Below are 63,756 nucleotides of genomic sequence, written 5' to 3' on the forward strand. Positions count from 1 at the left end.
CGCCTATCTTCTCTTCTGAAATTATATACGATACATGCGATAATTCTGATAAGAAAACATAAACACAAGCGGAGCTGCTACCTGAAGGGGAAGATTACCAGCCTCTTCGAAAACCTTGAATCGCACTCGTTATTCCTGATTTTGGAATCCTCCTCCAACGAGCATCATCCAGGCATTGGTAGTGTCGAAGGGCGATTTAGATTGGTTAAATTGGCTAGTGCTGATAACGATCTTTCGAAAAATGAAATTTATTGCTTTGCAATGGTCAAAGCTCCGCCTATACGTCCTATTGAATCACCAAAGATTACACGAATGTTCCAAAAATTAAGTTTACAAGGTAACACAGTAAAACTATTTTTTTTACAACCAGATGGCGCAGCGAGTGAAATGATGATGTTTTGTTTTTTTTGTATGGAATTGGTTTGATTTTTTCTGAAAAATCAGAAATTTTCTGCTAATTTCCCGAAATGAAGTATTCTTTTCACGCTGAAAAGGTTAGAAAATCATCGTTTTACATTGTTTCATTCATAACATATAACGAATGATTCGGTACAAGTGTTGTAATTTACATTTTGGGTGATATTTGTGGCGCTTCAAATATTGCAGATCCTTCTCGTATCGGCCGAAAGGAATCTCCTCAATGATATCAACAAACTTAATATGATATCGATTACATCGTCATTATCCACAATTTGAGCTTCTGAAAAATGTCCGGAAGTTAGTACTCATAACCTATATTCACTATCAAACATAAACATTTTGAAGATTATCTACGACTTTGGTCCAATCGGGTGTTGGGACCAATGTAAATAGACGAAAATATAATTTTATCTAAACGCCAACCTTATGAACTTTTCAGCCGAATGTTAAGATACGGGTCCCAAGTAATTTACTTCATGAATATGACGAAATTATTGGTAACCATTTCGACGAGCGGAATTTACATGAGTTATAATAATAACACTGTAAAGGTAATATTATATTATCAGGCACGTAGCGTAACCGGCACGGCAGAAATGCTACTGGTGATTGAACCGATGTCGTACCGAAGAGCGACGAACGCACCCACACCACGAACTTCGACGTTGGGTTTGTATGTATGGTGCTACTCGCCCATGTAGTTCGCAAAATATTCTTTTCGAGAATTCCTTCATGCATTTGTCTGAAGCGTGCTGTGTATGCCCGGAGCCGTTCCGCTATATATACGCATACACATTTGAAACACACGCAATAATATTTGTCTTGCATGAAACGTGCCGTGCCGGTTACGCTACGTGCCTGATAATATAATATTACCTTTACGGTGCTTCCCTGCAACGTTCGGTTTACTTCTTCAACCGAATACGCAGCTTAGCAGTTGTAGGGAAACATTGATTGCGAAGAGCAGATGACGTACATTCCTCTTACAGCCGAGGATTGTTATTGAATTGTTATCCTTTACCATATGAAAGCCTATATTTTACGAACTGTAATTGGCAGTTTTCCCAATGCACTTCATGGACTAACGTGGACTATTCTAGGATTTCATACTCGCCTGTTCATTGTCTATTTTCTCTCTTCAATTCCTGAGAACTTCTCAGTGGCGAAAAACTGTGGCATTATTAAACCTTAACAAAAACACTAAAGCAGATAAAGCAGGGTAAAACCAGTGGAGCATATAGAAACTGGTTAAAGGTTGTACCAACCTAGGGACTACCCATCGTGGACGGTATTGACAAACCTCACCACTCAAACGAACTGTAAAAACTGAGGAAAAAAACCTTGTGTGAATCGTGTGCGAATGTAAGTGAGTGAATGAGTGTGTAGCTTATACGTGGTGTTTATCGGCGATAAGAGAAACTTGAGTGATATAAGTTTTTTCACATTGAAATTGATAGTATTGTTCCCATCCACAAAATTTTTCCGGATTAGAGAGAAGATTGATTATATAATAGCGTAAATGATAGCGAAAAGAAACACGTCTAACTAAGCGTATGGTACTGTACTGTATAGGTTTGTTGGTAGTTTTTAGAGGTGTTTTATTCTTATTCAGATTTTCTATAGGTTCTAAATTTCCTAGCTTCGAAACTTTAAACACTCAAAGAAGCGACAACAAAGCTTAGAAAAAAACAAACTGTTTTACCTAGTGCTAAGAGGCACGCTGTAACATTGTTTTTATTATTACGTATTACAGCAGAGAACACATTATACACTAGGCAAATTTTACTCTGCGCAAGAAAACAGGACAGAGTCAGAGACAGAAACAAGAAACAGCAGCAAAACGGAAGCGCTATTAAAGTTGGAGCTAGTTTCTAATGAATAGACAAAGATTTAAAGAAATAATAACACATCCACACACATTCAACCATTTGTAAAACCTGGCAGTGTTATGAGTTGAAGCTGCACAAATCGTGTCTCTAGTGTTAAACTTAGTGTGTAAGAACATAATGGCAAACTCATAATTGCACACGGTGTATTACCTGAGAAAATTGAAAACAAAACAAACTGGGTGGCATGTATGAAAAATAAGGTCGGGTGTGGAATGTTCTTGGAAAGAAAATCCTTTTCACCAACACGCGGGGTGGTTCTGTGTATGGTGTGCGCGTTTCTCATTACTTGCCGATTTTTTTTTGCTGCGACAGTTCTTGTTAAACAAGTTTTACGAGCTTACCATAGGTGAATATAATCAGACACTAAGAAAATGTAATGAAATTACCCTCGTTTACTAAGAACTTTAGAGGTTTTTGTCCTTTAATCTATATTATTAGTTCAACGATTTAATGTTGCCTGATTTTGATTATCTCAAAATGGTCTCTGGATAACCCAGTTAACTTTGGAATTTTTCTAACAATCCATGAGATAGTTACGATATGTGAGATTGGTTTACAAGCAGAACACAGTAGATCATAACAAATCCAAATTTAAGATTGCAACAGTTACAAAATAGCCAATTTTAAACGTTTTTATTCAGCTTGACCTATTTATATGTTTGTAGGTTTGTCCCACATCAGTAGAAATTTGACCCCGTTCCTGATGACTGATTAATCTGAATTTGGAGCACAACTTTATACCTGCTTTCTTCATAAAATTGCATATTCCATGAGCTTGAAACATTCAATTTGGCTGCCGCTTTAAAAAAGCTGATTTTATATTATATCAAAAACATGTTGATTGATATATGCATATCAAATGAATGGACTTGACTTGGAGAATCCAATACATTATGAACAACGTAAATCCAAAAAGTTCGCCGCCACTAAATGTTCGACTATGTGTTTTGACGTAGGACTGTGTCTAACCAGAATATATGGGTGGTAAAATGAAAATCAAAACACTGAACATGTATTTTTTTTCATTTATTTATTTATGAGGCTCATTAGCATTTTAGCTGTAACAGAGCCGGGTTTTAATCGTGTACATGTACATATGTTTATGTTTCTATAAATTGTAAATTACACAGTAGTTAGTAGTAGCCATTTAGGCGTTAAGTTTGCTGTTTCATTACATTATGGTAAATTACACTGTAGTAGCCATTTAGGCGTAAGGGTATTCTTTTTGTTCTTCCATTGTTCAGCAGACCGGACAGCGGAGACAGTTGATATTGATCATTGTTGCGTTATTTATAGAACAGCAGCCCGATGTTTCTTGCAGAGCAGAGCAGTTGTATGGATGAATCGATCTTTGTTCCACCGTGGATCGATTTCCATCGCTGATGATGGTTGCGTGGACGTAGTTATTCTATAACAACACAAAGATGGTCAATTGAGGGCCCTGAGTTTGAACTCACGATCGATCGCTTGGTAAGCGAACGCGTAACCAAGTGGCTACGAAGACCCCCTCACTGAACATGTAGGATAAAATGAAATATTACGAATGCTTATAACCGTGACATTTCTTAATAGATTGTAAAGGTGCAACTATTGATAGAAAATATTTCTACGCTTGATCAACATTCTATTTTTCTTGAGATAAACAATTGAATAATTGTAAAATGTGAAGCATTATTCAAACGCGATAAGCGTCACATTTTGATTGGTCTAATTTGTGCTCCTCAAATGGTACCGACCAAAAGGAGCAACCAGAGTAACAGCGAAATACGGTTTCCCCAACGCAGACCAAGGGGAAAACCCGCAGATATTGTAAATACATGCAAGCTGCGGGTACTTTCGTACTCGCGTGGATTTGTACAGACCGGAATGTGTTTTCCCAACGCGGACTACAAAACCGAGATATGCCAGGGAAAATCATCATTACAGGTACTAAAAACTAATTAACTTTCAAGGTTCCCTGGCTCTGGTTCGTGCCTTACAATTTCACTTCAAATCACACATCGTCACTCATGAGCTGATCGCCTTTCACTTGCATGCAAACTTATGCAGGCTGAAAATAGCAATACCCTCTCTTCACACTCAATGAAGAGAATATCACTTCACCTTCATACAGTTTCGTATCATTTGTTTCATTCTTCACACTGAAGCGAAACTACCGTTCTGAATCATATTTCGAACGCTTAAGGCATTTGATGCAGGAAACAGATCTAAACTTTATGCACTAGTACTATTTGGTTGATATTTTTACAAAATTAGTTCAATAAGCTTCTAAGCTTTCTACTTTGGTGCCTATTTGATTAAAAACATTAACAATTATCGAATAAAAACGTTTTTCAATTGAAGCGGATAAGAATCAAATTTCGGACACTATTTATGGAAAAAAATTGGGACGGAGTGAATTCAAATTTCGGACACTCTGTTTGCATAACACGAAACACGAGAGAAATTGAACTATTAATAAACGATTATATTCTACCTGCTCATGCTAAACGAACGTCAAAAACAAACAATAATAAATAGTGCTGTTAGATTTTTGCCTACTATGTTATGATTTAAAAGTAAATCTAATATAAAATGATAGTGAAACCAAGGGGATAATCTAAAGAATCAATTGTGATATAAATTTCACAGTTATATCATCAGGGATTCAAGCATTTGAAGATATTATTACAAAGTGTCCGAAATATGATGCTGTCCGAAATATGATTCAGAACGGTAGCAAATCGAAAAATGAAAATAAAAAGTTCTTATATCGAATGAAAGTGTTTTATTTCGAAAGAAAATTTCGTTGAAGCTCGAACCGTATTCACTGAAACTAGTGAAAATAACGATGTGAAAGAATGGGCAGTATACCAGCAGGCATAATCAATTGTCGGCGCTGGTTGTTAGACTAATATGTCCTCTTTTAATTCCATTTTTTTAAAAAGACAGTCCGGGAAAATCCAATTTGAAGAAATGAAAACGAATGAAGGTTTCAATTGAAAGCAATGATCGTCATTTCACATGTGGAACTGAAACTGAACTATAACCCATTGAAATGATAATGGAAAGGTCAGTTTCAATTGTTAAGTGAGAGCATCTGCTCTCAAATTTAAAGGATACGACAGGAGAGCGAAAACTAAATTGAAGGATCGATGTTACAATATACGTAATGAATATACACAATCGAAATTGAAATAGACTGAAGGGAAAGAAAGAAGTGAGAAAGTCATTTTCATCTTTTAGTTTCGAAAATGTCAGTCCCTGGTATGAACACAGCACTCATTCGATCAATAATTTAATCAACACAAATAAATGATTACTAACTCTACGACAGTCCTACGTTAACCTTGCGGTTATATCACAGCCACCCACCCATTTTTGATGTAGGACTACGTCTTTTATTAAGGTTGCCAAATCGGAAAACAGGTCTCGTTTTTATGAAGTAAAGTTAACGTTTATTAAAAAAAAGTCACAGGAGGGTTGTGTTCGAGACACGACCGCATAGTTGACGTAGGATTCCGTTAGGCTGTTGCATGCTGATTTTGGCTATGTTTGAAGAATTACATCATTAAATTCTTTGATAATGACTTGGTAACCCTGAAAAGGGCTGTTTTGTTTGGATGTTGGGTATTGTTTGTTCACTCCACAAGTGTTTATAACCGAGTGATGATGACAGAAGGATGGTAATTAGTTGTTAGGTGGTGCGAAGTGGAATGAGATATGATGAAAGCCGCTATCTGTGGCCCTGGACGAGATGGGTCCTGAGTTATGTATGGATGAAATAAAGAAAAAAAAAACTCCTCAGTGTAATAATAGATAATTATCAATACCGAACACAATTATCAATTTCACCAGAAAAAAACATGTTACTTTATCATAGAGAAAACATAATTGAAATAGAAAAGGCAATTTTCGTTTTATAATTTTTACTTTCTGAGTGTTTATTCAACCCATTTCTATCTTCGCTTCAAACCCAACGTAACACGATGCTATATGCATCAATGAGAATTTTAATTGGACTAACAGCACCAAATACGATATGTAGAGCATATGGGAAATCACTTTTTCGAATATTTCTTCACTTTTCCAATTTTTCTCGTCGTATAAACTTTCCTTGGGTGAAAATGAACACAACAAAACAGACAGCTTAAACCAAACGACCCATTCTCGAGCGGGAACACACCGTGGTTTTCATTTATGAAAATTAAAATAAATCGACACAACTGCTACCATATACAATTTTATACTTACACTTGTGCTAAATTTTTTACGATACATTATTGTTCATTGATATGAAATTTCACGAAGCAATCAACATTAAAGTTCCAAATTTAAATTTTATTTGCTAGAATTAATCGTATCTCTCACCTCACTTTCAGTACAAAAATGCCCCCGACTTGCATATACAAGGTGGGCCATTTAAAGTGGAAGCATCTGGAAACCCCATAACTTTTGACAGAGATGTCAGATTAACAAATGTGTCGCCGCTAGCTGAAATCAGCTGTTAGCGTTCGTTCAATTTTCCTTCCACCAGCTGTAAAGCGACAATATGAGCGCGCTGCCGTGCCACTGACCGAGCGGGGGATCAGATTACAAAGAGCTGATTCATTACGCGCACGCGTTCGCGAGTATGGATATAGGTCAGTTGTGCTAGGATCAGCAATTAGATTTCGTCGCAGTTTAACCTAACCAGCGACTGGAAGAGAACATACTGTATAAAAAGTATAGCATGGACACATATTCCCGATTCGAAAGGGATACCGAATTTGAACGCCCTTTGCTTCCCGGGTGGCAAAATATTATTGAATGAAATTGTAACTCCTTTCACACTGGGAAGCAAGGGGCATCAAAATTGCTGACAATCCATTATCTTAGTATTTAAGAACCCACAAAGCATGTAAATAATCAGTATCAATAAAGTATCCAAAGAATATTCAAGTAGTACGTTCGGGTCCTCTACATCCGAAAAAGGTTTTCCTCCGGCGTGAGGAAGTTTATTAAGTTGCATCTTTCACTTCGCTACAAATCCTGAGTTACTCTGTTTCACTTGTGCTGCAAGTGGAACATAGAAACTTACAACAAACTTGGAATTAGAATTGGCCTGTACTGCAGGACGGTTCTAACTAAACCTCTCCCTTGCAAGGAAGTTATCATTGGAGTTCTCGTTACGCGGGATTTTCATTGTCTAACTTCTGGTTAAGTCTTGGACGGTCTGTTCAGCAGAACGTCGAATACTGACCGGCAACCCAACTCGCGTCGTAAGGTCGGCGTGTATCGATCGCCGACAAAATGTCATACCGCGTTGGAAGCGTCATTTCAGTACAATTTTAACCATGGAACAATACACTCATCGGCCCGTACTTTTTTGAAAACGAAAATGGAGCAACGGTAACCGTGAATGGGGAGCGTTATCGGACAATGATAACCGATTTTTTATTGCCATTTGTTCGTGAAAATGAATTGGACAATTACTGGTTCCAACAGGACGGCGCTACATGCCATACAGCGGCTGCAACGACCAAATTATTGCGCGAAATGTTCCCCGGAAGATTAATATCGAAAAACGGCGATTATGACTGGCCACCGAGATCACCTGATTTGACGCCTCCTGACTTTTTTTTTTATGGGGATATTTAAAATCCAAGGTATACACTGGTAAACCAAGGACCCTGGCTGCGCTGAAAGACAATATCCGACAAGAAATTGCTGCCATATCGGCCAAAACATTGGGCAAAGTGATGGAAAATGCCGAAAAAAGGGCACATTTTGCGGTCAAGGCCAGAGGCGGTCATTTACGAGATATCACAATCAAAAAGTAGTTAGAACAAATCTCCTTGGACCAAAATAAATGAATTTCAAAAAAAAAATTTTAAAATTCCACTTCTTTACTTTGCTATTGCAAAAACAAATCCTTCCACTTTAAATGGCCCACCCTGTATTTGCAATGTCGATTTCCCCCGGGCAGCTTGGTTTTGATGTCTCTGTTAGGGACCCGCCGCATGTGTCGTCAATTTCGACCAATCAGAAGTGGGTATTTCCGTTAGGATAGGGGTTGAGATTTTTCAATTGTTCGATAGTTAGTTTCATGACATATATTGTTTTCCTCAATATAAATTTTTTTATGGAGTGCCGAAATCGATTGACGCAAAAATTTCATCAATACATCATGAAATGACTGAGCAATAGGTGTTTGAAATTGGACAATTTTCACGATGTACACGATTTTCGATTTTCAATTAGTACCCCAATATGTTCCCGAAAGACGTAATCCTACGTCAAAAAAGGTTTTGCTACAAACGGATTCTGATGATTTACATACCAATCGAATCGGAAATTCTCTAATATTTGTTTGATGTGTTATACATTACTGGTGTGTAAAGTGTTTCAATTGATGAAGATTAGAAACATTCCCATTTTCCCATAGACGAATTTCTTGCCAACTTGTCTTAGGAGTTGGCAGCACCATCTCAGATTGCAGGGAAACGTTGTGGGTGTAAAGACATTGGTCATTTAAGCAACTCTGCATACTTGAAATCTTCGAAAACTAATTAGACTACTTTTTGAAAAGGAAAAACATTTTTTCTTTAGTGTTTACAAAAAAATTATAATTCAAAAACCACTATATCTACGGAATTCTGGTCAGAGGATGGAATGTCGGAAGTTGTTTGAATTTTCATAAAAATTAGTTTAAAAAAATTACATTAAAAATATGTTTTAAAAATTGAATTAATTTTTCTCAAAAACGTATTTTTTGAAAAATTCTCGAAAAAATATGTGAACAGCTCATACAATTTCCAACAAGTCATCCATACATTGGAAGATGGGCACTTTTACAGGGAAGGAGTTTTTCTAACACAATCTGTTTCATGTTTTCTTTGAAAATATTTCAACTTACCCTAATTTTGTTCAAAAACAAGATAGCGATAGGGCGTATTCGACAAAGTATTCGATCTTATTAAAATATGAACGATTGTTGAAGACATTAACTTTGTATTTCTTTTAGTTTCTGGTATACATGGCATTTTTGTATGGAGATTCCTGAAAAATAATGTTTTATTCATACCATTTCTGTGTGTAAACTCTCGCGTTTGATATGCTCTTGACATGTTTTTGAATAGAAAAAAGCTTGCAGTAGATGTAAATCGCGATAATTTATACATTAAAATGTTACGAATTGAACATTTATAATTATTTTTCGAAGAAAACATGGAAAAATGGTTGTTTGGAAAAACTCTCTGCCTGTAAAAGTGCCAATCTTCCGATGCATGGATGACTTGTTGGAAATTGTTATGGCTATTCATATATGTTCTATTCAGAATTTAAAAAAGAACATATCTATAATGATATATATAAAATAATATAAAATTTTCAATTAATCTTTTTTCAATGAAATTTTAGTTTTAGAAAATATATGATATTTTTTAATGAAAACAAAAACAATCTACATTTCAATCACTAACCATCATTTCGTAGGTCTAATAGTTTTTTTAGTGAGGATGTTTCGAAAAAAAGTTGAAAGAAACTCAAAATTTCAAACAAATTATTTCAGTTTTCAATAATTTAAAAAAAAGTTAAAAAAAAACCAAAAATGGGATGGAATGGGGTGCATACAATTCATTTCGTTTTCACCGTGAAGTGACGTTCGTGATCAGGCCCATTATGCGAGAAAGTGGGAGTGTGGTAAATAATGCAAAAACTAAATGTTCCACGTGACGGACTGTCGGTTTCATATTATGAAGTTCGGTTCATTTGTCATGAACTGCAGGTGCATTGGTGATTGAATTTGATGTTTTCTCAATATCTTTTTTATTTTGCTACCCTGATCACTACACGCGGCAGATATTATCATTAGTTACCGTCGATGGGGGTGAGAATGGGTCACGGGGACTAGACTGGGTCAAAACGGAGGAAGTTACTACCTGCAGCATCTTGACAAACACTGTGAATATCTTCGAAAGCTGTGAACCGTTTAGTAGAGCAAAAGTCACATCAATTAGCGCATTGAATTTTACGAGGTTAATGCGTGCCGCGTAAATTTCGAAATTCGCGTAAAAAACCGCGTAAATTCCGAAATCCGCGTAAAAAAACCGCGTAAATTCCGGATTTTCGAAAAATCGCGCAAATTGTCCACGGTGTGGGGGGTAGGGGTATAGCCAATGTCCACGTGGATACGTGAAATAAATGTTTGAGAGAAAACAATCACATCTTTATTTAAAAATCAACGAAATTTGTTTTTCATTTTTAAGAACTTTTAAACTTTCCTTCATGCTTGTTCTGCATATTTAACAATAGAAAGGTTGAGCTGTCTGTTTTTTTTTTTCAAATACTTGTGAACACAACACAACACAGTGAACACTATGGTAGAATTCGTGGTTTTTGAAGATGCTTAAAATGAAATTGCTACGGAAGTAAATAATATAGCAATTTGGTGTCAGAGAACTAATTACAAAGCAGTTTTGTGAATATTTGATCAACCTCAAGAGCTTCTCGATAAGATACCAAATATCATATGTACAGTGTTGGAAAGAAAAAAAGTAAACAACATTACGCAAAATACTTTTTCATCATTTTGTTCTTGAAAATGAACGATGGAAAGAATGTAAACAATGGAATGGAAAGGATGTAAACAAGCCATTGTTTGTTTTCATTTTCAAATTTATATAAAACTCCCATCAATTGGATTTTTTCATCCGGTATTGTGCATAGATGTTCAATGGAGTTGGGGTCTGGGGACTGGGATGTCCACTCAAGCATTTTAATCTGTTTGGACTAAAAATAGCGTTTCGCAACCTTCGAGGTGTGCTTAAGATCATTGTCCTGTTGGAAAATATAGCCTTTAATATTCATTTTCCTGAGTGACGACTTTAAGTTCTCTTCCAAGACATTGACGTAGGACTTAGCAGTCTTCTTTACATCGATCTTGAAGAGATTGCCCACTCCATTCCAAGTAAACAGCCCCACACAATCAGTGATCCTCCACTTGCTTGCTGTTGCTTGGGTAGGCTGGATAGCTCAGACTTCAGGCTGTCATTTCTTTGTGTCTTTTAACCTCAAATTCGGTCCAAACAATCTTCTTCCAAAAGTCAATATGGCTGGAGCTCCTGGTCGTGGACCGCCAGAGGATTTTTTTCATTTCAATATAAAACATGTAAAATGCATACTCTAGTTGTAAATCATGACTATGTACCAAAATTGTATAAAAATGTCAGAAAAATTAAAATCTTTATATAAATACACAGATGCATGTTAACCCTTTGCGGTCGTATTCAATTCGGATATGCCATATTGGTTGGAATTATTTTTTCTTTAAAGAACAGTGATGCATTATTTGTATGACAATGAAAGATAAACAAGATTTTTTCAATTCGTTGTGAATTTCAGATGTGTATCTACTGAATAATGTGTTTTAAAATGCTGTTTTTATATATAAAATATATTCTAAAACTTTCGTTCGTGTGCCAGTCTCGAAACAGTCTCAGTGTCGCGAGGAATTGAAATTCGAGCAATTCGAAAAAATATAAAAAATTGTCCCTTCTTTACAAAATTAACAACAAATTTCCCACGAATAACAACAAGTTTCTAATTCGTAGGCCATCCTTAGTTTCCAATCTATCTCAACAACGTATTCGGCCAAGCTTCGGCATATCTCCCTCCACGCAGAGGTAGCTACTCGTTTAAGCTCAATAAAACTCCCATACTGTCTATTTTTCGGCAGTTCTATTTTTCTATTCTTCGTGCGATCAATCTACATTAATTATCGATTGGGGTTGGAACTGGTGAAAAAGCAGGGTAGTCCAGAATCGAAGCCCCAGTCCTATAAACCATGTAAAGGACTTCTGACTTTTTTGAAATGATGCTTTATTCTGTTAAGGCGCGTCTACATTATGCCGAATGATGCCGATCGGCCTGTACCAGTTGGCATATTCGGTTCGTTATGTAATGTGGACGCCTCATCGGGTGTACGAAGCCGAAGCCCCATCGGATGCACGAAGCCGTCACGAACACACGAAGCACAATGTCGTCAACGCTAATTTACCTCGTTTTGCTTCGGTTCGACTTTCTCGAACCGGACCCACTTGTTTCGGGTTGGGTTCGGTTTGATTCGAGTCGGTTTTCGGCACGTCGGCAAGCCCGGGCGGTACGTCCACATTTAGTCGGCTTTACCGGGCGGCCAAGGCCGATTGGCGTGATGTGGCCGCGTCTTTAGAATAGCACGGTGGTTTCGATGCAAAAACGGTAGCAAATCATTGAGGAATAATTCCTTAACTCCTATTGACATTCTTTGTTTTGAAGAGACTTTGAACTTTTCAGTTCATACGCCTCAAAACCCTTGAACTCCTAACTTTTTATTCGTGTGAGTGGAAGTCATTTGAAACAGTCCTTTCTGATAAACAAAATCTAACATGAAATAAATTTGAAAAATAAAACAAAGAATATTTTTAGTATCCATTATATCATTGTTTGTTCATCTATCTTTTAACAATAAAACAAAAACTGAACGGAGCAAAATATTCATATTTAGAAGAGTTGATGAAGTGAGAGGGTTCAAAAAAAAGACGGGTGGGTAATGTCGGGGACATAACCGGAGTGACGTAGGACTATACAAAGGGGACAGCTTTTGTTAAATATATATTTTAAATATATTGTTTTATTTTCTTCACCTACGTGAATACCTACCTATCTACCTGAAAAATGGATTAGTTTACTGTTTACTCTTTATGAATATGTTGATGGTTCTGAAAAGAACCTTTGGTGTTGTGTTTTTGTTATCACTCGATATTCCCATCTTGTTCGGCTAAACCTTCCTGTTTAGCGATTTGTTGTCACTCGCCACAGCTTTCACAGTTGGAAAACTTCTTCCCATCCAGCTTGTGACATATTTTACAGTAAATTACATTCAATGGCACGTCGCATTACCACCACTCAGTGCCGGATTGGAGGTAATTTTAACCTGTAATTGAACATTTGCGATGACAGTGGTACAGTGTCGACTTTCAATGTGGGGTCATAATTTGGATCTCTATGTTTACAAAAATGTCCAACTAAATAAGTCGCATTACATGTCCGTCCAATTAGCTAAATGTCGAACTAATTGTAGATTACTGTACTTTAAATCTGGAAACAATTTAAGAATTGGTGAAAATTTAATAATCAGGCAAGTCCCCAACTATCAATAAGCTCAGAACAACTGCCAAATTTACATACTCATCAAATCCTGGCAAACAAATTATGAAAACATCAATTTGTGTTTTATTATTATTTTGGATAATGTTTTATAAAGCATTGAACTTTATTTCCTAAACTCTTTTATGGAAGGTTTAATGGCCCTGAAAAGCGCCTTGTTTTATGGAATGGTTCCAATTAAGAAAACTTAGTACTCGTGGTTTTGAAAAAAACCATTTCGAACGCCCTCGATGCCGCCTTGTTCTGGATTTGCCACCAAAGCAGTTTGTATAAAGAACAAACTTTTTTCTTCTGCTACCTGATGCCGTTTTGCGATTGTGTTTGCCACTCGCCACTCGCTGCAACTGCCTGTTGTCTTGATGTCCGCCGAACCGAATGTGTTCTGTTCCGAATGCAGGTTTTCTTATCGTCGCAAGCAGCTTTGCCAGCTAACTCGATCACTTCGGCGGCCGAAGCTATATAACGCCGGCTAGGTGGACTGGTACACTGGTACTAACGCGCTCGACCTAGCTACCCTTGCGGGGAACTCCAGATCAACACGAGCGGGAACTCCAGATCAAGGTTCGAGCGGGATTTTGCCTTTCCCTTCACTTTTCCTCCTTTGCCATATCCAATCATGGCTGCTTGTGTTGGTTTGTTGATGTGAGGTGATGCGAAACGATGTGGTGTACGGTTCGGATGAGAATGATCGTTACGGCAGCGGAGAGGGAATTTTTAAGCTGACTGGCTGGCTCGAGAATTACGCATGTGTGAGACTGCGACCAATGTTTCCCTCATTTTTTTCTTTTTCCTTTCCAATCGTGCTTCATTCTATTTCGCTGCTGCTCTGGTTGCCCGTTTTGGTCGGTACGATTTGAGGAGCACAAAATGGACCAATCAAAAATGGGCACATAGTGCATTTTGACAATGCTTGATATTTCACAATTATTCAATTATTTATCTCAAGAAAAATGAAATGTTATTCGTTATGATAGATGCGTAGATATATTTCCTATCAATTGATGCAAAAACCTTTGCGATCTATTGAGAAATGCTCGAGTTATAAGCGTTCCAAATCTTGCATTTTTTCCTTCTTGTTCAGTGCCTAGATTTCCATTTCACCCCCTATATCTTCCGGTTAGACGTAGTCCTACGTCAATAGAACAAGGGTGCAATCGAGGTGTTTACTGGGTAATTTTTAATTAAAAAATATTCAGGAATGTCCACGTGGACAACAGGGGGAGGGGTCTGGTCAATGTCCACGCTTGTCCACGAAGGGGGAGGGAGGAGTCTAAAATCGTGGTTTTTGTGTCCACGGGGTATGTGGACAGCCCCAGAATTCGAAACGACTATTAAAGAGATCTGGGAGAGCATTCCGTTTACAGTGACCAAAAATCTTGCCTCGGCGCGTACAGACAGTGTTGGACACCAAAGGGGGCCATCCCAATAATAGGAGATTGATTTTTGTTATCTTTTAACATTTTTGAACTGATTTCAATTTTCTTTTCAAGAAAAACTTGAACTGTACACTCAATTTTGCAACGTCTGGATTGAAGATTTTTTGTTTGTGTTTTAAACATGAAGTAGAATGTGACCATTTCAATACTGACCTTCCAATATAGGGGCCCATTTCAATATTTCGGTGTGAAAAAGTGTTCAGTTTTTGAGCGCTGAAACCTCCTCAATTAAGGAATGGATTTTGGTTCCAACTACATACAATGATAGGAATATACTCAGCAATTGTTTAAATGCTACACATTACGGGTTTTCAGCTCATATAAAGTTCAAATTGATGAAAAATTGGAAGAAAGAATTCCCTACTCTCCTATACATTTTGTCTGCGCTCCCGCAGCAAAAATCTATTCATTACAAGCAACCACAGGTACGGGCGAATCGTATGGACAAGGCGAAGGAGGGAGTCAAAAAAGAGATTATAAATAAATATAGGCGGTCGTTACAACGTTAACTATATGGTTATATAAAGTGAGCGATAGTGGGGCTTGGCCACATTCTATCATCGGACGCCAAGCAGGAAAGACGCTATCTTGAAATTGATTTTCAGCATAAGAGATTGCTTCTTCTTCTTCTTTTCCTTTGTTTACGGAGACTTTAAATCTAACGATTCATTCGTCTCCGATATTCTTTTGATTTCTACTTTTTTGTTTGTTTCTCAAATTTCTTTATAAAGTTCTGTTTCTTTTAAAAATTGAATTAGATTTTTTTTCTTGTGTTTTATCATTACTTAAAATGTCCCTTAAGTTCTGTCCAATATTATTCCTAATTCTAGCTTCTTTTGTGTGCTGACAATCCAGTAAAAGGTGACTTACAGAAATGGGGGCCTCGTTGCAAGAGCATTGAGGTTTTTTTTGTTTCTTTGAAAAAGATATGTATAAGTAACCTTTGTATGGCCGATTCTAAGACGGGTGAGAAGCCGTCTTTCCTTACTGTTATTTCTGTCATGCCATGGAAGAGTGGTGTTTTTAATTCTTTGAAGAAAAGTTGTTCTACTGTTTCTCCAGGCTATGTCCCAACTTTGGCGAATCTGCTGTTTTACCCATCGTTTCGCATCAGAGCGAGGAATGGGAATATTAGGGGGTTCTTGTGCTCTGCCTCTACCGGCCAATTTGTCGGCGGCAATATTTCCTGTAATTGCGGTATGACCGGGAACCCAACAGAAGGTAATATTTTTTATTAGAAGCAGCCTCTTCTATTTGAGTAATCCACGGGTGAAGGTTTTTGCTTTTTTGAATAGCCCGGAGACAGCTCGCGGAATCAGACAATATAACAGTAGGAAGTGAATCATGTGTGCATTCTTGAGTAGCGATTAGAAGCGAAAAAGCTTCTGCGCTAAGAATTGAACATTGGTGAGGAAGAGAAAAACTACCAGTATAACGGTTTTCAAAAATTCCGCAACCGACACCGTCAGTGCTTACAGAACCGTCAGTGTATACTTGATGTTCAAACTGGAATTTTGTTTCTACGAGGTGATTGAAACAGGCCTTCACTTTTGATGGGAGATCTCCTGCACGAACTTCCTCGAGTAAATCAAGGTTAACATTCGGCGGTTTTACATTCCAATTCCTTTACATGACCGTCAAATGTACACATATATCGGGGAGATCCTGATTCGTGTGTTCTTTGAATCGGTCCTTTGCCCGAGATATTAATGGAACATCATGGTCACGTAACGAATAACGAATAGCTCTATTTGTTACAATCTTCGTAACGAGTCGATCGAATGGTAGTTGCCCATTCTCTGCCATAACAGCGAGGGTAGGACTTGTAACAAAGGCACCGATGGCTATCTTTATTGCCTTGTTATATACCGGTTTGATCGTTTTTAGTGGTTTTTCACCACCTCGGCTGAAGACGCTTACTCCATAGAGTATTTTTGGTATTAACCAAGCATTTACTATCCGTAAAAGAGACTCCCTATGTCCGGAAGCTAGGTTACCAGAAATCGCCTTCAATAGATTCAATCTATTGCGAGCATCTTTTTTGACCATCTGAGCATGTGGTATAAAACTCAGTCTCTTATCAAAAGTTACTCCAAGTATTTTGAGAGTTTGGACTGAGGGGATTTGGGTTTCGAAAATTTTAGGGTTGGAAACTTTAAAGTGAGCTTTGGGATTACATATATGCAGAAGTTTTGATTTTTCCGGGGATATTTCGAAACCAATATTTTGAGCCCAGTTTTGAACTGAATCAATTGCTTTTTGAATCTTTTCCTTGTTGCTGATGCAGCGACGCTAACTGAAACTAGCACAATGTCAACTGCATAAACAAGGATTTTTACATTCTCTGGAATTTTTGCAAAAAGGGATTGCATAATAATGATGAAGAGGGTTGGTGATATGACCGAGCCTTGAGGAATGCCATTCTCTTGGACTTTTAATGAAGATTTCGTGTTGTTGACTATGGTTCTGAAAGTTTTGTTTTCAAGAAAACTTTTAATGTAAAAACCTAGTCTTCCACGGATCCCCCAGTCGAAGAGACTCTTCAATACTAGATACCTCCATGCTAGATCAAATGCCTTACTTAGATCAAGTGATGCCACATCTGCGTGGTGATATTTCTCAATAACGTCATGTACAGTAGCCTCCAACTCTTCTAGGTGATCTTCTGTGCATTTTCTTGCACGAAAAGCGTATTGCCTTGGATCGAGCAACTTATTAGACTCCAAAAAGGTCTTGAGGCGTCGATTTACTATCCTTTCTAGAACTTTTCCAACACAACTCAAAAGAGTTATAGGTCGGAAATTGTCCAGAAGATGTTGGTTTTTGTCTGGTTTCGGAAGTGAAACTATCAAACCTTCTTTCCAGCAATTGGGAATATTCCCGCTGGACCATACCTCATTATAAAGTTTCAATAATACTTTTTTTTTCAAGGTAGGTCAGGTTTCTCAACATAGGATAGCTAATCTCATCTGATCCTGCAGTTGTCTTGTTTGGCTTTAAATATGGCAGACCTAGCTTCACTGCGTGCCTTCTGGAATTCCTTCAACAGAATGGGCTTGAGTGGACTATTTGAGTTGGTGTCTCCTCAATTTTCGTAAAGCCTTTCTTCTGCATTTAATAGCAGTTTTTACCTCGGGGGTCCACCAAGGGACGCACCTCTTTCCAGGGTTTTCACTGGTTCTTGGAATGTGTTTTAATGCAATTTCGAGGATGGTTTGAGAAAAGGTTTCTGAAGACCAATTCTGTCTGGATAGGAGGCAGTTTTCAGTATCCAATTGGTAACTAGTCCAATCTGCATGTTCAAATTTCCACCTTGGTCTAGTGGGGACTTCCGGAGAAGTCTGACCAAGGGAAATAATAATGGGGAAATGATCACTATTACAGTTGTCTTCATAGACATTCCATAATAGCTTCGAAACAAGTTGACTAGAAGCGATAGTCAGATCAATGGCGGTTGTGAGACCATTAGAAGAGTGTAATCTGGTATGTTGACCATTATTCAAAATTTGAAGGGAGTGATCAGAAGTGAAATCTTCAATTATCTCTCCTCTTCGATCAAGGTGTGTGCTTCCCCAAGTATGAGAGTGATCGTTGAGATCACCCGTAATTATAAATGGTGAGCAAAGCTGGCTCACAAGATGATCCAGTTGACCACCTAGTGCAGCCAAGTCGGCATGATGTGGAATGTACAGGCTCACAACTGTAACTGTAATTGGGAATTTAACTAAAATTCCTATTGCTTGCATCGAAGTGTTAACAGCTTATAGGGAGTCCCAGTTTTTATTGCAATTGCTACCCCATTTGAAGAGGGGGTGGGACCTTCTTTGAAGTAAGTTACATAGTTTTTTATGTAATCAGAGCAAAAATTACCGGGAGTCATTGTTTCATGGATGCACAAAACAATGGGATTTATTTCTGAAATTAGAAAGTCTACTTCTGAGACCTCTTACGTTCCATTGGACGGCTAGATTAGTAAAATTATTGAAATTAATTCTTGTAATATTATTGGCCATTTTTAAAATTTAGTTTTGGGAGGGGCAGATGTACTGCTACCAGAAGCGGATGACTGTAGCCTCATTTTATCAAAAGAATTGTCAATTTCCATATTCGTTTCCATTTGTGTGTTGTTGGGTTCGATTATGTGTGGTTCTTTGTTAATTTGTTTTGTTTTTGGCGGAGTTTTTAAGTTTTCTCTTGTCGGAGTTTTTTTTTAGCTGGTTGTTGTCCGTTGTCAATTGTTAAATGTCGTTTGTGTTTCTTTGTCCGTTTTTTGTTAATGTATATGGTATGTTCTGTCGGTTGTTCAGTGTTATTTTCAGTGTTAATGTTTTCGCGTTCACTTTCCGTGTCCATTTCTGTCAAAGATTCGTTTACGCAAAGCAAATCGATTTTTTTGTTCAGATTTGCAATTTGGTTTCTAAGATATTCGATTTCACGATTTTTAATATCGATTATTTTATTAAATTCTCCCTCAGTTTTGTTTATAGTTAGCCTCTGTTGCGCTACTCCAGCATAGGTAGTGTTACCGCCTTTTGCTATTTTGCGCGCTTCTTCGAAAGAGAGACCCTTTAGGAAGTGAAGCCGTTGGACTTCTTTTTCATCCTGATAATGCTGACATCTTCAATTGAAAGAACCGTGATCAGCTGTTTTTCATCTTAGACAAAACAAAGGTTTGTTACATTTGGTTTCACTGACAATTTTATGCTCTTCGTCACAAGTGCCGCAAAACGGTTCCTTCCTTGGGCATCGAGCCTTGGTGTGACCAATATTCCAGCACTTGTAACACATCATAGGTTCTGGGACATATGGGCGGGTTGGAACATTTAGAGGACCAAAATTTATATACCGAGGAGGAACAGTACCCAATATGTTTAGAATCAAGGTTGGAAGAGGAGTAACGATACCATTGTTTCCTTTTTTGTCATGCGATATATTTTTGTCACATTTTGATCGCTTAGGCTCTTCATGAGATCGTCTTCAGACATCTCAATGGCCTCCCAGCATGTAACGACGCATTTTGAGAAATTTTTTGTTGGATGGTAACTGATACTAATGATGGTTCCATCAATTAATGTTTTCAATGAAAGCAGTATTTCAACTTGTTCAGGTTTTCTGACTTTTAAAACGTACCGTGTACGGGTTTCTTCGGTGTGGGCGTTTTCAATCTCACCCTTCACCGCATCTTCAATAGATTTGCCAACTATGAACGGGTTCTTAGGAAGGGTCCAACCTTCTTCTGCTTTAAGTAGAAGAAAGTGCGCTGCCCCAAACTCACCATAAGGATCCATCCATAATGGCATTGTATCTGTATAATTTCTTTTTTTTTACTTCTATCTGGTGGTAGAGTTCCACCGCTGTTCTTTGCCGCCATGATGACGGCTGGGCTAATTAACCCACCGTGTTATTAATATATTTATTTATAATTCTTTTCAATGAAGAAGAATGGAAAAAATCGTCGCTTACCGTTTGCTTGCCGGTTAAAAGATCAGTGATAACTGTGATCACCGATTACTCACCACAGAAACACTTTAAATTAAGCGGAAATAAACCACTTGACCTCAGGAGAGGCCCCAACTAGCACACAATTCACCTGGATTAGCCAGTAATTTCTTTAAATTTTCTTTTTCACTCCTATATCTTTTCTAACTAATATGTATTCCTTGAATTATGATTTCAAATATAAATTAGCATTAATACAAGCTTTTACAACACTCTCACTATACAACACCACGAAGCGCAGTTTTGGTGGGAAAATTGTAACCTGGAAATAGAAAGGTAAGAAGAAAACGTTAGTGGGTAGAACTTGAATCAAGCAATACCCGTGAGAGATTGCTGCATTTGCCGGGGATGTATGCGGTGCGATACCGCAAGAGTGAGAGACAGGAGTTTCAATGGGATGTGGAGCAGGAGAGCCTATCGAAGTGTGTTAAAAGCGGTGGAAGCGTCGCGCAGGGTGAATGAGTGGCTAACTGCATATTTCATGATCTTGAAAATCCAAGATGACGACCGCTACAAAATGGCGGATTACATATTTTCTCAAAACTCTATCAATATGAGTATCAAACGAAAGGGATTGATTAGTAGTATACAGTAGTTTATGAAAAATGTAAATCCAAAATGGCGGCCGCTAAAAAATGAAGGATTACATATTCACTCAGAACCCCATCAATATGGGTATCAAACGAAAGGGCTTGACTAGTAGAACACAGTTATTTATGAAAAATGCAAATCCAAAATGGCCGCCAACACAAAATTAACGATTTTTCAGTTAATGTAAAGCTCAAATTGATGAAAATTGGAAGCAAGAAAACCCTAATTTCCCATACATTTTGTCTGCGCTAACGCAGTAAACAGCTACTCATTACAAGGAACCACAGGAACGGGTGAACGTAGGGACAAGGTGAAGACGAGGGGGGAACGCAAAAGAGATTATGAATACATATACGCGGTCGCTACAACGTTAACTATATGGCTATATAAATTGAGCGAAGGTGGTGCTTGGCCACTTAGAGGCGAATGAACTGAAAAGTTTAAAGCCTCTTTAATCCAACATAATAATCATGCTTGGCCACATTCTATCATCGGATGCCAAACAGGAAAGATACCGAGGAGAGATTGTGAACGAAAAAACGTTTGTGCGTTGCTGTTTTTTATCATGTGGTGGATGAATTTGCATAACGCCGATTTCGGTCGCACGCTCTATTGTGCTTGGCTTCATTCTATCGCCGGATGCTATCTTGAGATTGGTTTTCGGCATAACAGATATCGCTGCATTTGCTGGCGATGTATGAGGTGCAATACCGCAAAAGGAAGAGACAGGAGTTTCTAGGGGATGTGGAGCAGGAGAGCCTAATCGCTTATCGAAGTGTGTTAAAAGCGGTGGAAGCATCGCGCTGGATGAAGGAGATGCTATCGCCCTCGATTTGATTGAATGCTAGTTTTTAAACGGTTTTATTTAGCTGTAACATGTTTGTATGCTCGTATGTAATATGTTTGACATTTTTATCTCTGCAGTTATTACAAAACTGCGTATTTCATGATCTTGAAAATCCAAGTTGGCGGCCGCTACAAAATCGCGGAGTACATATTTTCTCAAAGCCCCATTGATATGGGTATCAAATGAAAGGGATTGACTAGTAGAACACAGTTATTTATGAAAAATGCAAATCCAAAATGGCCGCCACCACAAAACGACTTTTAAATTTAATTCAAATTGACCTGTTTGTATGGCTGTAGGGTTATTAAATTTTTCACCATCCCTTTTGACTAATTGATCTGAATTCAGACACACCTTTATCTCTGCTGTCATCATAATACTGCGTATTCCATTATCATGAAAAATCCAATTTGGCCGCCGCTATAAAATTACCTTGGTATGGTCCTACGTCTTTCCGGTTATGTCCCCGACATTACCCACCCGTCTTTTATCACTACATGAGAGTGAAAATGATCAATTTTACGATGAATATGAGTCGCTTTTAATTATTTACTTTTTAACCCCGAAAAACTCAAAAATAACAAACCAACACGGGGTGCATATTTCATTTTGCGATTGACTGTACCTCTCAGACGCCTCCTCCACGACTCTTTCAGGCACTAAAATCCACCTTAATGGGCACCAATCCATTTGCTTTTTGGCTTCCGCTTCAGAAAAACACTTTTTTTGCCGATCTGCATCACTGCACTAATATTCACAGAAACATTCAAAAAAGATATATTATTCAGAGCCATCGAATTCGCACACTTACACTTGGCAGTGCAGCCATGCCTTCCCCGATTTTCTGTAAACAACTTCGAAGTTATCATAAAACTTAAGAATCTCATAAAAAACGCAAGGTGCGAAGTTATTTCCGAAGTAAAAAAAAATGCGAAATCGGTGTTCATTTACAATATTATGAATAGCGAACATTAAATGTCAACAAACGCTCGTTACAGGAATTTCTTTCGATCTGCGTCTAAAACACCCCAATCTAAACGTAATTCTCAAATGCAGATTTATTAATCATCATCTTCATCACTAAATGTTGCTTTCTTGTTTTTTTTTTGTTCCTCATGGGTTCGCTTGTTATTGCATTCACGTGTCCTGCTGTTTGCTTTGCAAAGATGAGTTTTGTTTCTTTTTCTCTGATTTCAAGTTTTACATGTTATTTGTAGCATGATACTTTTACTGTTCGAAAAAAGAACTAGATTTGTGTTTTTCAAAGATTTGTAAGTTGAATGTATTACTTATTGTTGTTTTAAATTTAACTGCTTGTGGATGTGTGTATGAGAGAGAATGTATACTTTAGCTGGAAATTTGTTTTTTTTTGTTTGCTATTCGGAATGCTATTTGAAATGATCTTGCTTAATAACTGTTACCTCTCATACCAATGCTCGATTCATTGGAGCTCATCCCAATGGTTCCTCGATGAAACACCATTCCCATTCTTGCTTGCTCGGTAAGCCGTTTTCACGGTGTTCTTATCTAACTGGTTTTATTATACATTGTTTCAAGTTTAATATGTTATTTCCAGACTGCTCTCAAATTACTTTTAGATTATATGACAATAGCATGTTTCTCTTTTGGTATTATGAAATATTTATGGTTTTACTATGGATGCGCACTCGTTCTTACGAAGCGTTCCTCTAACGACAACCGCGCTTCCCTTCCAACTCCATTTGGTATTCACATTCATTTAGCAACTCATTAACATGCCTTCTATCAAGGGAAAAAATACCAGTGAGCATTCAAACCGAACCTTACGGTATAACCAAGAATAATCGCTCAGTGAAAGGATTGCACATTTGAACAACTAATGAGTACATTCGAACGGTTTGGGGTGTTGGGAATGATGAGGATTGAAAACGATAGGCAACAGTTCTGTGTCTTCCTTCCTGTTCCTGATCTGCAGTCTCTCTCTCGCATCGTAAAAATATAATATCTGCTTCTGTTTTACAAATTTAGTCTATTATGTACAGCAACGACTTACATTCAGCTACGTAATATATGCATATATTGCCTGTTTGTAGTAATATATTGTTAGCTCAGAGTGTGAGGAAAAATGATGAACTGAAAAATGTTTGCAGTCGTGTGTATAGCCCTTCGTGTTATAAATTGAAATGAGCGCTTTCTTATTGTAATACTTTTTTCCAGGGCAGCATCAAACCAAATGTAATAACTTAACCGTTAAGGGTGAGTTTTGAGACACTAAAAATGAGCTGTTGTCCTTATCGCTAGTTTTCCTCCTCTCGCGAAACAGTCTTGAGGAGGAAGTTACATAAGCCAACAAGTATTCTTCTTCCATGGATGTGAGATAACATTATTCTTTGGTGAAATATTTCTGTTGACTATCTGCTGTCTCCCTTACAGGATAAACGCTGCTCTCCGCCTTACTCAATGTAGATGTCCTCGATCGGATATGCTGTTTCTATGAACTTCTGATAGAACCGCTGGAATGCTCGCCTGGAATGTTCCAATTGTAATGTTTATTATAACTAAATAGTGCGTTTTGACGTAGGACTACCACCACTTCAACCACTTCATTTGAAAGATAAAATGTTTACGCGTTATATGCTTGTGACTTTTTAATCCAAAAACTTGTTTCAAAAGCTCAAATCTGCTTTGGTAACGAGCTATTGTAGTCACTAAATCTATATATAATCGGGTACCAGCTCATGTTATTGCTGCTGCAAGATTGATGTGGCAAGGCTAACTTCCTTCATCAAGAAAGCACTGATGAACGGTGCAACCGAGAGCCTGTTTGTGCAAACGAAGGACACTTGTGCGTCGTGTTCGTTCAAGGTTCCCCATAAGGCCAAAAAAAGTCCACCAGAGAGTTGAATGGTACCGCTAAGAAAGTGACCAAGGAAGCGTCAGCATCGAAAAAGACTACCGCTTAAGGGGATAAGGGCTGGACTGTATTGACAGCAGCGTTGCCAATGTTCAGTTTAAACTGGATTTTTCCAGTTTTTTTTCTCTTATTCCAGTCAGTTTCCAGTTAAATCCTGAAATCTTCCAGTTTTTTCAAATATTATCCAGTTTTATCCAGTTTTTTTAATATTTTGGCTTAATTTTTACTGATTTTATGTAAAATGAATTAGCAATGTATAAATATTATCCCTCACTCACCCTTGCTATCCCTGCGTAAACTGCGGAAAGAAGTTTTTCTGAATAGAACCTCAACAAATCGAAGAATAGAAACAGGTTGAGAAACATTATGATGAAAGTTATACTAGCTACGAAAAGAGTATAAAGTTGAAATATTACTACACAATGTACGAATAGATTAAATGATGTGCCAAGAAAAACGAAGGAAGGCAAACATGTAAAGTTTGTATGTGTTACAATAAATATTTTATCTGCTATATAATATAAACTGCTATTAATCTAGGTCATGCGGAGTAATCAAATATATTTTTCAAGTTCCTACAAATTCTTGCACCTTTTTTTTACATGTATTTTCTGTCAAATGTTTCTCCGATCAAAAGAACAAAAGTTTTTGTGACTCGGGTTTTGTTTATTTACCTTTTTGGCTGAACCGGTTTCAATAGTTATACCTAACTGTCATGATTTGAAGCGTTCTTCATCAAATCGTTGATACGGCACAGATTGAAGATGGAAAAACTTTGGGAAATGAGAAAAACAAAGCCTGACATCCGGAATATGTTCATTCAAATGCTATGCATTGATCCTGATTTTCTGTCTTTTGGATGAACTCGAATGAAATAAATGTGGTAATTTGTGTAATTCGTTTTTTTCACTTGTTTTAATGAAAGAAAAAATAATATAATTCTAGCGTTGAGTATCATAAAAACTTAACATTTTGGGAGTAGAAGTTGTGAAATAAATAATACTAAAAATCCTGCCAAAATGTCAGTTGGGCCTAGCATTTATTGATGGAAGAAATGTTGTTAGTTTATTTTTAAGAAAATGTTTTGCCTCTAACATTTTTTAACATTATTCGTGAGTGCGAAAAAGATTACAATGAAGATGGTCAAAATTCACGCTAGAAGAAAAAAAACAGAGGTTTGAGGTCAGGCTCGATGCAGTGATCTATAACCAGAAACCGTGTCTCCATGCACCTCAATTAATCACATTGGCAATCAGATTTGCGACGATACTCTATCAGCGATTTCATGGTCATAGAGCAAAAAATACGAGGTTTTTCAAGTTTTAAAGCAATCATCATCAATAAGCTAGATTGTTATGATTGCAATAGCCTGTTTTCAAAGCATTTTTTAAGCTATTGGAAAAGTGATAGCAAAATTGAAACTTGTTGTTAGAAACTAGGATTTATTTTTCGTTTAATGCAGCTCATTAATGTTTGGTTCTTATAGACTAACAAAACATTGTTTTTTTTAAATTATGTTCCTTTGTTTAGTAGGCGATATTAATAAAAAAATACTAATACACATCAGTCATATTAATACATATTACTTCGCAGTAACGTATTGAAACTCAAGATTACGGGTCATATATTGAGTGCTGCACAAGAAAGACAAACAAACTACTAATACCGATATGTTCCGTTTTTTTTTTCAAAATATAGCGAGGGCAAGGTTAAAATTGATCAATCTTTTATAATGAGTACAAATCGAGACGACCGTACGATGAAACGGTAGAATAAAAGTGGATAAGCGCGGATCGGGACGACCGTATGGAGGACAGAAAGATAATGATGAGCACGTGGATCGGGAAGACCACACAAAACAAAAAAAGATGAATTAAAATTATCTGAATCGAAGTGCAGATCGGGACGACCGTGCAGTAAAAATAAATAGAAGCAGCAAAAAAAAATGAGACTCAAGACAAAAAAAAATAAAATAATGGAAATGTATTGAAAATTAATTTTTATAGACTCAAAAAAATAAGCACAATCATCACATAATTGTTTACTTTTTTTTCAATGATGATCTTCTCGGAATAATAATTATTTTGGAACAAACACCGCCAATAGCAGAACAGAATTTGTTTCGATATTTTGTTAGTTAAACGTCATCAATTAGCTCATACATCCGAAAGGTGGTTCAAAATTTATTTTTTTGAGGAAAGTAAACTGAAACAAAAGCCATATTCGGGGGTCTTCGTAGCCACTTGGTTACGCGTTCGCTTACTAAGCGATCGATCGTGAGTTCAAACTCAGGGCCCACAATTGACCATCTTTGTGTTGTTATAGAATAATAACTACGTCCACGCAACCATCATCAGCTATGGAGATCGATCCACGGTGGAACAAAGATCGATTCCATACAACTGCTCTGCTCTGCAAGAAACATCGGGCTGCTGTTCTATAAATAACCCAACAATGATCAATATCAACTGTCTCCACTGTCCGGTCTGCTGAACAATGGAAGAACAGATAGAATACCCTTACGCCTAAATGGCTACTACAGTGTAATTTACCATAATGTAATGGAACAGAAAATCTAACGCCTAAATGGCTACTACTTCTACTGTGTAATTTACAATTTATAGAAACATAAACATATGTACATGTACACGATAAAAACCCGGCTCCGTTACAGATAAAATGCTAATGAGCCTGATAAATAAATAAATGGGATAAAAAAAGCCACATTAATTTGTTCTCTTCCTCTTTTTTAATTCAATTGTTTTTTTTCGGAGAAGAAAGAAGACCTGGGCCATGGCCAGTACTGGCAACACGGGCATCGTCAGTCTAGTGATCAAGTTGACCGGATACTCGGGACATTTTCCGCCATGTTCTCAGCAGGCAGTCACCGGCTTCGGGCGGTCTCCGATTATTCCGCGGACGCTCATGGGCACACAATTGTGAAAGGACCTTTTCCGCAGTACGATCCACCGACATGGCCACCTATACTGTACGGTGAGGAGGATTCTCAGAACGCACAAGCCACCAACGAAGAGCACATAGCGGTTGCAAGACTTGAAGGTGACAAAAAGGAACTAGCAATGATGGAAATAGACGATCCTTGTTTGCAAACCTCTCTGTACTGATCAGAAAGCCAACCAAACTATCAGCCAATAAAAAGTCGGCAGTCTACGGGGGTTCTTACGTTGATCGCACTTGGTCGAAAAGAATACAAAACAAAATGTATTTCATCACAGCATTATACTATAAATGGAAGACAAAATAAACTGGTCCGTTTCAAGGTAATTTTGAGATCTAAGAAGAACTGGATTTGTTTTGCTGAAAACAAAATCCCTCGTGAGCGGTTTGGAGAAAATTTACCATGGTCAAACACAACGCACAGTGTTTGACCATGGTCAATTTTCTTCAAACCGCTCTCTTCTCTCTGCTTTCTTTGGCGTCGACGTTTTTGGTTTTTGTGCAAGGGTTTCGATGATTCAGTTGATTTTTGATTTGCTACAGCTGCACCGACAGTAACAGGAGCTTTCTAGTTACTTCCCTCCTTCAACTTTAAGTTTTTCGGCAGCGCAAGCTGTTGTCATCTCCCGGTAGCAGCGACACATTATTTACCAGCGGTCTTATCGCTCGACGCCCGCCGGCTATCAATGCCGAGTCGATGAACGCCAAACGAAAAGAGTTGTGTGTGCGGCGGCTGTCTTCAATGGCCAACCCTTCTGCCCTTAAGCGGAAGCCTTTTTCGATGCTGAAGTTTTCGCTGGCCACCTTTCTAGCGGTACCACTTCTCCTCGGTGGATTTTTTCGGACCAGTGCCGTTTGTCTACACACAAACCATTGTTTCTCCAACGTCTTAATTGTGATAATTATCTTCTCGTTCACCGGTGGATGGTTGGCAGATTTTCTCTCTCTTTTAAGCTCCCTCATTGTTCGAAACACACTGAATGCTCCTCCTTCCTCTTATTGTTGGATTATAGAGACTTCCAACTTTTACAGCTCAATCGTCTCTAGCCCTGGGATGGGCCCTTGGGTACAACTCAATCCAAACACCCTTTCACATGCCTTGAAAAAGACAATTCATTGGCGTTCGACGATCCTCAGCAAGTCGAGTCCGCTTTCAGTAACATCAAACGACGCTCTTGAATACTCTTTGTAGGGTTTCTCCTTCCAACGGAGAGCCCTTCAACATAACGCGCACTCCGTCACAGCTACTCACATAGGGCACTCTCTATTGCGATAGCTCTCGCAGTTGTTCATCTTTCAAATCAGGCGATGGCAGCACACTGGTCGGTATTCCACTTTCGCTGCAGCTTAGACATGATTTGTGTGAATGCGCTGTTCACGGCATTCCAGATGCTCTCGTCGCGACATATTTCATCCACAATATTCTCCACATGTAGAACAGAAAGCCTATCGCGCCTCGCGGTGGATCCGAGACAGACAAAACCGACGTGTTTCGGTGTTTCCTCCGAGTCTCCACACTCCAGACAGAGGGGAATCATTGCGTGCCCGAACCGATGTGAATATTGCCAAAAGCAATCGTATTCAGACAGGAACTGCGTCAAGTAAAATTCACCTCTCCGTGCTTCCTGTTTAGCCAGGTCGATAGTGCCGGTATAAGACTATACGTATAAGACATCTATCGTTCTCCGCCGTATCCCATTCCTGCTGCCATTTGTCCATCAACTCCGCTGTGATCGTTTTCCGAATACCTCTGGTTTTCCTCCGCTTGTAGCATTCGCTGTCTTTCGCCAGAGTAATCCAGATAGGGATCATCCCTGTGATTACATACACAGCTTCTGTCGAGTCGGTCCTATACGTCCTTACAACTCGCATGTCCATGAACCGTAATGTGCTATTCAGTTTCCTCCAATTTCGGTGGGTTTCCAGGCCCGCCGTACCTCATTATCGACGAAGATACACTCACCAAAAGGAGTCTCATGCTGCTGCTTGGGCCAAAGCTACTTGGCATCATCCTAGCCACCACGTTGATGGCATTTACCGCCTTCAAAAATGGAACCTTGTGGAATTCCCGCCGAGATGTTCTTCAGTATCTGTCCCTCGTCTGGGTTGTATACCAGGATCCGATTCTGGAAATAACTCCTCAGTATCAGGTACAGGTAGCCGGGGATATTCAATCTGTGTAGGGACTCGGCGATGATCTCCCAGCAGGCACTATTGAAGGCGTTCTTCACGTTGAAAAAAATCACAGCGCAGTAACGATCATCTCTTCGTTTCTGTTTGAACGAAACCTGTCTTGATAACAGTCCGAATAGCGTCCACTGTCGACTGTTCTTTCCGAAACCCGACCTGCATTTTCGACAATTCATGATCACGCTCCGTGAAATTCACCAATCTTTTGAGAATAATCCTCTTCAAGATCTTTGCTGGAGTATCCAGCAAATAAATTAGCCTATACAATGCTGGATATCCTGGTGGCTTTTCTGGCTTCGGAAGCAGCACTAATTTTATTAGGCACTTCATTAGGGGTACAATGAATTGAAAAAGACAATTCATTCCCGCTCGACGACCGCCGGCAAGCGATGTTTACTCAACAATTATCAAACGGGAAGTGGGTGTACTGAGGAAGGAAGAGCGAGCGCGATATTGATTGTCTATTGGAAATGGCATACAAATTATATCAAACACAAAGGGAGGAAATAGTTTAAGGATTAGTGACAAGCAATTTATTATTTATAGGGTGTGAATGAGAAAGCAGAGAATAAATTTTACACCACTTTTGCGTGATTGCTTGTTTTGCTGAATATTTTGCCTTCACTACATACGAGTTGTCCGACGGCGTTGTGCACAAAGCGAACGACAATCTTGCTTTGCCAGCCGTGTCTTGTATCACCAGCATATTAATTATGATTGAGATGAAATTTCAAGCAGATACCCATATTTATAGATTTTTCTGATTTCAATAATTTGTTGTTGTTGTTGTCTTGAATTATTTATAACTTTTTATAAACTTTTTCTGTTTTTTTGACTCTATCAATAGTTTGCTTTCAAAGCATATAGATCTTAAACGTTTCATCTTTTGAATGAAATAATGATCATGTCACTTCGTTCAGTCGACAAAGAGGTATTAAGGCTTAAAACTCCTTAAAACATTCGTTGAGAATTGATTCAGATGATACTTCAAATTACTGATCACTAAACCAACGGTAGTCCTACGTCAACCATGCGGTTATATCACAGATATAACCCACATCCAGTTCCATCGAGATCACTTACCCAACGGCCTCGGCAACGGGTCGTGTAGATTCCGTGCCTTGGAATACGTGACAAGCGAATCGTTGTACCGTCGGATGCTTCGTGATGAAGCCAATGTAGCGATGATCACGTGGGTGGAACGCGCAGAAGGATACATTCTTCAGCGAGTAGAAATAGTCGATGCATGGCCGTTTGTCCTTCTTGCTCTGAGTGGAGAAAGTTAACATATAAAATTACAGCTAACTAGTGTAAGAAATAATTCTACTCACCCTTGAACGGTCGACCATTCGCAGACCCTGGTCCGAGATTTCCAGTATACAGGCTTGTGCTTTCGGCGATTCGCTTCCGTCGCCAACGATCTTGCGAACCGCCTGGCAAACCACAGCGGTTCCCTTGTGAGCCAACGTTTCCACCGAGCCAAGATACCCGAGCAGATATCGCTCTCGCTTCATCTCCACTGTCGACGGGTCGAAATCGTTGTAGTCCAAATCAACGGCATAGGCCGACGGGAAGATGCCTTGCCTGCCGGTGCGTAGATTAACTCCCTCACACCACAGATCTTCCGCTTCCTTCTGTACGTAGATCGGATCGCCGATTTCAATATCTATCTCGTCGTGATGCCGTGGAACGAACTTGTGCAGTCCGCGATGAGTCGACTCAAGCATCTCGAGCTGGCTGAACGGGACTCCACCGTATGGAGGCGGGAAGGGGGAATTGAGTGGAGAGGCTGCCTGGGGAGCCGGAGGAGACATGCTTTTAAAATCGTTCGGAGAGTGCGCGGTGCTGTGGCCGCTGTCCACATCGCCCAAACTCTGCAGTCGCTCCGAATCCGGACTGGAATCCTCATCCAACAGATAGCTACATTTGAGCGCCAGAAGGGAGTTCTGCTTCATGAAGATCTGATGGGCATTGCTGCAGTTGGATTTCTTAGAAGCACTCAACTCGTCGGCCAGCGACGTCTGACCACTGGATATCAACTGTAACACCGATGCTGGCAATGAGAAAACTAAGCTTTATTAAACATGTCATGTTACGATAAAAGCAAACCCTTCTTACATTTTCTATTCTTCGGAATCTCCGGCAGCTTACGTCGTCGTCGTTCGGATTGTCCTCCAATCCAGGGCAACGAGCTGGTCCGAGACAGAGGCGATGACGATGTGTTGCACAGCGCCTGCTGCAAATCCTGGGCGGTGGTTCCATTTTGTGAATCACCGCCGGGGGCCGTTTTGGTTTCCGATTTCAACGCTCCAAAATTAGTGATCGTCTTCAGTCCATCGCCAATTTCGTCGTCCTCCGCGCTACTGCTACTGATGGTCGAGATGGTTTGGATTATTTGCTGGGTTTTGCTTGGGGTAGCTTTCAGCACCGAATCCGCATCGCTCAACAAGTCCTCGTGATCTGATGCATCGCTGCTCTTGGTCGAGGGAGTGTCCTCATCCAGATCCACATCGGATACCAAACTGTGTGAACAGAAAAAAATGGATATAACGAATTATTGTTATTGAGTTATTGAAAAGCAAATTATGCAGACAGCTGAAGGGTTGTGTGGGGGAGGTTTTGGCACTCAGCGAAAGATTCATGAAATGTTTCAGAGTCGCCGGAAGTGATATGCTTGCTCCGCATGAATAGTGTAAGAGATACGAGCAAAGGTTAACACAAACAGACACCGGAGCAAACTTTTCCTCCTTCATTGTGGTACAATTGCTGCAGAAGTGACCTATTTTTTCGTGCTCCGGGATATTTTAGTGGTCTATTATGTTGTACGTGTGCTGAAGAAGGGGACCGGCGCAGTTACATATAGAAAGAAAGTTGACGTTGAAATGATTGAATTAAAAAGAACGAGCTGTTGAAAAAATAACTACAGGAAAAATGAAACATACAATAGAGGCTTCAGAAAAAAACAATGGAACGGTTGTATTGCTAGCGCTTTCAGTTAACATTACGAGTTGTGTTCGCTGGGGAAACGATTTTGCACATCCTCTGAATTTTTCGCTCGATTCATGTAAGGAAGTACTCGGAATACAAGCTGCGTTGTAGAATAGATATCGGACGAATTCTATTCTGAATAAAAATCTTTTACCGATTGTTTTCTATTTAAATTTCATGGAAACCTATGCTGACCAAACAGTTTAAGAATAAAAACGGAACATAATCTAAAAAATAAACAGAAAGCTGATTTTGGACCAATCTTATTGAATGAATAAAACCTAGTTTGCATCCTTTGCATCCATCCATCCTTTGAATGAATAAAAGCGTTAATGAAACCAAACAATGCATCATTCTTGGATGTACCTGTTTTGTTCTCTTAACGAATTTTATTCATTATTCGCTATGGAGAAACTTTTCGAAAGATTTTTATTTTATATTTTTCATGATTTTGGGAAATTGGATCATAAAAATTATCGCATTCTAGACCGATGTTCTGTTCGACAGCTTTTGTAGCTTTCATTGTTTAAACATTTAGTCTTGACTTTTTCGTTGTGCACATATTGTTCATCGCAGAAAAATTCTTCCAATTGGTGCTACCCCAGGCAGACACGAAATAATTAGTAAGCTTCACTAATTCTTTACATTCTAGAAGGTTATTTTCCATTTCTGAAAATGTTTACAGATTGTTAGTTCCACCTCTGTATCCCATTAATTTAGTTAATCATTGTCCACTCATCAAATAGAATGTTTTCATCTATCTGAAAAGATATTTTCACTAATACTACTTTGAACATCCAGTCACTCAGGAACGGATTTTAACCCATTAAAGATCAAACTTTAAAATTTATTTTGACGTAGGACTACGTCTTTCATTTCTATACTGGTGTGTAAGTTTAAAGTTTTAAGAACGAGAGCGTTAAGCGAAAAAAAAAAGTAAATATGTTGTCACTCAGAATATTACCTGTTTCCGCTACTTGTCACAAGAGTGGCTGCAATTCTTCTCTCATTGATTATGTGATAGGTAACTGTACGACCAACGTTAATAATATCTACCAATCCTCTGATGCGGGAATCAGCGACCATGATCTTATATGTTTCGATTTCAGAACAAAAGTTCCACATAAAATGAGTGAGACGTACTACACGAGAGAATTTCTTAAAATAAACTTTGATACCTTCGTTACAGATTTGCAAAACTGCAACTTGAACCTCATTTATACCTGTGTCGATGTTAACACTAAATTGCGGATGCTGAATAATGAACTTTTATCAATCATTGACAGACATGCCCCTCTTAAAGAAAAAGTAATTATTGATCCGACCGCCCCTTGGATTAATTCACAAGTTACCCATCTTTTCAATAAGCGATCAATTGCTTGGGATAAATGGATAGAAGTAAATCAAACAAATTTCCAGGTCGGTTTTGATGAAATTTTAACAGAACTCAATCTCGCCACTTGTGAGGCAATCGGTTATGATCAAATCAGCCTAACGATACTGAAGAAAGCATCTGATGTGCTTCTCCCCGTATACACAGATATTTTCAATTGCATAATTACTAAATCTACATTCCCAGAAGCATGGAAAATCGCTCGCATTGTTCCAATTGCCAAAAACGAGAACCCTACCGAAAACAAAGATTTTAGACCAATTAGCATACTGCCTGCTTTATCTAAAATCTTCGAAAGTCTCCTATGCAAACAACTTAACGAATATTTGCTTAGGAATAACTTATTATGTCCTCTTCAGTCGGGATATCGTAAAAAATGCAGCACAACAACATCACTAATAAAAATTGAAGACGACATAAGATGCGCACTCGACGAGAAGCAAGTTGTAGTTCTGGCCCTCCTCGATTTTAGTAAGGCTTTTGTCTCATAATTACAAATTGCTTTGTTGGGAATTTAAAATCTTTTTTTTATTTGTTTTAAATTTTTAAAAGTCGTCTCTCTTATCTAACGGAACGTTCACAATTTGTTGAATTTAAGAACAAGAGATCTTCATGTGGTTCTGTCAGTTGTGGAGTTCCCCAGGGCTCTATTCTTGGACCACTTCTATTTTGAATGTTCATTAATGACATTCCGAATGAGTTGAACTACTGTAGATATTATTAATATGCTGACGATTTTCAACTCTATTGTTCTGGTATGCCCGAAAACCTAATCGATATTGTTGAAAAAATTAATAATGATATAGAGAAAATTATAAACTGGAGTAACAAGAATGGAACTAAATTAAATGCCAAGAAAACTCATTCGATAATTTTCAAGACTCCTTTCGCAACAGTCTGTAACCCACCACTAATAAAGGTAGACCAGGTATTGATTCCTTTTTCGAGAATGGTCAAGAATCTGGGAATTTTAATGGATTGTCACCTCGATTGGAGAGCTCAGGTTAACGACACTTGCAAAAAGATTTTTTTCGGCCTTCACTCATTAGTTTTACTGCAAGACTCTACACCAGAACGAATCCGACTCCAATTAGCCAAATCTTTACTTACACCGTTTTTCAACTACGCAGATGTTTTATATTCTTCATTTTCTGCATTCAAATGATTATGTAGTCAATACTTCGAAGGAACTAATCATCATATTAGTGTAGTGTATACTTTGAGAACCATTAAGTTATTTAAACTATGCTTTGGTTTTATACAAATAAATACAACCACAACAATTGAAGTATATAGTGTAGAATACAATAACTATCTTCATTTATAGGACTGACCATTAGAACTTTATTGTTGTGTTCAGGCGCGCAATATTCAAAAAACTAAAATTGCAGGGTTTCTTAACTATACAACCAGATGGAAAAACTCTCACTTCTCCACAAAATGAACACATAAATTACAATGAGTTTCTAATTTGTAGATCATCTTTAGTTCTCAATCAGTTCAAATTACCTACTCGGAGTGTTTTCGATCAAGCTGCGCCATGTTGTAGTGTGTATTTGGTTCTACGCAGAGGATACTGCTCGTTTAAGCTCTTCAAATCACCCATACTGCTTGCAAGCTGCATCTACTATTCGTTCTATCACTGCTCATCAGTTTTTGATAGGGTTTTGATTTGTTAAACAAGCTGACCAGTCCAGAATCTGAAGTCCCATTCAAGAAACCATGCCATGACATTCCGGATTTTATGGATTGATGCCAAATTATCCAATTATCACATTGTTTTTGATGCAACAACAGCAGTAAATGATTCTGAAGTACAGTAGAACCCCGATTATCCTAGATCACCGCGTATAACGAAAATCGCGGATAACGCAATAAAGGGCTAAAAACAAACACGAAAAAAAGACATTTTAGCAAAAAAAAAATTTTTTTTTTGAAAAATATGTTTAATCAATACAGAAATTGTTGAACTATCAATCTGTGAAGTCGTTTACATCAGTGATCAGATAATGTGAAAGCCATGACCAAAACAAAAGAGCAAGACTCTACCACTCACGGACAAATTTCGGGACGGTTTATAGAATTTTTTTTTATCTGCACCGGATAATCAAGATTCTACTGTACTTCGTTGCACTTCTGACCTTCCTGATTTTTCAGGATTTCTTAGACTTTTTGACACGTTCCCTGATATCCTGACAAACATTCAATTTTGCCTGATTTTTCTGAAATGATCCTGATTTTCCCTGATTTTGTACTTTTTACTTTATCAGAATGAAAATAATCCGTAATACGAATTTTTCCTGGTTGGAAATGAGAATTGTCAAAACAGCCTACATAAAAAAGGTCTCCAGTGCGCACTTGTATAATTTTTAATCTTTTTTTGTTTATTATCTATATGTTCCGAAGCGATTCTCTTTATCGAAGATACCCTGTCGACATTGCTTAAAGTTGAAGTTGGCGTGAAAAAAAGATACTCTATTAAATTAGCACACCAAAAGGCAATTTCAAATCGTTATATTTTGTATGAAAATAATTACTTGTTGTTTTTTGAATACTTGAAACACGTAGTTCTCATTCTTACTATACAAGTGTGGCGTTAAATTTCCTGATATTTTCACAAAAAAAACTCATCATTAGCATAAGCTTTCGAAATTGATCTCGAAACTGAACTTATTCATTATTCTCGAATCTACTACAACTAAAGGAACTAAAGGAACTTCCAAAATTAGCCAATGCGATAGCCGTCGTGTACCATCAGAGCAACGCCAAACTTCATGTATCTATGACAACACGACAATATATTTTGGAGTCTGGCTGGAATGTGCTATCCCACCAGCTACACTAATCGGGTATTGCACCTTCAGATTATCACAGGTAAAGGTCCCTGCGAAATTCTCTCAAACAAACGAACTTGGACACTATGGACAGAATAGAAAATATCTTTCTTTTATAAATAAAACAGTTTCCGGCGAGAAAGCAAACATATTCTGGGAGGCTGAATTTTTTAAGGTGTGTGAAAGATGGCGAAAGATCGTGGAACTGCACATAAATTTGAATAAATGTATGTCTACCTATAAAAATCATTTGTTTGTGTTTGCAAAAATCGGTTCGAACTTTCCGGACAACACAATATGCGCATCCTGATTTTCCCTGATTTTTATTTTCATTCACCCTGATTATTGAAAATAATAGTTGGCAACCCTGCTTCTGACTTTTCATTCGTGTTGGCGGTAAGCCTAATCCAGGCCTTTTTGAGAAAATTCCCCCCAAACCATAAGAATCCCTTCTCCAAAGCTGCGGGTCTGAAAACTAATATGAAAGCCAATTCCATGAGTTTCACTATACCAGGAGAATTTCTCTGGTGAAAATAAATTCAACTTGAATAGAATTCCTTTATACTGGAAGGATTTACGTAACCTGTCATGTAATTTTTCAACTCGTAACTTTGCAGGCGGCAGTTTGATGATTTGAGGAAAATATTCTCAAAAAGGCCTGGTTCAGATAGCTTTTCATCAACACGAATGCACAGTCAGAAGTACAATGAAGTACTTCAGAATCATTTACTTCTGTTTTTACATTAAAAATACGGTGATACTTAGGTAATTTAGCATCAATTCATAAAATCCGGAAAGTCATTTGTATGATTTGATGAATAGGAGTTTCAGATTCTGGACTGGTCACTTGTTTACCAGATGAAAATCCTCTCAAGAATTTATGAAGAGTGATAGTACGAATAGTAGATGCAGCTTACAAGCAGTATGAGTGGTTTGAGGAGCTTCAACGAGCAGTATCCTCTGTGTAGAACGAGTACACACTATAGCTTGGTCGAAACCACCCCGAGTTTGATATTTGAACTAATTGAGAACTAAAGATGACCTACGAAATATAAACCTATTGTAATTCATGAGATATTGACGTTAAGTTTGTAAAGAAGTGATAGTTTTTCTATCTGGTTCTATGCTCATAAAACACTAGAATATTAGTTTTTTTAGTTTTTCGCGCGAGTTTTATAAATGAAGATGGTTATTGTGTTCTATAGTATATACTTCAATTCAACCGACTTCTTACATATCTCTGGAAACTCAGAAAAAAGAGATGTTCTATAATTATGAAACGCAGTGTAGTAAGCATTAATGAATACTGGATGGGTGCAAAGACCTAATTCAGTGTTCCCTTCAAAGTGATTGAATTTAATCGCATCGAATGGGAAGAAGGTGATCCTAAATCAAATCCAGGATCACTCATGTTTTATACCGGTGGGTCTAAAATTGATAAATTTACAGTAGCTTACTGAAACAGGGATCAAAATATCAGTTCCAGTGGGATAGTGGTTCACAGTTTTTGAAGTAGACATACATGCTATTTTAGCATGTAAAAATATTTGTTTGACTAGAAAATACAGGTATTCCAATATCTGTATCTTCTCATATAGCCAAACAGCTTTTAATGCGTTTGAGGCATACACATGTCAATCGAAGCTAGTTTGGGAATATAACAAACAGCTGCAACTAACGATAGTTATTTTGCATCTCCCAGAGCGCGAAGAAGTTGAACATCGTGAGGCACTTCGTGTCCGCCGGAAATAGTCGATTCGGCCGTTACAACATCTTCAATCCTCAGTAGAATGGCGAAAGCGTCGAAAGGAAGCCTGGCTCTGATCGTCCGACATTGCTGGACCCCCGTAAAGTGCAGCAGAAGCTGAAAAGGCAGACTGAAAGCAAGGTTGCCTCTTCGTCCCGCGCCTTGGGTCGGGAGGTCAAGGCAACCGGTCAAACTGTGAACAATTACATGGACTAAAATGGACATTTTTATGCGAGAGCGTTAGTATAGGCCGACCGTATCTAAGCAGTAGACAATAAACCAGAAAAAGCGGTTGAAGATAGACGTTTTACCGAGGTCCGCCAACCGTCCCAAAGTCTCCCAGCTGCGACCGACAGAAAATTGCTGGGCGTACCAAAAACGAAGGATCTACTACTCCAAGCCATTAAACCATTTCAGGGTCCCCGGAACTTTTTACTAAAGAGTTATTTCTGAAATTTCGACGCATTCGCGAATAATATACGAAATGATAAACCAACAAATTTAAAAAAAAAATGCGTAGTCGTACGTCTTAAGCGGTCGTGTCTCGGGAATTTTTAGCAAAACTTGACGAATTGTCTCCAGGGAACCTTTTAAATTCAGAGATTGCTTTATTTGCATAAACGGTTTTGAGGTGTCTAAAGCTGTTCTAACTATTTCTCGCTTATTCCGGTTAGAGAGCTTCGATTTCCGTGGAGTTCTCTTCTTCTTACCGTATCCTTGAGGATTCGTCAAATAATTGAGCACTACTTGATGGGATCGTCCAATCCGACGAGCAATTTCTCTGATACCAACATTTTCTTGGTGAAATGCATCGATTTGTACTTTTCTCTCTTCGTAAGCACTTTTCCCTTCGGAATTTCCAGATTTATTGATCAAAACAACTAAAACAACGGAAAATGTAACTGGTCTTATACAAACTTGACACTTGAACAATACAAAAACATTTGTTTAAGCTCAGCACTTGCACACACACATATAAAAATCATACAGTGTAAGGTAGTCACCAATACCAATACACTAGAATATAAATTGAAGCATTGTTTGTTTGCAATGACACAAAACAGCAAGATAATCACCTGGTCTTATAGAAGTTGGACAGAGTGCAGCTGTTTCGTCGTTAGCTAAAAAGCTGCAGACCGGTTGGCTTGGGTTGGTCAGAATTAGATGTTGTTTTGAACCGGATTCGTAGTTGAGATGGATCTTGCTTCAATGTCAAGTTCTCCCGATGTTTAGCAGTGGATACATTCTGTTGCTATATTATTTATCACGAATGGATTAATCTGTGCCAAAACCACGACGTTTTTCGCGCAAATATAAATGAGCAACAACAAAACCAGTGGAGAAACACCAGTTCATACACTGATATTAATCTGCTACTTCATTTTAGAGATCTTTGCTTGAAAATAGAGATCAAGTCTCTAGGAAGAGTCCAATTACCAACCCTGTCAATTTGAACAAGATTTTGAACGTTTATGAGTAATTTTTGTTATCATTTGATTTTTTTTCAAAAGCTCAAAAACTGCTTTGAAACTATTGGATTCATACGAATTTTAAAAAAATTAAAAAAGAACAAGAATGAGTTATGTATCAGCCATCTCCAGCTGCTTTTACAAAACCACGCAAACCCATTATTCCTTTCCAGAGCCTTAGTGGCATACTATATTATTTAATACATTTTGATGCGTTCTAGAATATAGGATATTATTTTTAATAAGAAGCGAATTGATTATTTTATTTTTTTTGCCAAAGGGAGCTTGTGTGAATTTTGGAATGTGTACTACCTGGTGATTTAGATCATCTTTTGAGATATATTGGGTTTCGTCTTTATTGGCAGTGGAACTTCGCCGTCCCAACATAGTATTGCTTGCGTAATTTTTATTAGTACTTCGTTGAAATTTCTATGCTAATTAATACGCCTTGAAAGTATTCTAAGTGGCAAGCTAAAGAATACGCGTGACCGCAGTGCAAGTTGGAAGAAATTTCTTTGACGAAAAATGCCCTGGCCAGAACGGGAATCGAACCCGAACACCCGGTGTAACATGTGCGTGACGGTGGGACGCTAACCACTCGACCACGGGAGCTGAGGGTTTAAACTTTATCAACTCATTAATCTCTAGCCTTAAGAAAGATAATTTGGAAACAGACATTTCCCCCCCTCCCCCTCTCTAAAGGGGGGCTGCCATACAAATGAAACACAAATTTCTAAATAACTCGCAATCTAATCAAGCAAATGAAGCCAAATTTGGCATGTGAAAGTTTTAGGGGGCAGGAAACGTTTGTATGGTGAATAGCAAGGATGTACATATAGAGGGGGAGCAGTAGGCGTAGTGTATCTGTATTGGCAAGCCAAATATCGTGTCGTAATTATTTGCATTCAATATGGAATGCATATGGAAGAAACAAACCGATGTTGAAAGTACTTACGGTTGCATGATAATTTGTGCCAAAATTCTGATGAAATCATTCAACTGGTTGTTTTTTAACAGATGACAATTATATCGTGGCTTATTTCGATTATTCATCTTATCCATTATATTGCGGCTTATTTCGATTATTCGTCTGACATACAAATGAAGCATAAATTTCTACATAACTCACGAACTAATCAAGCAAACAAAACCAAATTTGGCTTGTGAAGGTTTTAGGGTGCAATAAATGTTTCTATGGTGGTAAGACACTCCTCCCTCTGCTTCAAACATATACCAAATTTGGAATGTGGAGGTTTTAGGAGGCAATAAACGTTTTCAAGGTGGTTTGACACTCTCTACACTTCTCTACAAAAGGAGGGGGAGGTTTGAATAACACGAGAACTAATCAAGCAAATGGATCCAAATTTGGAATATGATACTTTTTGAATATGAGAAATGTATATATGATGGTATGACACCCCTCTCCTTTGGAATGAAGAGGGGATCCCATGAAAATAATACACATATTTCCACCAAACATATTTCGACATGAAAATTGAAAATTTTTAGAAAAATCTGAAGGAAAATGGGAAAATTCGGAAAATTCAGTTATGCCTATGTTCTACAATTACGTAGTAACAAGTTTTGTTAGTCCATTTGATGTTTGCGCTAACGAAATTGATCTTTGTTCGAAAGTGGAAATTGATTTTAATGTGATAAAACGCACTGTCATATCATCTTCTATCTATATAAAAAAATTGATCGCCGAATGTGTTGTTGAGAGCAAAACATGAGAAATGAATTGTACGATTTAAGGTTGTTTTCATTCTATAATATTTTCTGTATCAAACATTTATTCCATGTAACGGAGAAACATGTTATTTGCAAGTGGTCGAAAAATCTTGAACGAGAACTGTGTCTGAAAATAATCTGATATCATAATGATGAGTTTTGGTGGAAAGACTAGGAATTTTCTAGTAAAAGGTAATTTTAAAGGTTAGACTAGAAGTTCAATCAATGAACAGTTTTGCGATTGGACCCACGAACGAGCGCTTAGTAAGAAAACGTAAATGTGATAACGAAACATAAATTTTGGGCGGGACGAAGTTTGCCGGGTCACCTAGTAACTATATAAATAAAAACGGATTTGGATATCCGTTTTTATTTATATAGTTACTAGCTGACCCGGCTACCTTCGTCTCGCCCAAAATGTTGTGTTGTGTAATGTGTAAAAAATGTGTAAGCTCAAAGCTCGAGGAATCAATCGTCCGATTTGAGATGCCTCCATTTTATTATATTTTCAGTATCAAACAGGTATTCCATGTAACGGAGGAACATGGTCTTTGCAAGTGGTTGAAAAATCATGAACGAGAATTGTGTCTGAAAATAATTTTATATTATTATGACGAGTTTTGGTAGAAGTACTAGGAAATTTATGGTAAAAGGAATTAGTAGAGGTTCGATTAGAAGATCAATCAAATAACAGTTCTGCGATTGGACCCATGAACGTTAGCTTAGAAAGGAAACGTGAATGTTTGACGGTATTGATAGCAAAAAATCTTTTTGACGTAGGACTACGTCTAACCGGAAGATATAGGGGGTGAAATGGAAATCAGGGCCTGAACAAGTAGGAAAAAATGCAAGATTTGGAACGCTTATAACTCGAGCATTTCTCAATAGATCGCAAAGGTTTTTGCATCAATTGATAGGAAATATATCTACGCATCTATCATAACGAATAACATTTCATTTTTCTTGAGATAAATAATTGAATAATTGTGAAATATCAAGCATTGTCCAAATGCTCTATGTGCTCATTTTTGATTGGTCCATTTTGTGCTCCTCAAATCGTACCGACCAAAACGGGCAACCAGAGCAGCAGCGAAATAGAATGAAGCACGATTGGAAAGGAAAAAGAAAAAAATGAACGAAACATTGGTCGCAGTCTCACACATGCGTAATTCTTGAGCCAGCCAGTCAGCTTAAAAATCCCCGCTCCGCTGCCGTAACGATCATTCTTTGTGTGGACACTGACTGGACAACATCGTTGCTGGACGAGCTGGACGGCGAGGGATCGAGTGCCTTTCTCAAGGTAAGAGGGCGGAGGTGGTAGCGCTGGAGTAGAGTAGAGTAGAGTTTTCAAAGGGCCTTTCTCAAGGCTAGAGACGAATGAACTGCAAAAGTTTAAAGTCTCTATAATACAATACCTTCCTTCCTTCTGTAACGATCATTCTCATTCAAACCGTACACCACATCGGTTCGCATCACAACACATCAACAAACCAACCCAAGCAGCCATGTCTGGGCATGGTAAAGGAGGAAAAGTGAAGGGAAAGGCAAAATCCCGCTCGAACCGTGTTGATCTGGAGTTCCCCGCAAGGGTAGCTAGGCCGAGCGCGTTAGTACCAGTGCACCAGTCCACCTAGCCGGCGTTATATAGTTTCGGCCGCCGAAGTGATCGAGTTAGCTGGCAAAGCTGCTCGCGACGATAAGAAAACCCGCATTCGGAACAGAACACATTCGGTTAGGTGGACATCAAGACAACAGGCAGTTGCAGCGAGTGGCAAGCGCAATCGCAAAACGGCACCAGGTAGCAGAAGAAAAAAGTTTGTTCTTTATACAAACTGCTTTGGTGGCAAATCCAGAACAAGGCGGCATCGAGGGCGTTCGAAATGGTTTTTTTCAAAACCACGAGTACTAAGTTTTCTAAATTGGAACCATTCCATAAAACAAGGCGCTTTTCAGGGTCATTAAACCTTCCAAAAAAGAGTTTATGAAATACAGTTCAATGCTTTCTAAAACATTATCCAAAATAATAATAAAACACAAATTGATTTTTTCATAATTTGTTTGCCAGGATCTGATGAGTATGTGAATTTGGCAGTTGTTCTGAGCTTATTGATAGTTGGGGACTTTCCTGATTATTAAGTTTTCACCAATTCTTAAATTGTTTCCAGATTGAAAGTACAGTAATTTACAATTAGTTCGACATTTAGCTAATTGGACGGACATGTAATGCGACTTATTTAGTTGGACATTTTTGTAAACATAGATATAATCCATTTTTCAGGTAGATAGGTAGGTATTCACGAAGGAGAAGAAAATAAAACAATATATTTAAAATATATATTTAACAAAAGCTGTCCCCTTTGTATAGTCCTACGTCACTCCGGTTATGTCCCCGACATTACCGTCTTTTGGGCGGAACGAAATTTATCGTGTCAGCTAGTAAATTATAAATAATATCCTTTTGGATTGATCGATTCCAAAACAATATATTGATTGTACACAATATGATGAAAAATGAATCATATTCCACATTGTTTGATCTCAAGCCATCTGAGGAGTCTAAAAAATCTATTTATTGATATCATATAACTCTTAGAGGCGAATGAACTGAAAAGTTTAAATCCTCTTAAATCCAAAAAGAAGAAGAAGATATCAAACTCTAGTACTGACTAGAAAACAGATGAAACATTATATCACATTGAGGTCACTATATTGATTAGATGATGTTATTATTTTTCATGGGTATCACGTTTTCTCCATTCAAAAGATATGGCAGAATATGCACTCTGAAGATAGAGACACATTTCGTCTTACTGAGGCCTGTCGCAACCAACAACCACAGCAAATGCAATACAGAAAACAGATCACTGTTTATGATTTGACATCCAAATAATTTATTTAAATAATCGCTTAGAGGCGAATGAACTGAAAAGTTTAAAGCCTCTTAAAAACAAAGAAAGAAGAAGAAGAATAATCGCTCCGAACACAACGTTTTTTGGAGATAGCGAAACGATAAATAAGACATAGTATTGATCCTTGATGACATCATCATGGTCCATCGACAGTTTCTTTCATCACGTATCTTCCCAGCGCCTTAGATGCTATCTTCTGATTGCTTTCGACTCTATCGATGCACACTAATCGAGATAAAATGTTGATTTGCATCAGCAACAGCTGCCAGCGCATTGATTTTGTGGTGAGACACTATCTTCCACCGGAACTTTTTGCTACCTTTACAGCACTTGATATTGAAACCCATTCTCGAACGACCATCACCGGAAGGTTTTTGTTGTTTTATCGCCTTGTCGTGCGTGCCGTAAATCGAAATGAGTAGTTTCAACAGGACAGGGATACGGTACTTCCTATGCGCTATACCTGCCGGGCATGGTTATTTGATATTTATGAGATTATCTTTGCATGTTGTCTTGTCGGAGAGGGGTTCTTTTACCTTCGAGAAAGGCAGTCTTATTCATGCTTTTCGCAGTTATGGTGCTGCAGTTTGCAGTCGAACGATACTGAATGATATATTCCAATAGGATTGGAATATTTGAAAACTCATAACAATGAGATGTGTCGTACATTATTTCGTCACGAGACCTAATGATCACATCTTTTTCTTGGAACTTCTACCTAATATTGTCCTGATTGTTTCTCCTTTAAACACTAGCAACACTTCATCCATTTTCCCTTGCGAAAAAATGTCACACAAACCAGCCCACACGACCGCGAGTGGGTGGGGAGCCCACTTGGCAAGGAACCAAAAAGGAAAACTACTTACGAATAGAAGGGTACTGGTGTCTTGCTGTAGGTCGGTAATTTATCCAAATTCTGGCGAAATTCCTCGAAATCCGCGTCGGCCATCCTCGCGGCAGGATACTCCGTTTCGTTTCACACCGTCACAAATGCGTTTAAGTGCTTTCCACCACAAAATCGCGACACGTATTCAACACATTTGGGAGGAGGGTAGAAAAATCTGTCGATTTTTTCACAACCTTCCCTTGCACGGATAAAACCACATACACACGCACACAAACTATCCCTTGCTCTCTTGCTTTATGGCTGTCAGCCGTAGCAGGAAGGACCACCGTCCTCACAGTGGCAGGTATCCGCACTCACTTCTTCTCTTGTGCACACTCACGGGGAAACTGACGACGGTTCGCTCGTTTGCTATGCCTACGGGTGACTATTCCTGGATATACGCCGAGAAGGGTCCTTTTTCGGAGCCGCTCACACGTTTTCTCTCTGAGTGATTTGAGTGAGCCAGGATTTTCATCAATAACAGCTTCACGTGAGATATAGTTTGGAATGAAGGATTTCGAAACTGCAGACGAGTTCGCCTTTGTAACTGCAAATAAAGTGTTTTGCAAGAAAATAACCCAAATTCGCTTTTTGAATTAATTTCAATGTGCGATTTGTTATCTCGTATATTTATCGAAGGACAGCACTATTCACGTCTCTCGTTTGTGTTAACTTTAATTAACTAAATGCACCGGGAGACGAGGAACTCTCCGTTGCTTCGTGTTGCATGAGACACGAGGCGCCTTTCGATATCGATCACCATCAAGTATGAGTAAAGGCGGTTGTGGGTGGCAATTACTCACCAGGCATGCGTCGTCTGAGTCACGAAGGATACGGGATAAATTCCAATTTTTACTTGACAGAAGGATGGTCTTGAACCATGGTTAAATTTTGACTTCTGTCATAAAGCTTGATAATCGATGGGAGGTTCAGTTCTTGGCTACAATATATGTTTAAATTGTTTAGTAGTTACTGCTTGGAAAATCATGAGCATAGAAATCATAACCTAAAATTGAAAAATAAAGTGCTTCGTTCGATCCAGTATCTAAGTATCTAAGAACTGTACAATGTAATCATTGGCTACAGGCCATTGCAAATGCTTAACATATTTACATCATTTTCAATATTCGAGAAAAAAGAACTTGAAGTTTAATGCTCTGAGAATTCCGAAGCATTGAATGTTTGGCGTAGAACTACGTCTTTCAGGAAGGGTGCCAATTCAGAAAACAGGTCACGTTTTTATGAAATAAAGTTACCGTTAATAACTATTTTCACTGTGAACGAATTCTCATGATTTGTCTACCAATCGAATCGGAAATGCTCTAAGATTTGTTTGATATGCTATACATTACAATTCAATAATCTCTAAACTGTTTAAATTCATGAAAACTGGAAGAACTTCCTTTTTTCCCATACAATTGTTCTGCCGATTTGTGTGCTGACCCTACCCGTATTTCGAATGCTTATAACTCGAACATTTCTTAACAGATCGGAAAGATGTGTGCATCAATTGATAGGAAATATTTCTACGCGTCTATCACAATAAATAAAATGTTATTTTTCATGAGACGATCAATTGAATAACTGTAAAATGTCAAACGTTATCCAAACGCCCTAGTTGCCAAGTTTTGATTGGCCCTATTTACGGTTTCCCCAACACAGACATTAAAATCGATGTACTTGTGGAAATCCGCTTTGCAAATATACATGCAAGTCGGCGGTATTTTTGTTCCCACCGAGCTGTGTTTCCCTAACACGGACTTCAATTTCAATGTGCCTGGGGGAATCCGCATGCAAGCCTGGTATATTTTTTGGTGTTGAGTACTTATGTACTCGCTTGTCGTTGTGCAGATCGGAATATGTTTCCCTAAAACGTACTTTTCAACTGAGAAGACTGGGCAAATCACCATTCCAGATACTAGAGGTGAATGAACTTTCGCGGTTCAAGAAGTACGTAAACATGAGATGTGCAATAATTTCAGAGGGAAATGTAAAATACCATGATCGTTTGACAATTATTCCGTTCAAATATTTTGATGCATTCTAAAATAATATTCGAAATGGTAAACAAGTGGATTGCGTAGTTCTATGTCGAAAATATGCGGTCATGCCCTAGATACAACCCCTTACATTTTTTTCGTTCAATAATGTTCCCAGAAATGCTAACTACTCTCAGGCAATACTTTCACGTATGATAATTGAGGGGCTTAGAATGAAAGGGGTGTAAGTGACTTGATCGATTTCTCTTCATCAACTTTTTCTTTAGTTAATAACTCAACTGCAAAATCGTTCCAATTTAAGATTGCTATAGAGTCCGATAGATGAGGTTCTGACCTATCTTCCACATTGCCAAATACAGCACGGAATGTATTTGCAGCTAAGTTATGACCAAAAGAGAGAGTCGATGTAGAGAAATCGATCAAATCACTTACACCCCTTTCATTATAAGCCCCTCAATTGTAGCAAACATCAAGTATCATGTCGAAAAACGCGGTTATTTGGCTCCCTATACGTACACGGTTCACTCTGACTGAACCAATGAAACACTTTTGAAGATTTGGTTCTCTATGACTGAACAATTTCGAAATATTGTTCAATCAATTAACAGTTGTGAGTCAAAATGTGTCATTCTGTTAAGAGAATTAGAGCGAGAATGGGTGTGCATAAACATCTGGTTGCGTTCAGCATGATAGTCTCTGCCATCTACTACAGGCTGAAATATGCATGAATAGGGTAGGGCGGGGCTAGTTGGTCATTTTTGAATAAATTTGGCTATAACTTTGTAGCACGAAGTTTTGCGTTAGAATGTTATGTACCACAATGAAGCTTACCTTTTACCCTTTCAATGAAAAATAACCAGAGAATAATTTATTTGACATTTTTCTTTTATTTCTTTCAGAATAAATTTATCAACTAACCCCACACACGGGGTAAGTTGAGCAATAATAGGCATATTTTTTTTTGACGTAGGACTACGTCTAACCGGAAGATATAGGGGGTGAAATGGAAATCTAGGCACTGAACAAGTAGGAAAAATGCAAGATTTGGAACGCTTATAACTCGAGCATTTCTCAAAAGATCGCAAAGGTTTTTGCATCAATTGATAGGAAATATATCTACGCATCTATCATAACGAATAACATTTAATTTTTCTTGAGATAAATAATTGAATAATTGTGAAATATCAAGCATTGTCAAAATGCACTATGTGCCCATTTTTGATTGGTCCATTTTGTGCTCCTCAAATCGTACCGACCAAAACGGGCAACCAGAGCAGCAGCGAAATAGAATGAAGCACGATTGGAAAGGGAAAAAAAAATGAACGAAACATTGGTCGCAGTCTCACACATGCGTAATTCTCTACCAGTCAGTCAGCTTAAAAATCCCCGCTCCGCTGCCGTAACGATCTTTTCTTTGTGTGGACACCGACTGGACAACATCGTTGCTGGACGAGATGGACGGCGAGGGATCGAGGGCCTTTCTCAAGGCAAGAGGGCGGAGGTGGTAGCGCTGGAGTAGAGTAGAGTAGAGTTTTCAAAGGGCCTTTCTCAAGGCTAGAGACGAATGAACTGCAAAAGTTTAAAGTCTCTATAATACAATACCTTCCTTCCTTCCGTAACGATCATTCTCATTCAAGCCGTACACCACATCGTTTCGCATCACAACACATCAACAAACCAACCCAAGCAGCCATGGCTGGACATGGTAAAGGAGGAAAATGAAGGGAAAGGCAAAATGCCGCTCGAACCGTGTTGATCTGGAGTTCCCCGCAAGGGTAGCTAGACCGAGCGCGTTAGTACCAGTGCACCAGTCCACCTAGCCGCCGTTATATAGTTTCGGCCGCCGAAGTGATTGAGTTAGCTGGCAAAGCTGCTCGCGACGATAAGAAAACCCGCATTCGGAACAGAGCGGCAAACGCAATCGCAAAACGGCTTCAGGTAGCAGAAGAAAAAAGTTTGTTCTTGATACAAACTGCTTCGATGGCAAATCCAGAACAAGGCGGCATCGAGGGCGTTCGAAATGGTTTTTTTCAAAACCACGAGTACTAAGTTTTCTAAATTGGAACCATTCAATAAAACAAGGCGCTTTTCAGGGCCATTAAACCTCCCAAAAAAGAGTTTAGGAAATACAGTTCAATGTTTTCTAAAACAATATCCAAAATAATAATAAAACACAAATTGATTTTTTCATAATTTGTTTGCCAGGATATGATGAGTATGTGTATTTGGCAGTTGTTCTGAGCTTATTGATTTTCACCAATTCTTAAATTGCTTCTAGATTGAAAGTACAGTAATTTACACTTATCTCGACATTTAGCTAATTGGACGGACCTGTAATGCGACATATTTAGTTGGACATTTTTGTAAACATAGAGTTCGGCGTCCAAATTATGACCCCACATTGAAAGTCGACACTGTACCACCGTCATCGCAAATGTTCAATTACAGGTTAAAATTACCTCCAATCTGATACTGAGTGGTGGTAATGCGACATGCCATTGAATGTAATTTACTGTAAAATATGTCACAAGCTGGATGGGAAGAAATTTTCCAACTGTGAAAGCTGTGGCGAGTGGCAAATGCAATCACTAAACAGAAAGGTTTAGCCGAACAAGATGGGGATATCGAGTGATAACAAAACAATAAACTCTTTAGATTGAAAATAATTTTGTGATCTTGAAAAGGACCCTTTTTAGCCTGCATGTGAATCCAACGAGCGAACAAATCGTAATGAATGTATTTTTTTGCCATCGCTCCCTTTTAACGCTCATTCGTTCGTCTTGTTGGACTCGCCCCTCTGGCTGAGTCTGCCGATTTGTCTCTATCCTGTGAGTGTGTACCGCTTGAGTATAAAACACGCGGACCCCAAAAAAAATTCTTATTTTCTTTCAAACCGTAAACCCGTGTGGTTGTACGGCATCGGCATCGTGGACGTATCAAAGGAGGACAAGTTAGGGTGAAGGTGGAAGCTAGCCACAAATGGCTGCCACAATGGCGCTCATTTCTTTCATCTCCCTCCCTCACCCCTCGCCCAAAAATCAATAATTTTGCGAAACAGTGTGAAGAAAATGATCGTTTTCGCACACTTCCCATCAGGTAATATCAACCAAACTCTAATCGATTACTCACAAGATATTAAATTTTCATCTGCTGTCGCACTGTATAGAGAAAAACGTCGGAAAACTCGAGCAAGTGCTCTGAAAGTTAAATTTTCTTTTTTCAATCTTCGGCAATAATTTTGTTTGTATTGGTGAAAGCATTGTTATTTTTTCGACACTGATGCCAGACAACATAATCGGAACAGCTATCAAAACCACTCAATAAAATATTATTCGTGAGTCATATCGTTTCATGTCATAAAAATCAATAGAATAAAATTGTGTTGATATCAATACAATCATTGTTTTTACGTTTAATGGGTCTATAATGTAAGTTTTAGCGACTTTAACATTGGGTAAGAAAATTGTATTGCAGAGCTCGGAACACTGCCACGACTGCCTATGCTTTCAAAAACAATAAACAGAAAAGCATTACATTCAATCAAAATGTCTCGGCCAACGAAGAGAAGGGTGAAGGCTCTCCAACGTGAATATGTGGAAACAATACGACCAACGAAGGAAAATATTAATGAATTATCAGCATCGAGTTACTATGCGGAAGAACTAGTTAATATCAAAAGAGCCCCATTTCGCATGTGTTATGAATTTGCTCATGTTACGCTCGCGTATAATCAGAATTTTACTTCATACGCAAATGCACCTTCTATATATATATATGTATGCAATTGTTCATCGGAACATTTTGTTCATACATTTAACTTCAGTATTGAATTGTTATTTTTTTTTCAAATGTATTCAAAGACTCGTATCAATGAAGCACCACACAGTCTGATAAGTGAATTGATCTGTTTAAGTGTGCTTTGCTCTTCTCTCACAAACACTATTACCCCATTTTTACACGTGGGTTTACCTATACTACTACAATGGCTAGCTTCCACCTTCACCTTAAGGGAAAGGCAAAGTCTCACTCGAACCGTGCAGGTCTCCAGTTCCCTGTTGGTCGCATTCACTGATTGCTCCGTAAGGGTAACTAGGCCGAACGGATTGGTCCCGGAGCACCAGTATACCTAACAGCGATTATAGAGCTTCGGCCGTCGGAGTGCTCGAGTTGGCTTGCAAAGCTGCTCGCGACAATCAGAAAACCCGCATCAAGAACAGAGCAGCTTCGGTTAGCGCCCATCAAGGCAACAATTAGTTTCAGTGAGTGGCAAAGTGTTTCTCCGGCACGTCGCATTAAATGTAATTTACTGAACAACATGTCACAAGCTGGATGGGAAGAAATTTTCCAACTGTGAAAGCTGTGGCGAGTGGCAAACGCAATAGCTAAACAGGAAGGTTTAACCGAACAAGATGGGAATATCGAGTGATAACAAAAACACAACACCAAAGGTTCTTTTCAGAACCATCAACATATTCATAAAGAGTAAACAGTAAACTAATCCATTTTTCAGGTAGATAGGTAGGTATTCACGTAGGAGATGAAAATGAAACAATATATTCAAAATATATATTTAACAAAAGCTGTCCCCTTTGTATAGTCCTACGTCACTCCGGTTATGTCCTCGACATTACCCACCCGTCTTTTTTTCAGCAAATAATAAGCGTTTTTCCATTAGATGTCATTATAAATTAACTAATTAAATCAGAACAAAAGCAGCTTACAAATATCATGTAGTCAAGTAAACAAACAAATTAATGAACATTTCCATTCCATTCCATTCTTTGTTTCTGAGAGGTTTTAAACTTTGCAGTTAATTCGCCTCTATGAACATTTCAAATTCTCATCGTTGTTGGAAATTAATCAGGCAATCTTTTCTAGCGATTTCGTCTCTCTTCCACTTTGCGGCGCACCAGAGATGCCAGGTTTAAATACATGTCTTCATTTTGAAGACATTTGGTTGTGTGAAGACATTATGAAATATGTGAAGACATTTCAGTATGCTAGCGTACGTGGATTTTTAAAAGTTATTATTTCCATGAAATTCTAATTATTGGCCGAAAGTATCGTAAAAAATAGTAGGGCTTTAGTCTCAGCGATCGAAGCGGTCTGAATACATATTGCCTCTAGAAGCCATTAGTTCAATTGCGCTCGAAAATTCGAATGATTGTGATATTGCATTTTTATTATTTTGGGCCTATCCTATACAATAGATCAACCTAGATCTTTCAAACGACCACTTCACAAATCGAAGGTTTTCCGGTTACATACCTTTTCTACAATTAGTTTCATGGATATGGTTTGAGCTACAACCAAAACTAAAAAGCTGAAATAAACAAATAGAGTTATCACAGTTCCGTTTTTGTTTGAAGAACTTTCCTTCGATATTATGGTGAATACAATTGAAGACATTTGAAAAAATCACCTGTCGTCCCCTGCGGCGCACAGCCGATTTCTTGCTTGCATTTGTTTTGATGACCGTTCGCCCCAAAGTATATTGAAATAACCTCCAGGTATGCTACATTACCCGATGCATTATTGTAAGTTCTGATATTGAAATTTCATTTTTTGAAAATTTTACAGCAAAAAATATAAATATGACAATCATATTGCAAGTGGTTTGTGCGGTGATTGGTATCAGGTTGTCTCGTTTCAAATACACTGATTTTACCAGTAAAGCATATGCTTTCTATATTTCATGAAAATTTTATATGCGTTGCTCTCAAACGAGCAATTTCTACATCGGTGCTATTCGTATGTTCAACTAGTCCCACTAGAGGGGCTATATATGACAAAAATATTCATGAAAATTTAATAAAAATAATTTTTAAAGCGGTTTCTATTAACATTTAAAACTTATACATACAATAAACCTTTGTTTTACGTTAGAACCGATTTTTGTCATGATTATTAACCATTTTCAGATCCAATTTTATGATGCGCAAACAGTGAATGTTTTTTGGTAAAAATGGCATCATGTTGGTATTTTTCAACCTACTTAATAAAAAGTTTTTCCAATTTGCTTATTTTATTGCATCAGCAATTCGCTATTTTTCATCCACAGATTGCTAATTTTTTGGACGCTAAGATTCCAAAAAAATAGAAGTGTATTATATCTTTGATATAACCGCAAGGTGGACGTAGGATTAACGTTGACTTAGCAATCAATAAGTAACAAGTATATAAATCTTAGACGATTCATCTTTCGAATAAAGTGATTATCATAGAACTTCGTTTAGCCAGAAAAGAATTATTAACGTTCAAAGGGGGAATCGATTCCTCCTCGGAAATACCCAGCGCAAATAGTACCCGCTCCTCAAACCCCGACAATTGAAATCATCTTAGATCCGGAGCAGGATTATTAACGCTTGAGAAGAAATGGATTCCTCCTCGGAATTACACAGCGAAAATAAGATCCCCTTCGCAACAGTTCCAACTTCCCAATAACGACGATCGATTGCAGCATTCGTAAACAAAAAAAATTATAACGCTGCTTTTATAAACGTGGAAATGTAATATAATATCCACTTTGGTCATATCCACTACACCGTATCATACCATATCAAATCCATGGTCAATCCGAGTACAACAGTACTCGCCGCTTGCATCTAATTTTCTATGCAATTTCCCCTGACTCCATGGTTTTGAAATCTGTGTTAGGGAAACATTCCGATTTGCAGAAACGCTAGTGAGTACAAAAGTACCCGCAGCTCATATCTATTTTGTAATGCCGATTTCCCCAGGTTTCATGATTTTGAAGTCTGTGTAAGGGAAACATTCCAATTTGCAGAAACGCAAACGAATACAAAAGTACCCGCTGCTTGCATCTAATTTTCTATGCCAATTTCCTCTGGCTCCATGGTTTTGAAGTCTGTGTTAGGGAAGCATTCTGATTTCCAAAAACGTATGCGAGTATAAAAATACCCGCAGCTCGCATCTATTTTGCAATGCCAATTTTCCCATGCATGATTTTGAAGTCTGTGTAAGGGAAACATTCCAATTTGCAGAAACGCAAACGAGTACAAAAGTACCCGCTGCTTGCATCTAATTTTCTATGCCAATTTCCCCTGGCTCCATGATTTTGAAATCTGTGTTAGGAAAACATTCCGATTTCCAGAAACGCAAACGAGTACAAAGGTACCCGCAGCTTGAATCTGTTTAGCAATGTTGATTTCCACCAGGCTCCATAGTTTCGAAGTCTGTGTTAGGGAAACATTCCAATTTTATAGATACGTAAGCGAGTACAAAAGTACCCACTGCTTACATCTATTTTGCAGTGCCGATTTCCCCTGGCTCCATGGTTTTGAAATTTGTGTTAGGGAAACATCTGGAATGCATATTCCAGCGATCGTACTTAAATCGTTGCGCAATTATAACTGAGTGGATTTCCAAGCTGCACTCGCTTATATACCGATTGGTGTGATTTCAATAGCCTGTTTTGAAAGTTATTTTAGGGCCATTGAAACAAATTTTTGGATCAGAATGTAACAAGCGTATAACGCGTAGACATTTTATCTTTCGAATGAAGTGTTTATCATACTATTGTGCGATTCACATAGAACGTTACGGAAAAGAACGTCCACGTTCCGTCACCTTCTTCACCAATTCACACATGCAGTCTACGCTTGCAGCAGCGCCGTCACGTCAAATGTCAAACAAATGATTTATTCAATGTTATTTATAGTGTCGCCACCTGCAACAGTATTGAATTGCAATACCTTCTTTCGAATCAGCATACCTAAAATCAGTTCTAAATTTGGAAAAAATTAAATGAAAATCATTATACCCCGTAGTCCCAACACTTATTCAACAATAATAATAATATGTACACTATTTTTCTCAGCTAGTCGCGAATTATTTTTACTCCGAAATTTAGAACTGACGTGAACGTGACGTGGATATTGTATGTGAATCGCACTTATTTCGTTCAGTTTTTTAGGAGCTATTAACGCTCAAAATCTCGTTCTCCGTCGTAACGCTTTCGTTTTCAAAAGTTTAAACTTACACCCCAGTATAGAAATGAAAGACGCAGTCCTACGTCAATATCGTCACTGACCAACTTATCCCTGAGACCAACTAGCCCCGCTCTACCCTACCATGTCCTCGAGGAGATAAAAGTGTTCAACAGCTACACCTTCTGGGTTAATGATTTCGCCAAGAATGCAACCATGGTCCACTCGTTCGTGTATTTATTGTTCGTGTGTGTTTGTGTGTGGAATTAGGTTTAATAACTATAGATGTCGAATCTCCGAACAGTTTTGGGTTATTTAAGGTGAAGGTGGAAGGAAGCCATTGTAGTAGTATAGGTAAAAGCAAGTGTTTTCATGGGGTACTAGTGTTTGTGAGAGAAGAGCAAATCACACAGTTTGTTTTGATTTTTGTACGTAAATAGATCATTTCACTTATCAGACTGTGTGGCGCTTCATTGACGCGAGTCTTAGAATACATTCGGAAAAAATATCAATTCAATACTGAAGTAAAATGTATGCACGATGTGTTCCGGTGAACGATTGCAAATATAAATATATGTAGAAGGTGTATTTGCACATGAAGTAAAATTCTGATAATACACGAGCGTAACATGAGCAAATTAAATTTACATTATAGATCCATTAAACGCAACAATAATAATTGTATTGATATCAACACAAATTTTATTTTATAGATTTTCATGATATGAAACGCTATGACTCAGGAATAACGTTTTATTGTGTGGTTTTTATAGCTGTTTCGATGATGTTGTCTGGCATCAGTGTCGAAAAAATAACGATACTTTCACCAATACAAACAAAACCATTGCGCGAATTTTTAAAATGAAAAATTTAACTTTCAGAGCACTAGCTCAAGTTTTTCGACGTTTTCCACTGTACATTGCGACGGCAGATGAAAATTTAATATCTCGTGAGTAATCGATTAGTTTTAGGTTGATATTACTTGATGGGAAGTGTGCGAAAACGACCATTTTCTTCACACTGTTTCGCAAAATTATTGATATTTGGGCGAGGGGTAAGGGAGGGAGATGAAAGAAATGAGCGCCATTGTGGTAGCCATTTGTGGCTTCCTTCCACCTTCACCTTAATAGGAGGAAACACAAAATAAAAGTGTTCAAGTGTGAACGCTTAGTGCATTCGTGTATTTTTTTTTTCAGTTTTGTGACATAATGTGTTCCCTTCCTACGTGGGTTCAAGATCAAGAGAGAGAGAAAATAAACCTTTCGAACTCCAAGTGTCTTCCATTCTCTGAGTATTAGTGTTAAGCGCGACCGTCTCTGTTATATGATTAGCGTAGTTTAATTGAAGGCGCCTAGAAGTATATCCTAAGGTGGGCCAACTTGCTAAAAGCACTCTTCTGCCATCTTGGAAGTTTGTTTGTAAACAAATGCGGATCAAATACTGCTAGATTTTGTAGATTTTGATAGAAGTTTCGTGCGATAAATAATTAAATGTGGCTGGTACAAATAATTTCGTGGGTTTTGCTTCTCAGTTTTTTTGCTAATATACAGATGTACAGAGTTTTCAAAAATTTTTACAGAATTAAATGTGACGTCATACCTCCACTACAAGCTGTCCGTCTTATTCCACCGATGCTTCCATTTGGATTATTCACAAATATTCACCAATTTATACACTAACATCACTTCGATATTAACTTACCTACTGAAGTATAACCATCAGTAAATCAAATTTCCGATATTAAATCACTCATCTCAACGCTACATATCGAAACATTATACACTCGACAAACAAAATAGAGGAACAGAGTGTGAATTCAAAGTCGGTGATTGCTGTAACTTCGTGAAAAATCAACTCATAAAGATGGAGTGTACATCATTCTGAAACTTTTGTAATATTTTACAGATAGATGCAGTTGGCAAAAAAAATCGAGAAGAAATTTGAGTTTTTTTGAAAAACGAAAAATCACCGAAAATCGAGGTTTTAATAAAAAAATTTGATGCAAAATGTCTTAAAATTGCATTACGCGTCGAGTTTTACAGTTATCTCGATTTGTTTTTGTCAAAAAAAGGGTTTTTGGGCACGTTTTTCCGCCTATTTTTATTGGCACCCATACTTTTCGTTTCGTATACCAAAAAGTATACCAAAAAAGTATACCGTATACCAAAGTCCCAGAGTGCCGATATTTCCAAAAAAAAAAAAAAAAATCGAGATGACACTAGATCTCGACGTTTCATGCCATTTTAAGACATTTGGCATCAACACAATTTTTTAAATGTGACGTCATACCTCCACTACAAGCTGTCCGTCTTATTCCACCGATGCTTTCATTTGGATTATTCATAAATTTTCACCAATTTATAAATTTACCAATTTGGTACATCACTTCGATATTAACTTACCTACTGAAGTATAACCATCAGTAAATCAAATTTCTGAAATAAAATCACTCATAACGCTACATGTCGAAACATTATACGCTCGACAAACAAAATAGAGGAACAGAGTGTGAAGTCAAAGTCGGTGATTGTTGTAATTTCGTGAAAAATCAACTCATAAAGATGGAATGTACATCATTCTAAAACTTAAACTTATATGATATTTTGCGGATAGATACAGTTGACAAAAAAAATCGATTACTTTTAGTTTTTTCAAGGATTTTGTGGACTAACATAAAATTTTTCCAACTATATCAATAGCAAATCAAATTAACTTCATCAAACCGCTTTTATTTTATCCCATCTTTCTGCGTTGGTTTTTACGAAGTTACAGAGTTTCAAAAATCATCGACTTCGACTTCGCACTCTATTCCTCTATTGTTTTTCGTCGAGTGTATCATTAGTCTCAATTATATGCAGAATAATTTAAGATTCTTAGTTATTGTTCATTAGAGTACCAATGAAAATGGCCATATCGAATTTTCAAAGATAACTTGATTAAAAATGTTGATTCCCACGAAAAACTACCATATGCAAAATATCAGCTCAATCGGACTTCATTTACTAGTGTCGTACAGCGGTCAAAGTTTGAGTTTTTTGAGAACCGAAAAATCACCCAAGGGGGAAGTAAAGGAAATCGGGGTTTTCGAAAAAAAAATTTATGCCAAATGTCTTCAAATTGCATGAAACGTCGAGATCTACTGTCATCTCGAAAAAAACATTTTTGAAAAAAATGGACGCTCTGGGACCTTCTCGTTTTTTTCCAAATACGAGGCAAAACGTATGGTTTAGGCTGCCAATGAAAATCGTCATATCGATTTTTCATACGGGACTCCCTACGAAATGTTAATTTGCACGATTAAATATCCTCTGCAAAATATTAGCTCATTCGGACTTCATTTACTATTGTCGCAGATGTAAAAATTTAAGTTTTCTGAAAATCGACAAATCATCCAGTAAAGGAGAGAAGGAGTAAAGGAAATCGGGGTTTTTTAAAAAAAAAAAAAATTATGCCAAATGTCTTAGAATTGCATGAAACGTCGAGATTAACTGTTATCTCTAAAAAAATTGTTAAAAATTGACATTTTGGCACTTGGTCGTTTTCATCTGAAAAGTCGATTTTCTACGAAAATTTTTATTTCGAGATTACAGTTAATCTCGACGTTTCATGCAATTCTAAGACATTTGGTATCAACATTTTTTTTGAAATCCCCCCTTGGGTGATTTTTCGGTTTTCAGAAAACTTAAATTTCCACATCTGTGACAACAGTAAATGAGCTAATATTTTGCAGAGGGTATTTCACGTGCAAATTAACATTTCCCGTATGAAAAATCGATATGACGATTTTCATTGGCACCCTAAACCATACGTTTTGCCTCGTATTTGGAAAAAAAAACGAGAAGGTTCCAGAGCGTCGATATTTTACAAAAATGTTTTTTTCGAGATGACAGTAGATCTCGACGTTTCATGCAATTTGAAGACATTTGGCATCAATTTTTTTTTGACGTAGGACTACGTCTAACCGGAAGATATAGGGGGTGAAATGAAAATCTAGGCACTGAACAAGTAGGAAAAAATGCAAGATTTGAAACGCTTATAACTCGAGCATTTCTCAATAGATCACAAAGGTTTTTGCATCAATTGATAGGAAATATATCTACGCATCTATCATAATGAATAACATTTCATTTTTCTTGAGATAAATAATTGAATAATTGTGAAACATCAAGCATTGTCCAAATGCACTATGTGCCCATTTTTGATTGGTCCATTTTGTGCTCCTCAAATCGTACCGACCAAAACGGGCAACCAGAGCAGCAGCGAAATACAAAGAAGCACGATTGGAAAGGAACAAGAAAAAAAAATTAACGAAACATTGGTCACAGTCTCACACATGCGTAATTCTCGAGCCAGCCAGTCAGCTTAAAAATCCCCGCTCCGCTGCCCTAACGATCATTCTTTGTGTGGACACCGACTGGACAACATCGTTGCTGGACGAGCTGGACGGCGAGGGATCGAGTGCCTTTCTCAAGGCAAGAGGGCGGAGGTGGTAGCGCTGGAGTAGATTAATAGAGTAGAGTAGAGTTTTCAAAGAGCCTTTCTCAAGGCTAGAGACGAATGAACTGCAAAAGTTTAAAGTCTCTATAATACAAGACCTTCCTTCCTTCTCTAACGATCATTCTCATCTAAACCGTACACCACATCGTTTCGCATCACATCACATCAAGCAGCCATGTCTGGACATGACAAAGGAGGAAAAGTAAAGGGAAAGGCAAAATCCCGCTCGAACCGTGTTGGAAAGTAAAATAATCCTTTTTTTCAGGTAGATAGGTAGGAGAAGAAAATAAAACAATATATTAGGCTGTCAAAAAAGTCCTGCGGTATTTCCGCGAGGTGTCGTTGTAAGCGCGTAGTTCTAGTTGTCTTCATTGTATTGAGTCATACTATAGCTTGTTGGAAAGGTATTTTTGCGCGCTATAATATAGTCCTTGACAGTGTTTTGTTTGGTTAAGTCGTTCGTGAGTTATAGTGTCGCAAATATGGAGCAAAATAAAGAGAAAATCCGACACATTTTACAGTACTACTATGACAAAGGCAAAAATGCATCTCAAGCTGCCAATAAAATTTGTGCAGTTTATGGACCCGATACAGTTTCCATTTCCACCGCACAACGATGGTTTCAACGTTTTCGTTCTGGTGTAGAGGTCGTCGAAGATGCGCCACGCTCCGGAAGGCCTGTCGTCGAAAATTGCGACAAAATCGCTGAATTAGCCGAGAAAGACCGGCATAGTAGCAGCCGTAGCATCGCCCAAGAGCTGGGGATAAGTTATCAAACCGTTATTAACCATTTGAAGAAGCTTGGATTCACAAAGAAGCTCGATGTATGGGTGCCACACACGTTGACGCAAAAAAACATCTTTGACCGTATCGACGCATGTGAATCGCTGCGGAATCGCAACAAAATCGACCCGTTTCTGAAGCGGATGGTGACTGGCGATGAAAAGTGGGTCACTTACGACAACGTGAAGCGCAAACGGTCGTGGTCGAAGCCCGCTGAAGCGGCTCAGACGGTGGCCAAGCCCTCATTAACGGCCAGGAAGGTTCTGCTGTGTGTCTGGTGGGATTGTCAAGGAATAATCTATTATGAGCTGCTTCCCTATGGCCAAACGTTCAATTCGGACCTGTACTGCCAACAACTGGACCGCTTGAAGGTAGCACTCATGAAGAAGAGGCCATCTTTGATAAACAGAGGCCGCATTGTCTTCCATCAGGACAACGCCAGGCCACACACTTCTTTGGTGACGCGCCAGAAGCTCCGGGAGCTCGGATGGGAGGTTCTTTTGCATCCGCCGTATAGTCCGGACCTTGCACCAAGTGACTACCACCTGTTTTTGTCCATGGCGAACGAGCTAGGTAGTCAGAAGTTAGCCACAAAAGAGGCCTGTGAAAATTGGCTATCCGAGTTTTTTTTGCCAATAAGGAAGCGAGCTTCTATAACAGGGGTATTATGAAGTTGGCATCTCGTTGGGAACAAGTCATCGAACAAAACGGCGCATATTTGACTTAAAACAGATGATTGTAACTAATTTTATGAACAAATGAAAATTAAAAAAAAATACCGCAGGACTTTTTTGACAGCCTAATATTTAAAATATATATTTAGCAAAAGCTGTTCCCTTTGTATAGTCCTACGTCACTCCGGTTATGTCCCCGACATTTTCCACCCGTCTTTTTTCGAAAACCCCGATTTCCTTTACTCCCCCCTTGGGTGATTTTTCGGTTTTCAAAAAACTCAAACTTTGACCGCTGTACCACACTAGTAAATGAAGTCCGATTGAGCTGATATTTTGTATAGGGTAGTTTTTCGTGGGAATAAACATTTTTAATCAAGTTCGCTTTGAAAATACGAGGGTCACTTTTTTCTCATACATCCATTGGCACTCTAATGTTCATATTGTCTACTTTTGACAAGTCGTCAACATTATAGAGTAGCTCTTCTTCGAACTCGTAAATATCAATAATGTGAGTCACAACTTTTTCGGAATAAAAATGTTAATTAACTAATTCATTCATATAATTGTAAAAACATTATGTAAAAATTACTAACGTAATAGTCACAGAACAGAGGCGATTTAATGTAACAACGATGTTATTGGCATCGCATTCGTATCAGACCTGAAAGACATGAACCGACACAGCACATTGTTGAACAACAATCTCATAAAAGCAATCCGGATGAACGAAGAAAGGATGAAAGTCAACATATGAAGTACAGAAATTTCGTCCTCAGAAACAATATATGTGAGTATAAATAGGATTCAGAAACTCACCGTCTTATAACCGTCTAAATATAAACGAGAACGACTATCCAAGCTTTTAGTACAGCCCGCATTTGTCGGCAGAATAATTAACTTTTCACCCGACCCTAGAAGTTCATCAACTCCAAGCGATAAGAGACCCCTCCCCCGCTCATTCTCATCCCCGTAAAATTTCTGCTCTTGATTTACCGATTCGATTTTCCAATCACGCTAAAACCCAAATGTCGACACCATAGCGTATTTTGTGGCAAGTGTTTCTTAATGAATAAATTCATGAAACTCCTCCGTGCGCTTAATAATATCAGCCAAACGGAAACGCTCCTCCCAAGGGCGGCAATCTCAGTAGAAACGTTTACCGAGCGGCTTTCCTTTTCCACTGGAGATTTACAGAAAAACGCTTTGCGTGTCCATCCATTCCACCCATCGTGTTATCTTCAGTCCACTCCAACCCACATCGCACTCCCGCCAATACTTGATTCATTCGCAGATAGATACCACAGAGCGCAACGACTAACCGGCGGCCAGGACAGCAGAACAACGGTTAGCTTCCAAGCGGGCACCCAAGCATGTGGGTAGGGAAGCTAGAGTTTCCTTTCTACTTGGGAATTAGAGAAGCAACAAGTGATGTGAATGATGCTGGGCGGAACACTGGCATTTGTCTTTTGAAATCGTTCTGCTTGTTCACTGTTTCTTTAGTGATTGATGTTAGTTTATCGTTTGGAAGATTCTTGAGAGGGCCCATTCTGCGAACCGGAGGGTTCGACGGGCTACTGGTAGAACGCGTGGTTCTGAGTTCGACGTCATAAGGTTTGAGTCGTTTTTCATATGTTTTCACTATTTTCGCATAGGACAAGAACGCTTGAAATCCGGAACGTAAATCGAGTGAAGGCAAAATAAAAGGTTTCTATTGAGGGTGAACTCAGAAAAAGAGGCAGAATTGAATAACCAACCGCACTTCAGCGCATACATCAACACTGGTTCTCCGCAAAAATAAATAGTAATTTTATACAACGATGACGTGGGCAGCAAAACCGATGGAGTTGTGAACCAGCGAGTTCATAGATACACACTTGAGCCGGTTCAGGACGTGTGTTTGTTTGGAAGGTTTTACACTCAGTGCTTCTTTTCAGAAACAAGGATCCGAAAAAATCTTTGACGGGGAAACGTATACAACAGATGGCGTCACAAATACGTTCTTACGTG

At 38.3% G+C, this 63,756-nt stretch overlaps 2 protein-coding genes across 12 annotated transcripts in view; one reads left to right on the forward strand and one right to left on the reverse strand.

The window, feature by feature from the left end:
* Positions 1–2,508, forward strand: part of LOC129764676 (basic helix-loop-helix ARNT-like protein 2) — a 242,926-nt gene extending 240,418 nt beyond the window's left edge. For all 10 annotated transcript variants that reach the window (XM_055764005.1, XM_055764004.1, XM_055764003.1 and 7 more), the window contains one exon: positions 1–2,508. This exon is cut by the window's left edge and continues 5,640 nt beyond it. The gene's annotated coding sequence lies outside the window, so the exon portion shown is untranslated.
* Positions 2,509–22,882: 20,374 nt separating this feature from the next.
* On the reverse strand, positions 22,883–46,529 carry LOC129769794 (JNK-interacting protein 1). Of its 2 annotated transcripts, none has more exons than XM_055772263.1 (5): positions 45,827–46,529; positions 32,008–32,411; positions 31,221–31,957; positions 30,973–31,157; positions 22,883–24,353 (listed from the first exon to the last, which is right to left on the reverse strand). In XM_055772263.1, exons 1-5 carry the CDS (start codon positions 45,907–45,909, stop codon positions 24,281–24,283), a joined length of 1,482 nt encoding a protein of 493 aa, XP_055628238.1. In that variant the 5' UTR covers positions 45,910–46,529; the 3' UTR covers positions 22,883–24,280. The 2 variants fall into 2 exon arrangements, with proteins under 2 accessions (XP_055628238.1, XP_055628239.1); XM_055772264.1 differs by having other exon boundaries at positions 31,221–31,942; positions 45,827–46,527.
* Between the last annotated feature and the right edge of the window lie 17,227 nt (positions 46,530–63,756).

This window comes from Toxorhynchites rutilus, chromosome 2, assembly GCF_029784135.1.
Source record: "Toxorhynchites rutilus septentrionalis strain SRP chromosome 2, ASM2978413v1, whole genome shotgun sequence".
NCBI classification, from domain to species: domain Eukaryota; kingdom Metazoa; phylum Arthropoda; class Insecta; order Diptera; family Culicidae; genus Toxorhynchites; species Toxorhynchites rutilus.

Bases quoted from the DNA above. Each gene is read 5' to 3' on its own strand.
- LOC129769794 (XM_055772263.1), bottom strand. From the start codon at position 45,909: ATGGCCGACGCGGATTTCGAGGAATTTCGCCAGAATTTGGATAAATTA. The intron at 32,412-45,826 runs GTAAGTAGTTTT...CTGTTCACACAG, and splicing joins ACACCAGTACCCTTCTATTC to TTTGGTATCCGATGTGGATC. The intron at 31,958-32,007 runs GTAAGAAGGGTT...AATAAAGCTTAG, and splicing joins GATTCCGAAGAATAGAAAAT to TTTTCTCATTGCCAGCATCG.